Source organism: Cryptomeria japonica, chromosome 6, assembly GCF_030272615.1.
Source record: "Cryptomeria japonica chromosome 6, Sugi_1.0, whole genome shotgun sequence".
Classification (NCBI taxonomy): domain Eukaryota; kingdom Viridiplantae; phylum Streptophyta; class Pinopsida; order Cupressales; family Cupressaceae; genus Cryptomeria; species Cryptomeria japonica.
Genome location: NC_081410.1, coordinates 437226230 through 437298318, shown reverse-complemented (window position 1 = coordinate 437298318; position 72089 = coordinate 437226230). Strand labels below are relative to the sequence as shown.

The 72089-nt window shown below is 32.9% G+C and overlaps 2 protein-coding genes across 2 annotated transcripts; both read left to right on the top strand.

Moving 5' to 3' along the window:
- Window positions 1-37502: 37502 nt before the first annotated feature.
- Window positions 37503-39583, top strand: LOC131037570 (disease resistance protein RPV1-like). The gene is made up of 2 exons (XM_057969765.1): window positions 37503-38278; window positions 38374-39583. Exons 1-2 carry the CDS (start codon window positions 37503-37505, stop codon window positions 39581-39583), a joined length of 1986 nt encoding a protein of 661 aa, XP_057825748.1.
- Window positions 39509-42520, top strand: LOC131037569 (uncharacterized). The gene is made up of 3 exons (XM_057969764.1): window positions 39509-39855; window positions 39954-41972; window positions 42056-42520. Exons 1-3 carry the CDS (start codon window positions 39583-39585, stop codon window positions 42518-42520), a joined length of 2757 nt encoding a protein of 918 aa, XP_057825747.1. The 5' UTR covers window positions 39509-39582.
- The last annotated feature ends 29569 nt before the right edge of the window (window positions 42521-72089 follow it).

Genomic DNA, 72089 nt, shown 5'->3' with positions numbered 1-72089 from the left:
AAGGACAAAATGATCAAGGTAGGTGCGAAAAACCCCATTCATGAGGCTCATGAAAACTGAAGGTGCATTCGTCAACCCAAATGGTACTACTGTGAACTCATAGTGACCATAACGAGTGCGAAACGCTGTCTTATGAATATCTGCATCCTGGATACGCAACTGGTGATATCCAGATTTCAGGTCAATCTTAGAAAATATCTTGGCTCCCTTTACTTGATCAAAAAGATCATCAATACGAGGAAAAGGATATCGATTCCGGATGGTTACCTTATTCAGCTGTCGGTAATCAATGCATAACCGAAGAGAACCATCCTTTTTCTTAACAAAGATAACAGGCGCACCCCAAGGAGAAACACTAGGACGAATAAATCCCTTGGCTAACAACTCTTCTAGTTGTAACTTCAATTCACTTAACTCCTGAGTAGTCATCCGATATGGATCTCTCGAAATAGGTTTTGCACCAGGAACCAAATCAATGTGAAAATCTATGTCTCTTTTTGGAGGCATACCAGGAATATCTAATGGAAATACATCAGCATACTCTTGAAGAATAGGATGACTATCAAGAGCGATTTCTCGACTCTTTAACTCATCCATGTCCTCAAGAGTAACTGCAAAAAGCTGACACCCTCTACGCATGCACTGCTTAAGTTGCATAGCAGAGATCATACGTAAGGATATTGGTCTCTGAATTCCAACAATTTTCACTTCCTTGCCAAGGTCATCTACACACTCCACTGTCTTCTTACGACAATCTACGTGAGCATTATGAGAAGATAGCCAATCCATTCCCAACACAACTCCATAAGAGCCCAAAGGAATGACTCGAAGGTCAACTGAAGTAGCTATGGTTCCTAAATTCAACTTGCATCTGGGGATAAAGGCATCTACAGAAATACGGACACCTGTTGCCAACTCTACTTGCCACCTATTCATCTCCTTAGCAGACGTGAGTCCACACCGCTCCACAATAGATGAAGAAATGAAAGAATCTGAAGCTCCGGAATCAAAAAGTACAGAGATAGGGATTCCATGCAACATACCTGCTACTTCTATAACTGTACCTTGATGCTCAGCCTGGCGGTTATCCATCACTGCGAACACTCTGTGAGATCTGCCCGCATCTCCCACTGTAGGCTCTGACGCTGCCGGCCGTTGACTACCTGTGTTGTGGAAATGCTGAGGACACTGTGCAGCTCTGTGACCATACTGCCCACAAGAGAAGCAAGCTCCTCTATTACTTGTCGGACCATTGGATTGTTGATAATTTCCCTGGCTAGGAGCATGAGATACACTTTGCGAGGATTCCCCTGTAGGGCCCTGTCTGCCCCTCTGCCAATTTCTGTTTTTCCTAAATTGAGCATTGCCACCTTTCTGGCTCTGGAACTGTTTCAATTTTGATGGTTGCTGCTGCTGTGGTCCACCCTTAGCAGGTGCCTGCGGAGCCTTAAATGGTGCAGCTGACTGAAACTGATTACCACGAGCTCTATTCCCACTGGAAGGAGCACTCCCTATCTGCACACCTGTTTGCCCACCAAGAGCATGGCTAAGGTTTAGCTCTACCAATCGGGCCATTGCCACAGCTATCTCTACTGAGGTTGGCTCGAACACCCTAACACCTCCACTAATGCGATCATTCAAGCCCCTCAAGAAATGTTGTACGAGCATAGCCTCATTATTAGCAATTCCAGCATACTTCTTGAGCTCATAGAATCTGTGCTCATACTGGTCTACCGTCATACCATACTGTCGCAGTGCATGGAACTCATCTGCCCGGGTCTGTTTCCACTGGGGCGAGAGAAACCGTGCCCTGAATCTTTCTAGAAACAGCTCCCATGTCACAGTGTTAATGCATACACCGATCATTTCCTCCTCCAGTCTCCACCAGATTGATGCAAAGTTTTCGAGACGCATAATAGCACATCTTGCCTTGGTGTTGCTACTATATGGAAACATAGCAAAACACCTATCCAAACCGATAAGCCAAGTCTCTGCTTCTAGACCAGTGCCCATACCATTAAAGAAAGGAGGATTGGACATCATCAAGTCCTTTATGTGTCCCAAAGAAACTGGATCTTCATTGCTTGCAATCCCTATCCTTCTGGGTGATCTTTCCCTCTCTCTCTCTTCTGGTATTGGCTGAACAACCTCAGGCCTAGGGCCTAACCTAGCAAGAACCTCTTGAAACATTTGTCTCAGCTCTTCCCTTTCGGGAACCTGTTCTTCTGTACGAGGTAAGTCCTGATGAACAGACTGTTCTGGCTCAGCACTAACATGAGTAGGTGGCGGTGAAGGACTATGATGATCAGAATCACGGCCTCATCCTCCACCTCTTCCTCTACCCCTGCCTCTATTGCGACCACCCATCCGGCCACCTCCCCTAGCTCTCCTAGCCATGATCGAGTACTACAAAAGAGAAAAGATGTAGATTTATAACAAGGATAACAAGGGAAAACACATATGTTAGAACCTAAATAAAGAAACAAGTTGAATAGGCACACTACAAACCCAGAGTACCCAATGTTGAAACTTGGCTCTGATACCAAATGTAATGCCCCGTCAGGAACCCTAAAGGAAAATGACATATTCTATGCAACTAAGGTGAAATAATTTTTTTTTTTTTAAATGCATGGATTAAACCTTGGTACATCTCATAACATAGCAAAAGATTTACACCTGAATTTCCTAAGGTTTGCCAACGAATATTACTTCATAAATTAAATATTTAAGATAAAATTTCCGAAATGAAAGAATCTAAATTTCTTCAAGCAATCATATATTATATACATCAGAAAACAGTAATTGAAGTAGCATATATTACAATATTTCTTTTCTTTCAATATTCAATATACATGTTTTCAAAATGAAATTACATCATGAGCTAAAATGATACAAAATGTTAGTTACGTATAGTTTCTTTCAAACCTCTAATATTTAACTGAAAGATGGATAGGAAGAAGAGTCGGTACATGAATCATGATCCAAGATCATCAGCGAAGTCCTTCCTCACCCGAAGATACGTACCAGAACATCCGATGGGAAGTGACACTAGAACCCGACCATGTGATTCTGAAAAGGAACCACCCCACCGTGCTAGAGATAGTAGATAACCCTCAAGCAAGCAAAATGATACAAGAACAAAAAGACTACAAGACTCCACTTACATTCATGTAACCTAACACACTGAACACTAGTGACACTAAGGAGAAAGTGTCATCGCATGTCTTATGGTGGATACCATGGTACAGCCTCCATAGGTCCCGACCCCCATCCTGGGTTATCCTGGTGACCTCTCCCGAGCCTCTGATTCCAACTAAGACTCATGCAGACCTTACCAATCCTCTCATGAAGACAAGGTGGTAAGTTTGCCATTCCAGGCCTTCTCACTACATTATGAGCCCTATACTAGCACTCACCTATGTGCAAGGCACATTATTTCATTTAACTTTTATTCTACCCTTCCCTAGTCATTTATTAGGTTTTCACTTTTTTTAACCAACTTTCGATGGTTATCCTGTTACCTCTTCGGCACAGTTCCCGCTCGAAAGCCACTCTCTCTCTTAGGACACTATGGGTTAGTTCTATCTACAGAACTCTATGGCGACACAAATAGCCATTCCCAAACTTGACCTATCTCAATGAAAGATACAAAATTACTAACCTAAGGTTTGGCCATCATGAACAACTCATAGCGGCTCACTCCCTTAAGGTTAAACATCTAAATATACTGGCCAAGACACAACATAAGACAAATTGACAACATGACATAATGTACTTAGTTGCGACCACCATATAAACACGATAATCCTATGTACCAATACCTATCACAAAATTAACTTGCAAAACGTCAACATTATTGTCAAGACACAGAAAACAATATGGTCGGTAAGACACATAATTTTACACGTAATGACAAGTTTAAGAGTTATATTACTCTTGATAACAACTATAGGTATGTTTCCTTATAAATTACATTTTTACAAAATAACGAAGATTAAAATAGAAATATTCATTTCATCAGAAAAATCTTTACAATAAAACGTAATACTTTTCTTCATAGAAGAATGCCTTTATTTTTATTTATTTATCTTTTTAATACAAGAGTGTTACATCATTCCTCCGAAAAATACAGAGAAGTACACTCGTTAGACTCAGCATGATCTAAAGGAGTATATCCTTCAGATTTGCTTTCACTTCGGGGAAAGTACCCCACAGACTCATTATCACTCAAGGGGGTATACCCCTCCGACGAGTCAGAACTAATCACTATTGGCTTTTTAGGCGAGCACTCTGGCTCGGGTTCTTTTCCTTTCTTAGTGGTAGCTGCTTTGGTTGGGCTCTGAATAGGACCTTTTTCTATTTCTTTGCTCCCTTCTGGAGCTGGGTTCTCTTTGGCAGGGTTGTCCTCCTCAACGGGCTGGGCAGGAGTCAAAGAGTCTTTCTTGACTTTTAGGTAGTGAGCATAACCCGCTACTGATTTGCGAGCCGTCTGTTTGGTTCATACCATCTCTGTAATGTATCAATGGTAAACTTATTACTTCCCAGAACTCTCCTAGAGCTATGTCAAATAAACCTTAATATCTAGGTGTTGAACGTAATCATACCCTTCTTCCAGTAAGAAATTTAAACTTACAACTATTCCACTTCTTTAGTCCTAATGTAAACACAACTACTACTAACGATTTTACTTAACAACTCTAATGAATAACGAAAACATGACCATATTTATTTCATAAGCATGATATATAACTGAGATTGCAAATAATAATGATTAAACACTAAGAAATTTCTGACCTACTTGAAGCGATGATCAATTTGCAGGTCCTTGATGCCCATTTGCTGATGAATATATCTTGCTTTCAATCCTTTAAACCAATGTTTCCAGCTCTATCAAGATACGGGTAAACAACTCTCTCTCTCTCTTGAATCTATCCACCACTATCCTCTCTAAAACATCACACACTTGACACTATACAAACATGCGCTACCCTCACTATCTCTACTCTCCTCTCTACGTTCCTTTTTCCTTCCTTGGATGTCACCAAAAGCCTCCCCTCTGCTATCTACCCACACCCCTTTTTATACTAAAAGAAAACATCTATCGCTCCCCTAAATCTGGCTGAGTGATAGCTATCGACTGAGACTCTTAATCTATTAACTCTTCTACTTCCTCCACGCAAAGAGTTCACCTCTTGTTATCTTCAGTCTTTAGCGCTCCATTGATAATGATTATGACACCTATCGGCTGGGTGGAGAGGTTAACTTATTGTTTCATTCACTGATGCATCTACAAACAATGACTTGAGCGTTCAAACTGCCAGGTCCAGAGTCCATTAAGGATTATAGTTTAGTTTCCAACTTGCACGCCAGTTCATTCTCCTTTCAAACCGGTCTATCAGCTGTTAGTTGCCAACAAACTGGAGCTCGTGGAGAAAATTGAACGTGGAGAGGTGATGGTTATCATTTAAAACTGCGAGAGGTATCCTCCATTACTTGCGGACTGCAGTGTACCTGCATGAATCATCACCTCGCGTGCTGTCTGCTGAGTGATGTGCGAAGGAGGAGACGTGGTGTGCGAAGGAGGAGATGTGGTGTGTGAAGGAGGAGGGTAGTCGGTGGTAATACCGACCCCTCCCTATATTAAGGGGGGTGGTCGATATTACCATCAACCACCATAGCCCAAACAACCAAAACCTAAACCCGCCACCTTTTATAAGGTCGAAACAATTTCTATTTGTTTTCTTTAATAAACTTTTGCTATTACGTTTAAATACCCTTCCTTTGTTATATTTAAATAATTAATTAATGACTTTTTTTAAATATTAATCAATTAATGACTTTTGTTAATATAATTATTTAAACATTAATCCTTCCTTAACCATTACATTTGTAAATGTGTATTTTGATTTTTTTGATATTATAACGAGTGGCGTTTTCCTATATATATATTTTCAAATAATTGAATTACGTATATATTATATGTTCGAAAAGTTTATAAAACATGACATATTTATAATTCTAATTATAGATACGCATAATCCACTATCACAGTAAACCGATGGCAATATAACTAGTGATAATGCGATCACCTTATCTCAACTCAAATAACTACTCTTATGGACGTAATAAACATAACAGTTACCAATTACATACAAAAATTGGGACACTGGATACGCAGACTAAGCAAGCATCAAGCGACTTTTATAAAAATCAAACAACAAAATATGAAAACCCAACCAATCAACAGAATGACTTACTGAAGGCACTCACCCGAGTGTAACTGACTAAAATTAGGGTCAACTACTATCTCCTTCACTTCCATCGGAAAATATAAGGCACGCTCAGACCTGTGTAGCCAGGTGGAGACGATACCCCGTACCTACCCGGTACTTGTACCTGCAACATCCTGCATCACCGACCTCACATGCATATATACATATATCAAAATTTTAACGTACACACCGATGAAGGAGATTCGCGACGTTCCCTGTCTCACCGAGATGAGTGAAGGAAAATCGTCCCCATGCATCCCATACACTCGCAGATACACAACACACAGTGCATAGATGAAGTAAAGTGTCAGTACATAGCAATGAACCATATAATGCCATAAAACATAAATACATAAATACTACAAATAAAACATATGTCTCATAATCAGATAAAACATGAAACAAAGTTATACAATTCTAAATAACCAATGATAATGTATCTACTGAGAATAATAAGAACAAAGTATCAGTTCACACACACACACACACACACATATATATATATATAAACACACACACACACACACACACACACACACACACACACATATATATGTATATATATACATACATACATACATACATGCATATCATTTGAATTTACATTAACTAAATTATATATTATTTTATATGTTAACCTTACTCTACTCTTGTACGATATTACAAGTTTGGGCAAGGTGTAATATTTTCCAACCTTTGACAACACAATACCTAACTATGGAAAGCTCATGGAGGAAATTTTTAATTGAATTAATACTTTTAAGAGCTTATATAACTTATTGTAGCACAATTTAGATGTTAACTATTCAAATGTATTAAATGATCATACATGTACATAAATTGATAGTCTTACATTCTTGTCTTCTTTATGTAGTAGTTTCAACCTATTGGTTTTATATCCCTGATGGCTACTCCTTGAACATTTGAAGAAGCATCACAAGAAATATGTTTTTTATTTTATATTGTAGAGATGCATGTTTAAATAAAAGTATCTATATATGTTTAGTTTATGTTTCTTTTTCAAGAATTATATATTAATTTGTATCAATTTTTTTTGTTTCTACAGTGCATTACATGATTTCGCAATATCACGAAGCATTTGTCATTGACATATGCTAGTACTCCTAATTTTCCTAACACAATGATCACTTTGTTACTTGAAACTCACTATTTTTAAAATATCAACTCCAAATTCTTTGGAATATGATAGAACATGTGTAGACATACTTTCCTTGCAAACTATACATCATAACTATGAAGTGCAATAAAATGTAGAGCATAAAACAATATCAATGCAAATACATTGTATGAGGAATAAAACTTAATAAAATACTAAAAATACTTCTAGATCACTTTCAACACCATGAATGGATGAAATATTATATTAGAAGCTTAATAGAATCAATCTCACATATTGACTATATACGTTCAAAACTCAAATGCTCAAACATAAACATTATGATAGTTGTGGTTATACAATTACATCTTGATCTATCCTCACAATAGGTTCCTCAGGCTAGTGATGCCTCTATCATGTCTTTGACACTCCTTTGACATCAATGATAATATATGTCCAACAAAGAATAGATTGGTTCATCAACAAATGAAAGAGAAATGACACCAAATTTATGAATTTTTATTTTATCCTTCAAGGACTTATAATCAGTAGTGAAATGGTGAAGCACTTGATGATATGTGTAGAAAGAGTGTTTTATTTTATATACACATATACACATATACACATGTATACATATATTCATGTATATATATAGATGTATGTATGTATGTATATATACATCTATACATATCTATATATATACTTATATACGTATATATATATACATATCTATATATATACTTATATATGTATATATATATATACATACATATATATACACATGTATATACATACATGTATATAGATACATGTATATACATGTATATACATGTATATACATGTATACACATGTATATACATGTATATACATGTATCTATATACATGTATGTATATACATGTGTATATATATGTATGTATATATATACATGTGTATATACATATATATATGTATATATATGTGTATATATATATGTATATACATATATGTGTGTTTATATATTTATATATATATATATATATGTATGTATATATATATGTATATATATATATATATACATACATATATACATACATATATACATACATATATACATATATATATATATATATATATATATATATATATATATACATACATACATAGATACATACATGCATATCATTTGAATTTACATTAACTAAATTATATATTAGTTTATATGTTGACCTTACTTTACTCTTGTATGATATTCCAAGTGTGGGCAAGGTGTAATATTTTCCAACCTTTGACAACACAATACCTAACTACGGAAATCTCATGGAGGGAATTTTTAATTGAATTAATACTTTAAAGAGCTTATATAACTTATTGTAGCACAATTTAGATGTTAACTATTCAAATGCATTAAATGATTATATATGTACATAAATTGATAGTCTTACATTCTTGTCTTTTTTATGTAGCAGTTTCAAGCTATTGGTTTTATATCCCTGATGGCTACTCCTTGAACATTTGAAGAAGCATCACAAGAAATATGTTTTTTATTTTATATTGTAGAGATATATGTTTAAATAGAAGTAGCTATATATGTTTAATTTATGTTTCTTTTTCAAGAATTATATATTAATTTGTATCAAAATTTTTTCTTTCTATAGTGCATTACATGATTTCGCAATATCACAGAGCATCTGTCATTGACATATGTTAGTACTCCTAATTTTCCTAGCACAATGATCACTTTGTTACTTAAAACTCTCTATTTGTAAAATATCAACTCCAAATTCTTTGGAATATTATAGAGCATGTGTAGACATACTTTCCTTGCAAACTATACATCATAACTATGAAGTGCAATAAAATGTAGAGCATAAAAAAATATCAATGCAAATACACCGTATTAGGAATAGACCTTAATAGATTAGTGCAAATACTTCTAGATCACTTTCAACACCATGAATGGATGAAATATTATATTACAATCTTAATACAATCAATCTCACATATTGACTGTATACTTTCAAAACTCAAATGCTCAAACATAAACATTATGATAGTTGTGGTTATGCAATTTCATCTTGATCTAACCTCACAATAGGTTCCTCAGTCTAATGATTCCTCTATCATGTCTTTGACACTCTTTTGACATCAGTGATAATATATATCCAACAAAAAATAGATTTGTTCATCAACAAATGAAAGAGCGATGAGACCAAATTTATGAATTTTTATTTTATCCTTCAAGGACTTATATTCACTAGTGAAATGGCCAAGCACTTGATGATATCTGTAGAAAGAGTGTTTTATTTTATCATGTTTATGAAAAACCAAATTTGTAGAAGGAGGAATAGTAATCAAGAAGTCTTTAAGAAGGCTCAATAAAATATTCTCTTTCTTAGATAAAGGATGAGGAAGAAGCAAGCCTTTCTATTATGGAGAAAAGTTTGACTTCTCATAAGAAGAAGACATAGAGGCATCAGACAATGGAGGAGGGGATGAAGACAAAGGAGAAGTTTCATAATCTATTCCAATTGTATAAGAGTGCATATTTGGTTCCACAAGGATATTAACTCATGTTTCCATTCACCATTTCCTTTATATCAATTCTTAGAAGAAATGTAAAACTTTAAACCATAAAGTGATTGAAACTCCTTTAAAGGTGGATGATCAACATTAATGACATAGGAAATAGTATTATCATTATTATAAAATACAAAAGAATAATCATCTTCAATAGGATGTGTGAACGATATTTTGGAATATTGAGGTTGGCATGGTTGAATTTATAATGACCAATGAAGAATTTCATAAAATATAATTAAACCCAATCATCACCAAGAAATGAATTTTCTTTATAAGAGGAAAGATTTGGAAAATCCATTTTAAAAGAATCATTACTCTTAACATGATTAGGATTAGTAAGATCATCCTTGATAGAAATATCAAAGAATGATGCTAAATTATTGGGAGATATAGAAGACTTCATATTTCTAAAAGTATGAGGAATAACATAATAATAAGTTGAATCCGTTTGACACAACTGCATAGCATTAAGGAGTAAAAGAAGAAAATTGTGTCATGTTTTAGGCCAGCTTATCAGTGCAAGTGAATTTAAGTAATTCTAACTAATTTTATTTTTTTTGTCAAACATATGCTCTATATAGATTCATTATAGATAAGTTATATATGGGCCACAAATTTTTCAATTGGAAATATTTATTGAATGTATATTTAATACCACTTTGGGTCTAATTACCAAAAAATAAAATAAAAAACTTGGCGTTTCAACAACTCCTACTCTTATAAATAATTTTTTTTTTGAAATGTAAAAATACCTTTTTATAGATCTATAAGTGAATTTTCCAAAATATATATCTTTTAATATTTTATATTTTATTTTTATTGAAGGTAGGTCATCAACACTAAAATATAAGGTTGATTATCTTGTCAAGGAAAAATAATAAAATTTATTTAAAAATTTTGAAAAAAAAATTATGCAGTAGAGAAAAGAATCTATGTCAAGGTGATCTAATTCTTTCCTAATTTGAATAAATAATTAAGAAAAAATGTGGTAGCAATTGGAAAGAGTTATATTTCAACACACAACTTTTCAAATTTATTGAAAAATATATATTTATAAAAAAAGTGAAAATATGTCCATGCATTGAAGTTTCAAGTTATTACACAATTTTTTTTTCAAAAGATAAAATTTACTAAATAAAGTGTGGGGGGCTTGTGTAACTTCAATTTCAACATTTTATCATCAACTAAATTGTAATGCTTACCTTATAAGATACTACATTCAAATAATTCTTTTTATTTTTGTTAAAATTACAAACATAAAATAGAGAAAACAATATAAATTTAATTATTTTACATCTTTCAAAATTAAAAACATATATTCACTTTCTATCGATTTAATTTAAAAACTTGAATTAGGATTGACCATTTCCTTTATGCATGTGTGACATAATATTGTACTTTTACCCTAAGGTAAACCTTGATTTTTAATACCTGATTACCAGTGATAAATTTGGTAGATTTGTAATGCCCCGCCAGGAAACCCCGAAGGGATTAAGCCATAACACAAGACTAGAGTGCAAATTTTTTTTTTTTTTTAAAGTTACAACACATAAGATGCAACAAGATATCAAAGATTCAGATTACATAGCGGAAGACATCAACTAACACCTAAAGAGTTTCCCAACGAGATTACTTAAATTTCACAATTCACTTAACTCACACAATTAATCCAAAAGCTGAATATCTTAATAACGAGATAATTCATAATCAGGATAATTCCTTTCAAAAGAGGGAAATATAAATCACAAGCGAAGATTCATCATTAAGATCCATTCATAATCTTCATTCAATCTTTTCATTTAAAATTACAAACCATACATCTAACATTCTAATACACTAGGATTTCATCATAACATAAGAGATCTTTCCAAGCATATTTAAATTCCTTAACAACAACTAAGTATAATTCATTACTCTAAGTTACATTATTTCATATTCCAACTTATTGCATTTCAAAAGACGATTGCATACTAGCATCTACGATAAATTCTCATCTAATCTACTTACACATTTGATCAACATGCCATTCAAGAAAGAACTGCATATAAACATTTAAAGTTAATTCCATTTATCCACTTAACCATTCTAACATAAGCTATTCATACATGATAAAGCTGAATAAAGGAAACATAAGAGAATACATCACATAACACCATAATGATCTCAGAGTTCACCCCTAAAGGGCTACATCTCCAGGACTGCTCAACTGCAAGACCCCTCTGATAAATAATAAAGTTAAGCATACAAGAGGTTACACTATACAATCCAGCCATCAAGGCGAAACATAAACAATATACAAACGACCGCATCGGTCAATTAATACATAAACGATCCTTGAAAAAAAACAGGATCCAGCTGAACATAATCAAAGCTAAAACAAGAGGTCCAGGAGAGCATCCATAAAACTGAGCCATCACCACCCAAGGTCTAACATGAAACCGACACTCACAAGGGCAGAGACAAAAGGACGACTCACAAGGTACTCAAAACAGGACAAAACGACAACACACTAGCGAACGTAGGGACAAGTGTCATCACACGACCTGGTATGGTTACCATGGCAAGTCTTCATAGGTCCCAGTCCCATACACTGGGTCACCCTAGCAACCTAATCCGAGCTTCCGGCCCATCCAAGCCTCATGTGGACCCACACATCCTCTCGTGAAGACCAGGATGGCGGTTTGCCATTTCAGGCCTTCTCACAGCATGTCGAATCTATGATAGCACTCGTCCCATGTGTAAGGCACATTTATCTTACTTAGAAATTACATTCTAATCTACTATTAGGTTATCACTTATTAGACTCACTTTCGACGAGTTACCCAGCAGCCACTTTGGGCGCGGCCCCCAATCGAAAGCCACTTTCCCATACGACACTAGACTATACTCAGACGAACTCAAAACCAAGGAATACAAATGGTTAGACGAATGGAGTTTCAAAGAAGGGATAGACAACCATCAGGTCAAACACGACTCAAGGGTAATCACTTACTGACGGTACTCTAATTAGAGACCCGACCAACAACGGTCAACCACAATCAACATTCGACTCACACACAAGGAATATGACCAACTAAGACAACATCACAATACAACCGTCAACTCAAAATTCGAGGACTGAAACAGGTACCCCAAGTCAATCCATACGACAGGGTCCTACTAAACAAAGCAAAACATGCCATTTCATAATTAAAGGCGAATACAAAAATTAAACTCGCAAGGCAATAATTAGAAAAGACAATATTTTCTCAAATTGATTTAAACATTAAAATCGATCAAGTTTTCTACAAGATCTATACCAGATTTCAGTTATCTACCTCAACTAGGGATAAGTTGTTCTTGGTTTTCTAACTCTTGAAGGTTCAAAGCATCGAACAGACATATAAAGCCATAAAGAGTTTTTAAACCAATTCATATTAATTAAACTCAGACAACCATTAATCAAATAAATAAGATATTTAATCTCCAACAAACATCATTAACATACTGGTCTAAAACTGACCTCTACAGTTTCGTATTATTTCTCAAGCCCAGATGCATTATACGGATTACAGAAATAAAAATGTAAAAAGGAAATCCAAAAGAGGATAATCATTATCAAAAGCATATCGTTAAATTTCTAATGCCCAACGATAAATACTTCACTACTTTTCAATTACTCAAATGATATGTTCTACGATAAAATTTAACATCATCAAGTAGTAATTACCTCGTATTTCAATGATTTTCCAATAACATTTTATTCTCTATTATTTTTAAACAATACTACCTCAAATAGCCAAATTCCCTAATCAGCTAGAAGGTAAGATATTAATTTATTAGCTAAGATCAATCAGAGAATAATCGACAATATTAAATTGCAATATTACAGTCGTAGAACTTAATTGGAAAGAGGGCATAAGTCACGAAATGAAGTTGAATAACAATTAACCTATAACCTCTATTATAAAATTAATCATTATCAAACTAACATTTGTGACGATTAATGCCTCCTTAATCAAAATTAAGAACTAATTAAACTTAACATTAAAAACAACTCTCATTAAAATGATATAATATCATATGCATTTTTTTTAAATACTAAAAAAAATACATTAAAAAAAATGATTTTAAAAAAAACTACGTTTCACACAAAACGCGTTTGAAAATGCGGCGAGGGTGGGCCATGCCCTAACCCTAGCTGCAGGGCAAGGTGTGGGGGACTCTCGTGGGCGGCGCCACGGTGGTGCCCGCAGGTGCCGCGACGCCCTGCGGCCACTGCGGCCCCTGCGGCCACCGCCGTGAGCCGCAACCGCCACGGCCACACACACCAACGGAGAACCAAGGACGCGAGGAAAAAGGGGAGTAAGGGGCGAGCGAGGGAGAGGGGAGGAGGAGCGGGTGGAGCTCCGCTCCCCACCCTCCAACCCCAAACCAGGTTTTGATTAAAATAAAACTAGCCCAGTTCGGTGTTTATGCGTTTAACACAGCGCTAAACAATATAAAAAAACACAGAACGCACAGTTCAATAAAAACATATATATATATTTTTTAACACAGTTTGGTGCAAACAACCAAGAATGCCCACAACGAAATTTCATAATGAATATGAACTTCGATTTACTATGAGTTCGGTTTAAACGAACTGGGTTTGATTTCAAATTTTCTTGATGGTTTTCTCATTCTTAACAAACATCCAAGGGTTTCAAACGCCCAAAAGAAAAGAGGAATTAACAACACCTCAATAACACTTCCAGCCAAGCTAGTTAATTTACCAAATCAATTCCTAAGCATGGCATTCGATGGAGAATCTAAAACCAAGATAAAACCCCCATTTTCATTTTAAACAAAAAACTAAAATTGAGAGTTGGATCCTACCTGATCTTGCGTTCCTGGCAAGATCAGCTGAAGAGTCCCAACCTCTAGCTGCCCAAAACCCTCCTTCTCCATCCAAAAATTTTCCAAATTTGTCCATCCTCCCATTTTTCCCCCAAATTTTGAGTTATATGGAAGAGTTGAACCAAAAATTCCATTTTTGGAATAAAAATTCTTATTTACAAATAATTCTCAAAAATTAATTCTTTCTAACTATAACAAGCAATTAACTTGTTTTTCAATTCAAAAATCGATTTTCTCCCTTAATTAAATTTAACCTTTCAATTCAAATAAGCCAACAGAACACAATTAACTCTATGGCGATATAATATAAAACTTTCTTTTCAATAGCATATATAAAATCAATCATTTAATCGAACTTACTCCCAATTTAAAATAAGCAATTCATATCAACGAAAATCGCATAACGAAAACCCGATTAATTTAATCCATTAATCTCTAATGCACAAATACATATTTAATCCAGATAATTACTAAGGACTAATTAATCAATTTAACCAGGCACACCAAGCACGCAAATCAAGAAGGTCAACCAAACAGACGACTCGCAAACCCAAACAAAAAGGGATTACCGACGACGACTGGCGATGCTCACTTGAGCACGACTAAGGTCAACTAGGGTCTTATGACCACCTAATCCAACTCTAAGGATAAAAAAGGTACACTCAAACCTGCACATCCAGGTGAAGACGAACCTCGCACTCATGCGGCGTTGTACTTGAAATTTCCTGCAACCAGAAGTCATACATGCATACATATATAAAATTTAATGAAGGCGTTAGCCCGATATTAATACCACGAAATCGGTACACTAAACAACTAGCATATACTAGTGTGAAAACCACATCAATAGCTATGCGTAAAATCAACATCTGACTATAACATAATATTATGATAAACTGATCAAGATTAAACCAAGGTTAGAGATTGATTAGGGCAGGGGTACTACAAGATTGATGCAAGGTAGATGGGACTCCACCTATAGAATGAATCCATAATGAACCTAGAAGAAGGTAATATGTGTCACAACCCTATTTCCAAACTTTGTAAGACTTGATTATTCTTATTATTCTTATTATTCTTATAGTTATTATTATCATCATAATTATTATTATAATAATAATAATTATTATTTTTACAAAAAATATTATTATTATTAATATTACTATTATTGTTACTACTAGTGTTATTTTATTATTGATTCTATGAGTAATGTTAGATAGATAAGATAAATGGAATATGGTTGGGATTTTAAATAAAAATAATTAATGAGTAATGACACATATGAGGTCATAAATTTAATTGAAAAAATATTTAATTATTGAAATATCAATTTAGCACATGTTGTAGGAGAAAATGAGAAGTTTTTAGAAGAGACTTTTAAAATTCCATTTCTCACATGTAACCCCCACTTTGTCAATAATTAATTTTGCATGAAGTTTATTTTGGAAAAAAGAATCTCTAATCAATTAATTCCTTTAGTAGTGGGAAATGACTCTTTTTTCTATATAATGGATTTTAGTTTTCGAATTAGGGGAGGGTTATTTTGGATGAAAAAGTATTCATGAATTTCACATTAGTAGTAGTAGTAGGATTTTTTGAATACTTTGTATGGTAGAAGATAAGATTTTGAAAGACTTTTGGAGGAAGCTACAAGGAGGAGTTGAAGAAGACTAGCTCAAAGATTGCAGGCGAATCCTTCAACAAGTTCTTCATTCAAATCTAGGTTCCATCCTTGTTCACTTGTTTTTTTTCCTTGAATGAAAGAGGTAGGGGATTTTATTATTTGTAGCATGATCCATTTTATGAAAGTTTGTGGTAAGGAGATCCATTTCCTTATCTACTTACATGCATGTAAATTTTGAATTAGATTTTATGTAATTGTAAAGAAATAGATTTAATACATGCACTGGTATGTTCTATCAAAATTTAAGTAGTTTTTCCAATCCATCAGCTTCCTTCCTTGATCTAAATTTGATATAGGAAAGTAATTTGTGCATAAGAAATAAGATTTACAAATTTTTGCTAGTAGTTTGTAGATTCTTGAAAAAAAATTCAAGAAAAATTAGAAGATCATTTCCCCTGTTTCCCTCCTAATCCAAAAAAAATATAGAAAAGAATAAAAGAATAGGAACAAATTGAGATAGAATGAAATGACAAAATGATTAAACAAAAACAATCAGATAGGAAACAAATAATATATATATATATTTTGTAATGCCCCACAAGGAAACCCCGAAGGGATAAAGCTAAAACAAAAGAATAGAGTGCAATAATTTTTTTTTTAAAGATAAACAAAACATTAAGATACAATGAGATATAAAAATTCAGATTACATAGTGGAAGACATAATCTAACACCTAATTATTTTCCCAACGTGATTACTTAATTACACATTTAACTTAACTCACACTAATAAATCCAATAAGCTGATTATCTTATAATGAGATAATTCTTAAACAAGGATAATTTCTTTCAGATAGATGAAAATATAAATCACAAAATAAGGTTCATCCATTAAGATTTATCTTTATCTTTCATTCAAACTTTTCATTAAAATTCAAGTCATGCATCTAGTTTGATAGTACACTTGAATTTCATGATAGACTAATGAGATCTATCCATGCATACTTAATTTCCTTAACAACAACTGAATATATTCCATTATCTTAAGCTACATTCTTTCATGTTCCAATTTACTGCATTCAAGAGAGGACTGTATACATGCATTTAAAATTAATTTCATCTTATCCCCTTATACATTCTATCAAAATGCTAATCATACATGCTAACACTAAACATGAAACATAAGAACAAAAGCATCACATAACACCAAGATGATCTCGGAGTTCACCCCTAAAGGGCTACATCTCTGGGTCTGCTCAACTACAAGACCCCTCTGATAATTAATAAAGTTAAGAATACATGAGGTTCTCATTATTTACAATCCTGCCATCAAGGCGAAACATAGCCAATATACAAACGACCACATCGGTCAATAAATACATAAACGCTCCCTGAAAAGGAAAGGATCCAGCTGAACAGAATCAAAGCTAATACAAGGGTCCAGTGGAGCATTTGCAAACTAAGTCATGGCAACCCAAGGTATAGCATGAAACTAGGTACTCACAAGGGCATAGACAACAGGATGACTCCACAAACATGCTCCTATCAGGACAATATAAAAACACACTAGCGAACGTAGGGACAAGTGTCATCACACAACCTGGTATGGTTACCATGGTAGGTCTTCATAGGTTTCAGCCCCATACACTGGGTTACCCTAGCAACCTAATTTGAACCTCCGACCCATCCAAGCCTCATGTGGACCCACACATCCTTTCGTGAAGACAAGGATGATGGTTTGCCATTTTAGGCCTTCTCACAGCATGTCGAGCCTGTGTTAGCACTCATCCCATGTATGAGGCACAATTATCTTACTTAGAGATTAACATTCTAATCTACTGTTAGGCTATCACTTATTAGACTCACTTTCGAAGGGTTATCTAGTAGCCACTTGGGGTATGGCCCCCAATTGAAAGCCACTTTCCCATACAACACCAAACTAAACTCAAGCGACCTCAGAAACCAAGGAACACACATGGTCAAGAAAATGGAGTTCAAAAAGGAGGGAACAACCATTTGGTCAAACACGACTCAAAAGAGGTACACTTACTGAAAGTACTCTAACCAGAGACCTGACCAACTATGGTCAACCACGAATCATCATTCGACACCCACATAAAGGATATGACCAATACAACACCACAACAAAAATAATAGTCAACTCGAGACCAAGGACAGAAACAGGTACCCAAATCAACCATACGACAGGGTCCAATCAAAAAAAGCAAGGCTTGCCATTACTTAAGCAAAAGCAAATATAGAAATTAAACTCACATAGGCAATAACCAGCAGATACAATCTTTTCTGAAATGATTTAAACATTAAATGTCAATCAAGTTTTCTAAATGATCTAAGTTAGATTGTAGTTCTCTACTTCATCTAAGTACAGAACTTTTTTGGTTTTCTAATTCTCTATGGTTCAATTGCATCATTATGAGTCTTAAACCCAATTCACATTAATATAATTAAATAAACCCTAACCAACTAAATATGATGTTTATTCTTCAAATAAAACATCATTCCCATACTGGCTCAAAAACAATCTCTCCAATTTCATTTTTTCCAAACTATACAGATCAAGGAAACATAAACATATAAGGAATCCAATTAAAGATAGTCCATTCCTAACTTAACAATTATTTCCTTATGCTTATAGAAAGATGCCAGAATTAACTATTAATTAATATATGCATTTATTAATCCACGATTAATAAAATATAACAAATTAATAATTAATAACACTATTAACAAATCAAGTAATTAATTAGAAAAAATTATGCATTAATAATAAAATAGGATTTGAATATTAATTGATGTATATATTTAACATTATACAATTAATTAATAACAAATTAACCATTAATTATTAATTAATGCCAAATTTAATCATAATTAAACCTTTATTAAAAAGTAAACATTTATTAAAATATTAAATTAACAAATATATATTTTTTTTAATAAATAAAATAAAAAATAAAAAATAAAAACATTTTAAAATATAAAAAAAAAGAGGGGGGCAGCGAGGGCGGTCGGGCCCACCTCCCTTATGCGGGGGTTGGGCAGTTGTGCCCTAGCTGCGACGGCGCCACCACGGTGGACGCAGGTCCCACGATGCCCACGCGGCCACTGCGGGGGGACCTATGGCCACCACGGGGGTCGTAGCTCCCTGCGGCCATCGCCGGGGTCGCAGCTCCCTGCGGCCACCGCGGGGGTCGCAGTTCCCTGTGACCCCCACGGGGGTCATAGCTAGCTGTGGTGACCGGCGGCTACGGCCTGTGCAAGGGGAGGAGGCGGCGGGTTGAGCCTCCACTCCCCGCTCCTCCAAACCCCAATAAAAATAATTCTTTTCTTTTTGTTTATCCCCTTTTTTTTTTAAAGACAATGAATTTCGATTTAACATTAAAATCGATTTTTGATTGAATATTTGTTTTATATCTATCTTTTCTAAAAACAACAAACCTCCATTTTTGTTTAAAATAGTCTCATAGTGAGACTTAAAATAAAAATTTTCAGCATGATAGAGGTTTTCAAAATTGGAAGAATTTGTGGGATAACCATCCAAATAAATAATTGTTTTGGGCATAAGGAAGCTCATTTTTCATACAAGATACAAGCAGTCAGCCAATCTTAACTAATTTCCACAATAGTCTTGGGCAATCAATGGAGAATTTGAAACCAAATTTTCATGAAGAACATTCAAGCCCATTTTTTTATAAATTTAAACAATAACTAAATTGATAAACAAATTTCCCACCTCAATAAGCATTCCTGGAAAGGATCTGATGGAGAGCCCCAACCGACAGCTCAAGAAATCCTTCTCCTTCCAAAACCCCCAAATTTTCCATCCAAAATATTTTTACAAAAATATCTATCTCCATATTTTTCCAAAATTCTAGGTTATATGGAAGAAGTTTGACCAAAAATTTTACTTTTGGAAAAAGTTGTCATAAGCTAGTTAGAAGTTGGTTTTAGGTTGGATTTCAACCTAGAAGGCCTTGAGCGTTATAAATGGATGAAATTGAATCATTTGTGGTTGTTGGGAAAAGGTGTTTTGATCGGGTTTGCAGTTTTGAAGCAATAAAAATCTGATTTTCATGTGTCTTTTCTAGGTTTCCATGTAGAACAGTCTGATTTTCCATTGTTTTGAGTGCTTTTATGAATTAGTTTTCATTCCTTCATGGTTGGAGATGTCTCTATAATGAACTAAGTTTATTTTGGCTTTGGTTTTAAGTGATCTGGTTTTGTTTTGGTGAAGTTGTCTAATTTCTTGTGAAAACAGTCATATCCCTGCCCTAGGGTTAATAGTGAGCATGAAAATGTTGTATATTTTATTTCCAGATTGATCTAACCCCACAAATGGGTATGATGGTGTATTATATAGTATATTTTCATAAGATTTGGTTTCAGGAGGCCATGCACAAGATGGCATGTGCATTGTGGGAGTAAAGGTTTGAAATTTTAGGGGCAGACTGTTGCAGAAAATACAGTCCTAATACGGGGCCATATCTCCCATTTACACTGTTAAATTTTGCTGAGTTTTGGATATGTTTTTTATAACCACGTTATGAATAATTTCATTGGAGCGATCAAATAAATTTGTTCATTTGCAAAAGTTATGGGTGACTGTGTAAGGGTTTATCAATATGGCAGCAAGGTGGTAGTTTTGCAATGATTTTTCTTTGTCAATGCATTCAGGTAGTTTGTAAAGTCTCAAAAGGGTCTTGTATTGTTAAGTTTGAGTTGGGTCCATTGAAGCTCCACATCATTGAACTTTCTCCTAATTTAAATCGAGCAATTCAAATTAACGATAATTGCATTAAGAAATCATGTTTAATTTAGTCCATTAATCTTTAATGCACAAACACATATTTAATCAAATTAAATACTAAGGACTAATTGCTCAATTTAACCATACACACAAAACATGCAACCCAAGAAATCCACACACACAAACAACCCACAAACCCAACCAAAGGGGATACTGACAACGACTGACGATGCTCACTTGAGCATGAATATGGTCAAACGAGGGTCTTACGACCACCTAATCCAACTCTAAGGATTAAAGAGGTACACTCAAACCTACAAATTCTAGGTGGAGATGAACCTCGCACCCATGTGATACTGTACCTGAAAACTCCTGCAACCAAGAGTCATACATGCATACATATATAAACTTAATGAAAGCGTTAACCCGAGAATAATAACATGAAATAGGAGAATTAATTAACTTGCATACAAACTAGTGCGAAAACCACAATAACAGGTATGCACTAAAATCAAAACATCTGACTATAACACTATAATATGTTAAACTAACTCAGGTCAAACCGAGATTAGAAATTGATTAGGGTAGGGGTACTACATATTTAATCACTAAAATTGTTTACCTTTGTGTGAAAATTCCTATTGTCAGAGTATAATTTGTAAAAACTTTCTCTCTATTAAATCCTTATTTATTTATTTATTTTCTCTCAAAGTATAATTCATAAAATATCTTCTTTCTCAAAGAGAATTGTGTGAAAACTACATTTCTGTTTTCTTTTCTTCTCAAGATGAAATTTTGTGAGAATCCATCTCTTTATAAGATTCTTATTTCTCTGTGAAATCCTTACCTTTCAAGAAAAATATGTGGAATCCATCCTCCTGAATAAATATTTCTGGGTACAGGTATCTATGTATACCAACTCTTAAAATTATGAGTTTCATCCATGTAGAAAATCAACAAGCAATAAAACACAAAACTATAATAATGAAATCAAGTATTAATAATACACATATATATGTTTTTCCATTGTCTGATTTCATAATGATTTAATCTTAATATATATATATATATATATATATATATGCATGTATATGTATATCTATATATATATGTATATATGTACATATATATACCTACATATATATACATACATATACATACATACATACATATATACATATATATATATATACACACACATATATATACATATATATACACATATATATACATATATATACATATATATACACACAAATATATATACATATATATACACACAAATATATATACATATATATACATATATATATAAATACATATCTACATACATATATACACACATATGTATATGTATATGTATATGTATATGTATATGTATATGTATATGTATATGTATATGTATATGTATATATGTATTTATATATGTATGTATGAATATATGTATATATATATGTATGTATGTATATATATATACATATACATATATGTATATATACATATATACATATGTATACACACACACATATATATGTGGAAGTTATTTTTAAAGGAAAGAAAATCAACACAAAAAAAATTAAAAAGACATTTCTTTGAATTTATTGCTAAATGTTGTAGAAGTTGGGGGGGTAGCTTAAAAACAAACAATAGCATTTAGTAAACTTTGATTTTTATTTTTTAGTTAATAAAAGTTATTAATGTAAATTTGATTTATTTAAATTAGTTTATAATTGAAGATTTATTATTATCCAAAAAGTTGTTTAATATTAATGTGTTAAAATTTATTTGTTGATAAATAATTTAGATTTTGGGATATTAATTATTAACTATTTTATTTAAAATATATTTCTTTGAGTTGGAATTTAGAATTTGTACTATTTTTAATAGATGTAATGGCCTAGATCTTATCCTAAATTAATTTATATATTTGACATTTAAAATTTATTTGGAATAAATTAATTTATTAGTGGAAGCTTATTATTTAATTATAATTTAAAGTTTTAAAAATTAACATTAAAAGCAATTGACCCCTTCATATATAGTAATTAAGTTTTAAATGAAGTGGTAATTAACCCTTTAGCAAAAATTATAAAGCACCTAGTTCATGTAAAGGTGACCCTCATTGGAATTTTAAATAAGGGATTAGATCGTAAATTCTTCAATCAATATCTTTATTTTTTGTTTTGAAGTTATTATCTTCCTAACATTGGGTAAAAGAGTCCTTTGGGTTTCAAAAGAGTAAATTTTGCAAGAGGCAGATGGTCCAATAATGTACCCTTTTGTGCTAATATAGTAGTAAAACTTCTTTTGAATAAAATATTTTAAATTATAAAAACAAAAGTATTTGTGATGCACCTTGGTAAGCTTTGCCTTAGTTCATGGAATTGATTTCTCTTATTTAAGAATCACTAGCTAACCTTGGATAAATTTTGGTAAATAGATTCCTTCAAGATAATCAATACATTTTAATTTAAGTCTCTTACTTATGAGTTATAAAAAAAATGGCTTGAATATTTCAAATTGGTGGAAACATTAAACGTTAAAAATTTACCTACCATGTAAATGTGTTTGAACTCATAATTACCCTTTTATTTGCGTAGTCTGAAAAAATAGGAAATAATTTCTAGTTAATATTTCTCCCTCAATTCATGTATTTGAATATTTGACTGTTCTTTATTAGATTTAAAAATATAGTATACAAGGATAAAATGATACCTTCTAGCTACAAAAAACCTTAAGATTAGAAAAAAGAGAGAAGGCGCATTTATATTACAAGTAATTATAGATGAATTTAATTAAAGTTTAGAAATTAGATGTAAATTTAATAGTTGGATCTTCATACAACCTAGGAGGGGTAAAATTTATTTAAGATGAACTTTTTATTAATTAGGATTTAAAGAAAAGAAAAACAATTTAAGCAATGAAAAAAAAATAAAAATTGCATATGTTTTCACGAGATATTATCTTAAGTAATCTTAATCTTAGTACTCATCCTTTGTGAATGTTTAATGAAAGTTATCCTTCATGATGAAGTAAGTTATAATTGGATTCCCACCTTAATATGAGTTTCAAGAAATCTATCCTATGACCATTTAGAGAATTAAAATGAAGTAAATAAATTGACAATTATAAGGTTATTATTTTTATAGAAAATACGTAAGGGTAAAATGTTACTTCAAGTGGAAGAATTAGTTAGTTATCCCTTATAATATTGCAAAGGAATTGACACTGGTTGTCAAGCAACTAGAAGAAGATAGATTTGAATTGCTTAGGGTATCTATTTTATGTTAGTTGATTAGAAAGTACTAAAATCTCTTCTAATCTTATTTTCGAACAATTACTAATTAAAATATCGTGGTTATTAAAGCTTATCGTTAATAATTATTTTCTTTTTCCTTCAAACAAGTGAATATTAAATTTATTTTTGAAGTAGTATTATTAGATAGTTTAATTTTATTTAAGAAAATTTGTGCCTTTCAAGTATTAAGATTCATATTTAAAGTAAGGTTATCATTTGGGAAATAATTAAAGATAAAATTTATGTTGCTTGAAGTGGAAGAATTAGATGGTTAAATAATGCGGTTACTTTCAAGCTTATTAATATTAAGTTTTTTCCTCAAACAAGAAAGTGTTTTAATTCATTTCTTAGGCCTTTCTACCTAGGCATTGGATTTTATTTAAGCAATTTAGTACCTTCCAAGAAGTTTTTCAATCTCTTTCATAAGTTATAATTTTACAAGTTTTCAAGGAAAAATTCCTTGTATATTATAGTTTCATTTTCATGATTGTATTAGTATATTGTTTTACATAAGATTTGTGAATTAAAAAATAGATTCTTAGTTAGATAACTAAACAAGAGGTGATGGAAACAAAAACCTAGCAGTGTTCGATATTTATAATAGCTCTAGGTCACACTTATGAGTAATATCATCACATTGAACTTGTGCACTTAATGCCTAATAAAGTTGCATCAACGGCATCTCGGGAGTAATAAGGATCATGTGGAAGTTGAAATCCAAGGAGTGGGTAATTCCCCTTAGATCGATAATCTAATAAGATAATCTTTAAATAAATTTACACTCAATAGTTAAACCTTAGAAAACCCCTTTAGGGTTGATTGAGTTATCTATTTTTTTTAAAAAAACTTGGCTTAATCTTGGAGATTGTTTGATGATTGATAATTAGGTCAAGGGTGACGCTTATGATACGAATTAGGACCTAGTTGTTTTGGGCCACAAGCAATAGGCCACCTCGAGCCCTTTGCTTAAAGCTACCATCGTGGGTAGCAACCGCAGAGAAACTATTTGGGACATTGATCCTAGAAAGAGTTGCGTACCCACCAAACAATTTACATTAAACCCTAGTTAGAAAACATAACTACATACTTTACGCCTTGATCCCATGCCGAAACGGGTATGTAGGCAATCTAGGGACGAAGTTGTCACTAGTACTCAGGTGTTCGGGGATGGGCTCTAGCATTTTGGTGCAGGTAAGTAGATGGATTGCAAAGTTTCCTAATTGAAAGATAAAGGAAATAAAGGAAAAATTAATTCAACGCATACTCAGAAGGAATCCCATATGGATTCGCTTGACTTCCCAAGGATTTAGGCCGAATTTCGAGGTGGAATTCAAGCTTGCATTATGTTATTTTATTTGATCGTAGGGATGGCAACCTCGGTCCACTCTTATTAGAGGCGAGTATTTCTTAGTGAGTGACTCAGGAGGTTGAGATCATCCTGATGAGTCTAAGTCCCTAGCCAGAGCACCTCCTATCCTAGGTTGGATAGATGCCTACCCTGTTTGGGTAGATGCCTATCCTGTATTGGATAGATGAAACCTCTTGTCTCATATGGATAGATGCCTAATCCATATGGTTAGATTCTCATCCCAGATGGATGAATGCCTAATCCAAATGGATATATTCCCATAGTATGTGATTGAATCAAACAAAAATGATTAAATAAATAAATAAATAAATATAGTCAAAATTTTTTGGGTTATGTAGAGTGGATTATTACATGTGGTATCAGAGAGAAGGTTCAAATATAGGCCTTGAGCTCACTTCAACTTACACAAATAAGGGAGTGTCTTGTGATGGAAGAGATTAAATTATAAAATCTTTAATCAAGAACTAAATATATAATTTAAATTTTAGGTAAACACTAGATGGCTAGATGAAGAGGAAGAGAAAGAGGAAGGGGAAATAGAAGATGTGCTACCACTAGGAGACAAAGGGAACCTAACCATGAAGAAAACCATGAAGGAAACCATGAAGGGAATAAACAAAACCAAGTGAATAATGAAGATGGGGTTGAAGCTATAATCTACTTGCTAACCAAACAAAAGGATAAGATCAACTTCTTGGAGCAATCAATGCAGGACCTTAGGAAAAGGCAGAATGACATTGAAAATAGAAGTAGAATTGAAAATGGGAACCTTGGCAATAGTCAAGGGAATGAGATAGACAATAGGAGGGAAAACAACATGTTGGATTATTCTAAGGATTTGAAGAAAATTACCCCACCTAATTTTCATGAAAAGAAAATTGGTTAAATGAAATGGAAAAGTACTTCTAACTAAGGGACTTTAGTGAAACAACCAAGGCCTTATGGGGTTCCTATCAAATCACAAGGGAGACAACTTTTAGGACTAGATACAAGCATTTTGAATTCATAGTGGTACCTTTTGGTGTAACCAATACCCCAGTCACATTTATGAACCAAAAGTATAGATGTGATACTGAAGAAATTTTTAAAACAAGGAAATGAAGATTGAAGACCTAGCAACAACAAGATGGAATTTTAAAAAGAATCATTCATTCAAAGGGAAACATGAAATTAAGGAGAACATAAACTTCAAGGAGAATCAAGGAACAATTCATCAAAAAGGAGACCACCTCTAAATAAATCAAGATAAGGGAAATTAGCATGAAAAACATCAATAGTAAGATAACTTAATTTCTAAGGTTTTATGAGGCAAGGAACGATCCTCCTAGAAATCTGAAGAGTAGTAATAGAGACATCCAAAATCTTGGCGAGACACCAGAACTAATTGCGCATCAATGAGGTTGATTAATGAAAAATATGTAATAGAATCAATATGATGAATAGAATGTTACATAAGAAGACCCAATGAGGTGCAACCAATGATTTTACATTTTGTTGTGATAACTCTTAAGTTTAGTGCATCGGGGCGATGCACAATTTAAGGGGGGAGGATGTCACAACCCTTTTTTCAAAACTTTGTGAGACTTGATTATTCTTATTATTCTTATGATTATTATCACAATAATTATTTTTATATTATTATAGTTATAATTATTATTATTTTTACAACAACCACTACTATTATTATTAATGTTACTATTATTGTTACTACTACTGTTATTGTATTATTGATTCTATGACTAATGTTAGATAGATAAGATAAATTGAATATGATTGGGATTTTAAATAAAATGAATTAATGAGTGATGACACATATGAGGTCATAAATTTAATTGAAAAAGTATTTAATTATTGAAATATAGATTTAGCACATGTCGTTGGAGGAAATGAGAAGTTTCTGGAAGAGACTTTTCAAATTGTATTTCTCACATGTAACCCCCACTTTGTCAGTAATTAATTTTGCATGAAGTTTATTTTGGAAGAAAGAATCTTTAATAAATTAATTCCTTTAGTAGTGGGAAATGACTCTTGTTTCTATATAATGGATTTTAGTTTTCGAATTAGGGAAGGGTTGTTTTGGATGAAAAAGTATTCATGAATTTCATCTTAGTAGTTGTAGTAGGATTTTGTGAATACTCTATATGGTAGAAAATAGGATTTTCAAAGACTTTTGGAGGAAGCTACAAGGAGTTGAAGCAAACTAGCTTAGAGATTCCAGGCGAATCCTTCAACAAGTTCTTCATTCAAATTCAAGTTCCATCCTTGTTCACTTGTTTTTTTTCTCAAATGAAAGGGGTAGGGGATTTTATTATTTGTAGCATGATGTATTTTATCAAATTTTGTGTAAAGGAGATCCATTTCCTTATCTTCTTGCATGCATGTAAATTATGAATTAGATTTTATGTAATTCTAAAGAAATAGATTTCATACACGCGTTGGTATGTTCTATCAAAATTTATGTAGTTTTTCCAATCCATCAACTTCCTTCCTTGATCTAAATTCGATAGAGGAAAGGAATTGGTGGGTAAGAAATAAGATTTGCACATTTCTGCTACTAGGTTGTAGATTCTTTATAAAAATAAATAAAAAAATTAAAAGATCATTTCCCTTGTTTCCTTATTAATCCAGTTTTTTTTAGAAAAGATGAAAAGAATAGGAACAAATTAAGGTAGAATAAATGAAAAAATGATTAAAAAATAAACACCAAATAGCAAACAAATAATATATATATATATATATATATATTTAATCACTAAAATTATTTAACTTTGTGTGAAAATTCCTATTATTGGAGCATAATTTGCAAAAACTATCTCTTTGTGAAAATCCTTATTTATTTATTTATTCTCATAGTATAATTTATAAAATATTTTCTTTCTCAAAGAGAATTCTATGAAAACTACATCTCTGGTTTGTTTTCTTCTCAAGATAAAATTTTGTGAGAATCCATCTCTCTATGAGATTCTTATTTCTTTGTGAAATGCTTACCTTTCAAGCAAAATATGGGGAATCCATCATCTTGAATAAATATTTCTAGGTACAGGTATCTGTGTATACCATCTTTGAAAATTAGAAGTTTCATCCCTATACAAAATCAATAAGAAATAAAAGACAAAACTATATATATATATATATATATATATATATATATATATATATATCTTAAAGAGGTTGTTTCTTTTAATTTATTGCTATATTTTGTAGAAGGTAGTGGTGTGGGGGTCTTGGGGGGGAGGGGGGGAGGCTGTGGGCCCACTTTCCCATAATCAACTATGTCACTACATTTAAAGTGGCTTAAAAATAAACAATGTCATTTAGTAAAGTTTGATTTTTAATTTTTAATTATTAAAATTTATTAATGTAAATTTGATTTATTTAAATTAGTTTATAATTGAAGATTTATTATTATCCGAAAAGTTGTTTAATATTAATGTGTTAAAATTTATTTGTTGATAAATAATTTATATTTTGGGGTGTTAATTATTAACTATTTTATTTAAAATATATTTCTTTGAGTTGTAAATTAGAATTTGTACTATTTTTTATAATTGTAATGGCTTAGATCTTATCTTAAATCAATTTGTATATTTGAAATTTAAAATTTATTGGGAATAAATAAATTTATCAGTGGAATCTTATTATTTAATTATAAGTTAAAGTTATTAAAATTGAAATTAAAAGTGATTGAACCCTTCGTATATAGTAATTATGTTTTAAATGAAGTGGTAATTAATCCTTTGGGGAAATTATAAAGAACCTAGTTCATGTAAGGGGGGCCCTCATTGGAATTGTAGATAAGGGATTAATTCATAAACTCTTCAATCAATATCTTTATTTTTTGTTTTGAAATTGTTATCTTCCTAATGTTGGGTAAAAGAACCCTTTGATTTTCAAAAGAGTAAAGTTTGCAAGTGGCAGATGGTCCACTAATGCACCCTTTTACCCAAATATAGTAGTAAAACTTCTATTGAATAAAATATTCTGAATTATGAAAACAAAAGCATTTGTGATGCACCTTGGGAAGCTTTTCCCTAGTTAATGGAATTGATTTCCCTTCATTAATAATCACTAGCTAACCTTGGTTAAATTTTGGTAAATAGATTCCTTCAAGATAATCAATACATTTCAATTTAAGTATCTTACTTATGAGTTATAAAAAACATGGCTTGTATATTTCAAATAGGTGGAAACATTAAAGGTTAAAGATTTACCTACCATGTAAATTTGTTTGGACTCATAATTACCCTTTTATTTGTGTATTCTAAAAATAGGAAATAATGTCTAGTTAATAGGTCTCCCTAAATTCGCGTAGTTGAATATTTGACATTGTTTATTAGATTTTAAAATATAGTGTACAAAGCAAAAATGATACCTTCTTGCTACAAAGAACCTTAAGACTACGAAAAAGAAAGAAGGCACATTTATATTATAAGTAATTATAGATAAATTTAATTGAATTTTAGAAATTAGATGTGAATTTCATAGTTGGATCTTCATACAACCTAGGAGGGGTAAAATCTATTTTAGATGAACTTTTGTATTAATTAGGATGTAAAGAAAAAGAAAATTAGCAATGAAAATAGAAATATAAAATTTGTATATCTTTTAATGAGATGTTATCTTGAGTAATATTAATTTTAGTACTCATCCTTTGTGAATGTTTAATGAAAGTTAGACTTGATGATTAAGTAATATATAAGTGGATTCCCACCTTAATATGAGTTTCAAGAAATATATCCTATGACCATTTAGAGAATTAAATTGAAGTAAAAAAATTAAAAATTATAAGGTTATTATTTTTGTATAAAATACGTAAGGGTAAAACGTAACTTCAAGTGGAAGAATTAGTTAATTATCTCTTATAATATTGCAAAGGAATTGACATTGGTTGTAAAGCAAGTAGAAGAAGATTGATTTGAATTGCTTAGAGTCTCTATTTTATGTTAGTTGATTAGCAAGTATTAGACTCTCTTCTAATCTTATTTTTGAACAATTAGTGATAAAAATATTGTGGTTATTAAAGCTTATTGTTAATAGTTCTTTTATTTTTCCTTCAAACAAGTGAATATTAAATTTATTTTCAAAGTATTATTATTAGATAGTTTAATTTTCTTTAAGCAAATTAGTACCTTTCAAGTATTTAGATTCATATTTAAAGTAAGGTTATCATTTGTGGGACATAATTAAAGATAGAATTTATGTTGCTTTAAGTGGAAGAATTAGATGGTTATCAATAATGTGGCTACTTTCAAGCTTATTACGATTAAGTTTTTCCATCAAGCAAGTAAGTGTTTTAATTCATTTCTAAGGCCCTTCTACCTAGGCATTGGATTTTCTTTAAGCAATTTAGTACCTTCCAAGGAGTTTTTCAATCTTTTTCATAAGTTATAATTTTACAAGTTTTCAAGCAAAAATTCTTTGTATATTATAGTTTCATTTTCATGATTGTATAAGTATATTTCTTTACATAAGATTCATGAATTCAAAATTAGATTCTTAGTTAGATAACTAAACAAGAGGTGATGGACACAAAAACCTAGCAGCATTCGGTATTTACAGTGGCTCCAGGTCACACTTATAGGTAATGACATCATGTTGAACTACTGCACTTAATTCCTAATAAAGCTGCATCAATTGTGTTTTTGGCATCATCCCTGTAAATCGTAGGGGAGTAATAAGGGTCACATGGAAGTTAAAATCCAAGGGGTGGGTAATCCCCATTGGATTGATAATCTAATAAGACAATCTTTAAATGAATTTACATCTGCGAGTTAAACCTTAGAAAACCCCTTTAGGGTTGATTGAGTGAGATTCTTTTAAAAGAACTTGGCTTAATCTTGGAGATTGTTTGATGATTGATAATTATGTCAAGGGTGACGCTTATGATAGGAATTAGGACCTAGTTGTTTTAGGCCACAAGCAATAGGCCACCTTGAGCCCTTTTCATAAAGCTACCATCGTGTGTAGCAACGGCAGAGCAACTATCTGGGACATTGACCCTAGAAAGGGTTGCATACCCACCAAATAGTTTACATTAAACCCTACTTAGAAAATAGAACTACATACTTTACGCCTTGATCCCATGTCGAAACAAGTATATAGGAAGTCTAGGGATGGAGTTGACCCTTGTATTCAGGCATTTGGGGATGGGGTCTAGGCTTTTGGTTAAAGAAAGTAGATGAATTGTAAAGTTTCCTAATTGAAAGTTAAGGGAAATAAAAGAAAAAGTAATTCAACGCATACTTGGAAGGAATCCCGTATGAATTCACTTGACTTCCTGAGGTTTTAGGCCAAATTCTAAGTTGGAATTCAAGCTTCCATTTTGTTATTTTATTTGCTCCTAGGGATGACGACCTTGGTGTACTCCTATTAGAGGAGTGTAGTTCATAGTGAGTGACTCAGGACCCGAATGGTCCTGATGAGTCTAAGTCTTTGGCTAGAGCACCTCCTATCCCAAGTTGGATAGATGCCTATCCCGTATTGGATAGATGAAACCTCATGTCCTATGTGGACATATGCCTAACCCGTATGGTTAGATGCTCATCCCAGATGGATGAATGCCTAATCCAATTGGATAGATGTCCAGAGTATGCGATTGAATAAAACACAAATGATTACATGAATTAAATATATATATATATATAATAAAAAATTCTTGGGTTATGTAGAGTGGTTTATTACAATATGGTAGATGACCTAGTAATACATGTAGCAAGTTGGATATAAAATGGGTCATACCTTTGAAAGTAATATTATTTGTAAGAATCTATTGTAGTAAGTTGTAGAGAACTGAGAGAGAGAGAGAGAGAGAGAGAGAGAGAAAGAGCACATTTAGGAGAGTTTATCTAGAGTAAAAGGATAGATTTAAAATTGAGAAGTGGAGTCAAGGAAATGGCCATCATGCCATTATAAATCATCTTGAGATATTTACATTGACCTCAGTATTTGAAAAGTGGAAAAACACTCAAAAAGGATCTTTGAATGATAAAATATCATAGGATGTTAGTGCTACATGTGGATGTTCATGCTTGACCCTAGACCATAGATGAATAATGCGTAAAAATGATAGAAGACAAGAAAAATATAAGATTAATTAAAACTATTGACACTGAAGAGGGACATTGAGTATCCAAATAGGGGAAAATATTGACACAAAGGGTTGAACTGACCTTTCATAGATGCTAAGGGAATGGACACTAAATTCCAAATACAAAAGTGTAGGTGGAATTGTAAGGATGTGTGGCTTTCAATACTACACTAAGATAAAAAATAGAATTATTTTTACTACCATTAATATGCAATGCTTTTTATATTTACTTTGGGTATCTTTAATATTAAAATTTGTTCATTAGTTTTGTACTAGTACTATACATTTCCTTTCATCCCTTATATGAAATGAATTGAAGGTATTTAATATCACCAACTTTCATTTTATTATTATCATTATACTAACAATTGCATGGCTTAGGATGAATCTAATGCAACGTAATAATTATAAGTTTCTTTGTACAAACTCCTTTATACCTGTTAGGATTCCCAAAGATACTAAGAGGGGGGGATGTATCAATATCTAACCGGTTAACAGATTTTTTGACATTAATAAATAAATTGTATTCCAAAATAGTGTACTAGTAAGCAAGAATTAATGCAGTAAATATGAACAATAAACACAACATAGAAAGTACACCATAACACAAGATTTTTTACGAGGAAACCCGATGTGGGAAAAACCTTGGTGGGAGTTGTGACCCACAATATTCACTCATTGGCCAATGAATGGATATTACTTACAATAGGGGTCTGCACATGCAAGAAGGCCAACTGCCTAAAGCTCACTGCTTAATTACAAAAGGAAGTCTCACTGACTTACAAAATGGATTATGGAAATCCAATATAATGGACTGCTTTAACTCAGCATCTGCTATGCCAGTTTCAGTACTGGTTTAAGCTCATACAATAACCATAAACCCTTGAACAAAATCTGCCTTAATATTCGCACATTACTTCTGCAATAATCTTCCCATGTCCACATCTAAAATGATCTACAAGATCTCATACTTATATATGAGTCTTATTACAATACGCCTTTTCGGCTTACAAAAAGATATTACAATTAAATACAAAATACATTAATCAAAATCCTATCGGCTGGGGTGTCACTAATCATCTTTGTCGCTGCCGGTGAACTATCTGTCAGTGTAGAGTTTGCCAGTGTCGATGCCTGCCGATGTCATAGGATTGTAAGGTTGCCATCAATGACAATACCTTCAATCATCACAGTACCCATATAGATGATTTTCGTAGGATCTTTTGTAACCATATTTTAGTTTTGTTGAAATTTCTTTCATCTAACACTACATAACACATTTTTGTTAGCTCCTTCATGACAATATAGCCATTTAATTTTTTTTCAAATGCAATATTGTTGGATGTTTGTTATAAGTAGCAGTCATAAAATCATCATCAATACATCTAATCTTTTAATGAGATCTTGATATTTAATCTGATGATGACTAAGTTTGCTTAAATTAATATGTACCTTCATAGTTCATTAAATACCATGTCCCTTCCATTTGGGAGGTACTTGAGAATGATTCCATAGTTGAGCATTTTTATTCTTTACTATTTAATATCGTGGAGGAAAAAATATTTTTTTCATTATTAACCTACACTAGTTCATCTTGATTCATACTCATAATAAATCATTGAAAACTAATTGTTAAGGATATATGGATTTATTTAAGATTGATATAGAATACAATTTTAATATTTTCTTAAATTATTTCAATAATATAATCATTTTATAATTTTAATTAACATAAAAAATATTTTAGGCTAATTCTTATTGTTGTAATTAATTTTATAGGTTGGTATATCAAGAAATAATATGTGAAAGGCTGAATTAGAAAAATATTTATGGATATATCCTATATTAAATTGCATTAATTTAAACAAACTACTAAAATATTCACAAAAATAAGGGAGGGTAGTATAAAGGAACAACCATGAGTCCAACATAATTACCTACCCCTAAAATAGAACAAACAAAAATAATACAGCCAAGATGATAACCATAATTAAGAAATAATGTCTATACTAGGTGGAGGATCTTAATTACTAGGCCCCCCCCAACTATCATCAAAGATAGAATCATCAATTAGCTCCCAACCATTGAAAAAAATATTTCTTTTCATTATTTATTAATATTTGAGACAATTACAGTGGCCTCTAGAGATGCCATTGAGGAGATCTTTTATTTGACAGGTGATTAATGGTAATGAGAAATAATAAAGATAGCTTTAGCTAACATGAATATTGCTATATAGATGCATTATTTTTTTCTATCCCTTTAGAAACAAAAGATTTCTTTAAGTTATTTTTATTCTTATTAATTATTTATTTGTTTAATGTATAATTGAATACTTTAAAATATCAAAAATAGTGCAATATTTCACACTAATATATACCAAATTGGTTCATAATAACTAATAGAAATAGAAAAGAATTGAAATTTGAATGTGAGATTGTATCTAGAGTTTATTCTCATGACTCCTAAAGTAGTGTAGAAATAAACTTCATTATTTAATAGAAATTTTAAGCCAAGGAATGAGTATGCAGAATAAGGCTAATGAAGGTGAAATAATGGCGAGTGTGAGAATAATTGTAAATAGGGATAGAATGGATATGGATTGGCATTGGTCCATTTCTTGAATCTAACACAAGGGTGTGCCACTTGTTGATATAAATTTTTATTACATTAGGATATTCCTATTAAGTTGGGCATAGGACTAAATAGAAGTACAATGAAAATTCGAATTTCTCCATTACATAGTGAAATGCACATGAATTTCAAAGTATATAGATATTGTCATCCACCATGAGTAGTTAATATTTAGATACTCATAATAGACACTATCATTAAAAATGAATTCAATTAATCTTCTTGCATAAAATGTGAATTGTGTCAACTATTTAAGGAATAATCAAAGAAGCAAGAATTGATAGAAAATTTTGTGTGGATGGTAAGTGATGTGAAAATGCTCAATCCAACAAAATAATTTGATTTTGATCCACATGATATGGCCATGCTATAAATGTCCATATATTGTGGAAGTATGATCAAACTTTGTGTGAATGGAGTCATGTGATAAACATAAGAATGTATTATAAGAAAATCTCTACATTATGAAACAATGCAATGTCTCTACTTGATGTGGTATTGTGATGTAATATAACTCCATCTAAATATGGTCATGAATATAAGAATTTGAAAGATGCTATTAAAGTTATTCATTGAAAAAAATAGACTGCAAAAACATTTTAAAGTTGGAGAAGGCATAGCAAGTAGAATTGACAAGGACCTATTCATTAGAATTCTCAACACTAGAATTTTCACTCACTTTAATGGTATCTTTAAATATTTCAAATAACTATACAACCATGAAATTTATAAGGTATATGTAATCAGTTAACAATGTTAGATATACAATCATATACCTAGTATGCAAGAATTTTATAGATTTAATTTGAAATTTGAGTGTGCCAAAGATATGGAGGTATTCATACTTACTATAATAAAATGCATCAATTGCCTTGCGAGATATCTTGTTGAGATCATTCAATTTTCTCCTCTTAACCTCAAAAAAATACTTCATTAATTTATGAGAGCATTAAATAGATTAGGTATTGTGAGTTTCAAATATATTTGTATAAGGCATTCAAGAAGGAAGTAAAACATATTGTCTGTAATTTTAACAATACACTAAAACCATAAATCTTCTATTGTTTTCTTTTTCTTATCCTTTCAAAAAAGAATTTGCATGGCCAAATCCATGTTGTGTTCTGTAATCTTTCACATCTCTTCATATTTAAGTTAAAGAACAAGATTTCGAATACTAGCCCCGAATTATTGACAATGATTTGGAAGTGACCTATTCAATAGTTTCCTTATATGGGTACATGATTTTACTAGATATTTGAAACTTAACAAATAACAAGTTAGCAAATATAATGCCTATCACTAACCCAAAGTAAGAATGAAAAGAATGAATTCCATCAAAGATCCACATTGTACCTAGCTCTCCATTCCTTAAATACCTATTGAACTTACTCTTTGTATTATTTTAAATCTCTTATATTTTTTATTTTTTTTAACCTTTTAGTTTAGATGCTATAAACTTCTCTTAGAATCCTTTCTTCACTTCTATATTTTATCGACATATCTATTGTACCTCTTTTCAATACTAGTAAAGTAGCGTCACACTCCCTTGGCTTCCCTTGTTAATTCAATTGCATGCGATTTCGTACGCAAAGGTCCGCCACTCATTAGACGGGCATTTTTACATTTCTCCAAGTAGCTAACATATATTTCAGTCGTTCCATTATGAATCTCAGCGTTTTATTAGGGCTTTGAATCCTTCAAAGAGATTTGCTTTGAAACTACCTATTTCACTTGTTTCTCTGAATTCAGTGAATTAAAATCTTTCTCTCTGCTTCAAGGATATTTGCCTTTCCATTGGGTTTCAAAAACTTCACAACGTGTTCCTTTCCCCTGCCCATTGCATTCGTTTCGATCAATTTAGCGATTAATCTCTCTTTCGCTTTACAGGTGAAATCATGGGAAATTGTGTCAGTTCTGTAATTGATTTCTTTCATTCTTCTTTTCATTCTTCCAATTTCACAGATCGGCCGCAGCAGATGGACCTGGCAGATTCTTCCATTTATACAGCTCTGCAGGATCAGATGGAGCTGGGAAATTCGTCCACTTCCTCAGCTCGTCAGACGGAGGAGGGAGATTCTTCAACTTCGTCATTTCAGCAGAATGAGAGGGAGCTAGGATGTTCTTCCACGTTCACAGCTTGGCAGCAACATAGGGAGCCAGAAAAAGCTTTTGATGGAATTGTACAAGCATCTCCATCATACTCAAAATTAACAAAGAAGAGGTCGTGGGATGTGTTTATTAATCACCGGGGTTGCGATGTTAAGCACAAATTAGCTAGCACTATTTATCACACGGTCGATCTGGTTGGCTTGCGTGCTTTTCTAGATGTCGAAGAGCTGGAGTTGGGCAATTCCATACCACTTGAAATAGAGAAGGTAATGACCGCTTCAGCACTTCATATTGCTATCTTGTCAGAGAATTATGCTCAGTCTCCCTGGTGTCTGGCTGAGCTATCCTTTATGCTCAAAACTGGCATCACAATTCTCCCTGTGTTCTACCATGTCCAGCCCGATTATCTCAGATGGGTGGGTCAAGGGAAAGGACTTTATGCTCATGCATTCTCCCAACACGAAAAGAAGGGCAGATACTCCTCAAGAAAGCTGGAGGAGTGGAAAACGGCACTCCAAAGAGTCTCATATCTCTCTGGCTACATGCTCAATAGCAATAATGAGTAAGAATCCGTTTATCAAATCATTTACATGGTACGCATTTTCTTCTACCATATATGTCTGTTTCATCGTATTGATTTTGGTTGTAAATGTTCAGCGATGAAGGGATGCTGTTGAAGAGCATAGTGAATTCTGTTTTCAGAGTCATAAAAAAGGAGCCTTTGGAGGTAGCCAAACATCCAGTTGGAATGGATGAAATCGTAGCAGACTTTGTAAAAAGTCAACAAGAATATGTTGAGATTGAGCATCAAATACAGATTGTGGGGATCGTTGGGTTTGGCGGCTCTGGTAAAACTACACTCGCAACAGAACTTTACAATAGGAAAAGCACTTCCATCGACCGATCCTGTTTTCTGTATGACGTGCGAGATGCAGCATCAAAAAATGCTTTGCATACCAAGCAGAAGAAGCTCCTGGAGGACCTCCGTATCCAAAATAATAAATCTTTCGACAATTTTAAGGAAGGCAAGGGAATTGTAGCAGATCGGTTGAAAAGTCTTTGTGTGCTCATAGTTTTGGATGATGTAGACAATGGGGACCAACTGGATGCGCTGTTGCCGCCAAAGGAGAGCCTTGGATCTGGTAGTCTGATCATTGTTACAACCCGTGAAGTGGACGTGCTTAGAAAGTGGGGGATCACATCGATTTATAAAATGCAACCACTCCAACTTTCTAATGCCAAGCAGCTGTTTTGCTGGAATGCCTTTCTACAGCCTTTCCCACAAAACGGCTTTCAGGATTTAGTTGAAAATTGCTTAGATGTTTGCAATGGGTTGCCTTTATCCTTAGAGGTCATTGGAGGATACGGTAAAAGGTGGAAGGAGTATTGGGTTTCTGAGCTAGATAAGGTCCGAAGAATATTGCCCAAAGAAATTAAGAAGAGGCTAAAAGTAAGTTACGATGCCCTAGATGAAGATGAGAAAGAAATATTTTTGGATATTGCATGTTTTTTTATTGGTGAAAAAAGAAGTTCGGGCATTGCTGTATGGGATGGATCAGGCTGGAACGGTGTACATTGCTGGGAAACGCTTCACAATAAGTGTCTTGTTGAGGTGGATGAGAAAGAGTGTATAAGGATGCATGATCACCTCAGGGGTTTGGGAAGAGAAATTGCAACGAGACACTCACCATTGCGATTCTGGTCTGAAAGATGGAGTATGAACATTCAGGTGAACTTAATATTTCCAGTCATTAATTGTAGCATAGAAACCTTGTTTGTGAAGCTTTTTTTTTCTTTTTCCCCTAACTCAATTGAAGTTTATATTTGGTGTTTTCCACTTAGCAAGGAATACCGATTCGGGGGATAATGGTCTCCAAAGGCATTCCTGGTTCCTCCCTGCCGTTCAAGCAGTGCATGGAGATGATGAGAATCTCAAATCTTACGGGTGGATTACAACTTCTTCTTGTTCAAGAAAATGATTTTACCGAAGACTGTGGGGAGCTATCGAGAGACATCCTGTGGCTTCGATGGTTTCACTGTAAGCACAGATATATTCCATCGTGGCTCTCACCGGAGAACATAAGAGTTCTAGAGCTTCAAGAAGCTCGGAGCTTGGAAACATTGTGGGACGACGCACATGTATGAAAAATTTAATTTGCTTTTTTCAATAAGAATCAATACTTCCGTTGTTTTAAAATGTTTTTAATTCAATAGAATTGAAAATTGGTTGTGCACAGCCTCCTTTGCAATTGAGAGAGCTGCAAATTATGGTTGCCGACATGCTTCGAAGTCTTCCCAGATCAATAGGCCATCTCAAACATTTGAAAAGACTATCATTAGGTTGTTCCTATGAAGGTTCTAAATTATCGAGGCTGCCAGAAGAGTTCTGCCGACTTCGCTCGCTGGAACATCTGGCCTTAGAATATTGCAGCAAGTTATCAACTCTACCTAGCCGTTGTGGAGATTTGGTAAACCTGCGGCATATAAATCTGAGAGGATCTCAGAGTCTAGAGAGGTTGCCTGAGTCTTTTAAGGAGCTGATACACCTCGAATATCTCAATTTATCTGATTGTGTCGAACTCACCTTAGAATCAAATATTCTGGAAAACATTTCAAACATCAGGGTTTTTGATGTGTCAGGATGCTGTAAATTACAAGTATTGCCTGACAATATCACAAATCAGGTTTCTCTCAGAAAGCTTGTTTTGAGATACACCAACAGCTTGAGGGAATTACCATCTACCATTGGTCAACTACGCAAATTGGAAAACCTTGAAATTGTTGGCAGTCCATTGTTGACAAGTCTGCCAACAGATTTTAGACAGCTGTCTAATCTTCGAAATTTGAGGATTCAAAATTGCTCTCTAAGAGAATTGGAATTTGAGCCGGGGTTGGGATTGTTGTCTTCATTGCGGGAGCTATATCTATGGAAAACGTCAGTATCCAGGATATCGCTTCCCCAAGACTGTTGTCCCAGCCTTGAAACTCTCTGCGTTGAAATCTGTCCATCTCTGCTGGAGATCGAAACCCTGCCGACAGCTCTCAAGTTCATTAAATTGAGAGAGTGCCCAATGCTGGCCAGGTTGGGTTTGCCAGGAGCAATTGAAAAGCTAACTAATCTGAAGACTTTAGAGATTGGAAAGTGCTCAATCAGAGAATTGCATTTTCGAAGGGGATCATCTGCTTCATTGTGCGGGCTCAGGGAAATATATTTATGGGACACATCAGTGTCCAGGATATCACTTCATCAAGACTGTTGTCCAAGCCTTGAAAATCTCCGCCTTGAAATTTGTCCGTCTCTGACAGAAATCGAAACCCTGCCAACAGCGCTCAAGTTCATTCAATTTAGGGAATGTACAATGCTGGGGAGGTTGGGTTTGCCAGGATTAATTGAACAGTTAACTAATCTTGAGACTTTAGAGATTGGGAGGTCTTCAATCAGTGAATTGCCCTTTGGAAGGGGATCATCTACTGCATTGCGCCAGCTCAGGAAAATACTTGTCCAAGACACATCAGTGTCCAGGATATCCCTTCCCCAAGACTGTTGTCCAAGTCTTGAAACTCTCCGCCTTGAATTTTGTCCATCTCTGATAGAAATCGAAACTCTGCCAACATCACTAAAGCTTATTGAATTGATTGGGTGTACAATGCTGGTGAGCTTGGGTTTGCCAGGAGAATTTGAGGTGCTAACTAACCTTCAGACTTTAAAGATTCGACAGTGCTCAATCAGGGAATTGCCCTTTGGAAGGGGATCTTCTTCTTCATCATTGTGCAATCTCAGGAGCATACAACTTGAAGCCAATCATTTGTCCACGCTTTCGATTTCCCCGGAATCTTGTAAAAGCCTCCACGAGCTGACAATAGAAAATGAAGAATATTTAGTGGCAATCGAAACCTTGCCAGCGGCACTCAAAAAAATTTCTTTGGTGAACTGTAAGATGCTGAAAACAATAAGGGGAATTCACGCTGTTGTGAATGTCCAGAAGCTAAACATTTTGATTTGTCCAGAGATATCTGAGATGCCGACTTTGGCAAGACTAGTTTCTTTAAATATTCTTGATGTCGAAGATTGCCATAAAATAAAGAAAATAGAAGGTTTAGAACATTTGAAGTCACTGGAGAAGTTGGTTGTATGGACATGCTGGATGGAACCTGGTATACACAGTTTGGGAGGCATGGAAAGACTGCGGGCGCTGAATCTGAGAGCAGCCAACATATCAGCTTTTGAAACTTGCATTCACAGCATACAAATCGAGGTAATACATATTGCTAAAAATGTGAAATTGTTATTCTAAATGTAGATTGTTTTGTTTAACTATAGTTTTTTGCAAATCTGCAGAACTGGCCATGGGAAATGACGATATCTGCAAAGATCTTTCCTCGTGTTCAGTCAATTTTGGATTCGTTCACTTTTCCTGGTCTCGCTGTCGTTAAGAACTCAACAGTGACTGATGACCATAACCGTGAATATACGGAGTGGAGTATTACAAGCTGGGAGACAAATTTGTCCAATGCGGCTCTAGTATATTTTGTTGTCAATTCCTATGAAGAAGGCTCCTGTCTAGGTGTAAACGAAGGGCAGAGTACCCGCGTAGAGTTGAGCAAGGGAGAATGGTTAGTGATAAGTGTGTTCAGAGAAGTTTCCCAGCTTATTAAGGACGGAGGGCGCTCTGTTCAAGCATCAATAGATCAATGGGTTGGCCTTCCTTTCCAAGTATTGGGTGGAAGGTTAATTGTTGGAGAGAAAGGCGTCGTTATTGAAGGTTTTAAGCAACTCTTGCAAACTCTCTCTAAGAGAGATTGAGATATATGAGTTGATATTATTCTTATTGATTTCGTAATTTTAGTATTGATGTTGTATTCTATTTTTTAAAACAAATGTGTAAATTGTTTTTATCGTTTTATATATATATATATATATATATATATATATATATATATATATATATATATATATATATATATATATATATATATATATATATATTCATTTTATGTTAAAATCTATATATAGTATAGATATCTTAAATAAATATATTTTATTTTACTTTAAATTATATTTACTACATACAAAGAGATTTAAATTTTATTGTATTTATATTGTCTATTTTATTCTTTAATACAAAAATTTTATTCAAAATTTTAAAATTTGATTATTTAAATCTAATTTTTATAGCTCATAACATTATTTAAAAAATTATAAGTATACTTTTCAATGTATTCATTATCTTAATGTCTACCAATTATTTAAAAATGAAATAAAATAAGTTTAAGATAAATTAATTAGCTTGAATTGATATCCCTCAACATTTCTTTAGATAGATTATTTCAGATATCTATACTAGTACTTTGTATTAATCTAAGTTGAATTATAATTTTAAATAGTCATGAATAGAGAAGGACTGCAAGAAGAAATAGAATGCAACTATAAAACCAAAATTATCTAAACAAAGACTATAAGAATGGACAAAGTTATACTTGAAGTTTAAAGAAATTTTGAAATGTCCTCGAACAACAAACATCTTTCCCATATAAATGTAGAAGTTGGTACTTAATTTCTTCCAAAATCTTGTTGTAAGTATCATCCATGCCAATTTTAACATGATGTCACAGTAATATTGAAACATTTTAACTTCTTGATGTAAAATATGATTATAAAACATCACTAAACATCCACTTTTCCAAAGAAACAACAAAATAGTTTGCCTCGTAGAATTGGCAACCACATTCAATCATGTTGCTAAACATTAGCTTTTCCAAAATTGTAGCAAAATAGTTTGCTTCATAGAATTAGAAACTACATTCTTGTGTAGACCAAAACTCAAAGCAACTTCTTCGTAGCCCAAAGCATGATAATAAATAGCAAGAAAATAGTCAAATTTAGCCTAGCCTTCTATTTGGTTTTTTCCCAAATCTAGCCCCAAAAAGTATGGTTTATGTTTTCGGTATGTTGACAAAAATGACACTTAATTGACTAAATCTTTAAAAAATTTAGTTTATCCCGAATAGGAAGTTTATCTTCCAAGCCAATACTAGAGCATTAACGTCAACTCTTGACCTCCATATTAGTGTGTTTAAATTAATCCACCTCCTCTCTAAGTTAAACTTGTAGCCCCATTTGAAGTTGTTTGGGATTCAACTTCATATTAGGTAGTATTGGTGTAAATAATTATTCATCATGGATATTATTACACCTTACTTAAGTTTAATTAGGAAATGCATTTCATAGTAGTTTGGGTATGAGACAATTGGGTGTTTGTGCCACATTGGGATAGTGTGTGTAGGAGAATTTCCACCTTCTATGGTGTTGATCTTGTTACTACTCTATCATATCCACTTATTGTGGAGTGATAATTCCACCTTCGGTGTGTGATCCACCTCATGTTGAATATTTTATTATTTCTCCTACCTACCACACTTATTTCCTACCTACCATTTTTTTTTTATTGAGCCACATGTCATGTTTGTGTGCTCACATATCCATATAGTCTTGCCTATATAAGCAGGCTGATCTTCATTGTATGCAAGATGTAATGATCTAGTTGATCAATATTTTCTTGATAGAATACAGTTTATTTCTATCATCTATTTTTTTCTCTCTTATTTGTGCTTTCCATTGCCTCTAGATCTTGGCAAAATATGACATGATATCAGAGCCATTAGAGTGTCATTGGTTTGCCAATTGAGAGAAATTTGGGGTTTTGCATTTTGGAGCTTTCTATTGCAGGTTATTATTGGAGATTGTTGGGTCAAATCTGAGGTAACCATTGGATTGAGGAGGTTCAAGAAAGTTAGAATCACCTTGTTTTCATCCAAATCTGACATCTGAGGCCAAATCTAGAGTCGTTTGAAGGTGGAGGGTGGTCACTTGTCTCGACAATGATTTGCAATTTTGGAGCATTTTTGGTCAAATCCGTCATCACCATTGCACTCAGAAGGCCACAAAACCCCAAGATCGATTGTCAATTCATTGAAATCGGCCTCTGTTACCACGAGTTGAAAAAATTCCCCCTCTTGGCTCACCATACAGATTTGCAGGTACAGGGCTGAATTTAAAAAAAAATAAAAAAAATCTATTTTATATTTTTTTCTGAATTAAAATTAAAAAAAAAAAATCAAAATTGGGGGACAACTTTTTTTTTTTTGGTTTTAAATTAAAAAATCGGAAAATTTTGGGGCTTTACATGCCTGTAGGTACACCGCTGTACCTGCAGTCCCACAGGCACTATGGGTAACTGCAGTGTACTTGCAAGTAGCCACAGTGTACCTGTGAGTGTTCGCAAGGCTCTACGGACCCCTCCCCGTGGGGGGGGTTAAAAGCTTTTTTTGTTTTTTTAATAAATTGTGTTTTTTAAATTAAAAAAAAAAAACTTTTTTTAATAAGTTTTTTTCTCTTTAATAAATTTTTATTAAATTTTTTTTTCATTTCAAAAAAAAAACAAAAGACTGCCTTTTTTTTTTTTTTTATTTATTTTTTAATAAAGTTTTTTTTATGGGCTCTAATAAATTGTTTTTATTAAGATTTTTAAAATCTTTTAAAAACAAAAATATTATGGAATAAGTCAAATTAGGAACACAATTTTTTCTTGTCACTTCATACCTGTCTTGCAGTGCTCCAACTGGCAGTCAACAGGGGGGGGGGGGTTAGATTTGCTTCTTTATATCTCTTGGCCACATCCCAATCAGATGCATCTTTTTCTACAATATTCTACAGGGCTTCTTGGTGGCATCATTTTCATGCTTCTTGATTTGCACTATCATGTTGTATGCTCTTCCATTAACAATGTTGTACTCACACTATCATAAAGTGCCACACCTCTTTGTATCTTGTCATTGTTGACATATTTAATGTAATCCTCTTGTACACATAGATTCAGAATATCTTGTGAGACTTGGTGCATGGCTCTGGAGTTGAGACTTAGATTGTACACATTTGTGCATGGCTCCCATGAGACTTAGGTTGTACCAATATTTCTGCCATTTACGAGTATCTAGATGATGCTCAAAGTAGGTTGTCTCCATGCCTAATGTTTATCATGTTGCAACGAGTGATTCATCATCATCGACATGGTAGCTGGTTTTGTCACACTTTGACATTAATTGTGCAGCATTGGCTCTCTTTTTTCCTTATGGGGAGGTATTTTGGTCAACATTATTGGACCGTCTTTACAAGAGATTTTACATTGAGGGGAGGCTTCATGGTCTCTTCTTCTCCCTTATTCATCATTGAGAGCATTGTGTGCTTTCTTCATCTCTTTTTTGGGGGGAGTTTTTTCCAATTGGGTTTTTCTCTCTTTCCTCGCTTTGTGAGAGATTTCATTGCATTGGTTTTTGTGCATTTACATTTGTACATGGGTAGCTGACATGGCCTTGTAGGCGGGACCCATCTTGCATTGCTTAGTTCCATTGTAGACTTAAGTGCATTCCCCTAAGTTGCACTTAAGGGGGAGTGTTGGTGTAAATAATTATTCATCATTGATATTATTACACCTTACTTAAGTTTACTTAGGAAATGCATTTCATGGTAGTTTGGGTATGAGACACTTGGGTGTTTGTGCCACATTGGGATAGTGTGTGTAGGAGAATTTCAACCTTTTATGGTGTTGATCTTGTTGTACTCTATCATATCCACTTATTGTGGAGTGATAATTCCACCTTCGGCGGGTGAACCACCTCATGTGAAATATTTTATTGTTTCTCCTACCTACCACACCTATTTCCTACCTACCCTTGTTTCTTATTGAGCCACATGTCATGTTTGTGTGCTCACATATCCATATAGCCTTGCCTATATAAGTAAGCTCATCGTCATTGTATGCAAGATGTAATGATCTAGTTGATCAGTATTTTCTTGATAGAATACAATTTATTTCTATCATCTATTTTGTTCTCTCTTATGTGCACTTTCCATTGCCTCTAGATCTATTCAAAATCTCATAGGTAGTAGTTTCGAATAGTTTTTCTTGAAAGGAAATTTTAAAAAAATGAAATGTCTCAAGCTAAACCCCATCTTTGAAGAATACATTGAAGGGGAGTACATAATTTCATGAGTAGCTTTGAAGAAACCAAATACATCATTTAAGTACAGAATCCTTTTTAATTCATTCTGAGACCAAAATAATTCTTGATATTAAGCCAATTAGCCTAGTCCAATGAGTTCAAGTCCCAAATATCAGTAAGTTGTTACACTCATTTGCTAGAAAAATATAGAACTTGTTAGGGGGATTTGATTGCAATAGGTTGCCCATGGTATTGAACTTCTTTGTTCCACTCGATAGACAAAGAGGTGAAACTAAAACAACATTGAAGAGATTCCTTCCAAATTAAAAGAGCGCAAACTTGTTGCCAAGCCTTCCAATGTATAGTAAAGGAGATAATGCCTTCATACGAAAGAAGGGAGCAACCCAAACCTTATCCATACATCCAACCTCATGCCATTTATTATTATCAGCAACAAGAATAATATAGTAGGAGACCAATATTCATGGTTCCTCCCCATTCACAACTCTAATTATCCCTTTTAGTAGATAAACATGCTCCTTGAGTCTTAGGATCTAACAAATCCCCTCTACATTTAGGTTGTATGCAATGAAACCAAGAGAAGGCATTGAAATCCTACTTTCCATCCAAATTAGACAATAAGAATTGACAAACTATTTTATTTAAATCATCATAACCCTTTTTGAAGGGCATCCAATAAGAGGAATAATACACATGAGAAGCCAAATAAATTCAAATAACCACTTGAATTTTTCCAGCAAGAGATAGGAATTTATTCCTTCAATATTTATTAATCTATCTAAAAAATTATAATTTTGATTAGATATATTTTTATGTTTATGTGGTATTGATTTTAACAATATTGTTTTTATAAATATATTAATATTTTGAGACATAAATGGTTGTGAAATTTAACCCAAAAGGAATTGCTTTTGTTAAGATTAAGACACTCATGCCATTACACTCTACCTCTTAATGTCATGGTAAAATGCCTCTTGGAATTAATAATATTATAACATAATGCTATCTTTTTGTTACATTATTTTTAAATTTTATTTTATGTGTGTTTTTTATTAGTTTTATTTTATTATTAAAATTTTATTATGAATTTTAAATTTGTATATTCAACATAATGACAATGAAAACGTAACATATTAATATTTACAAATTTTGCTTGATACTGTGATCTGCTATGGGAGTTTCATCTAGATGGCCTCCCCTATTTTGTTTTCTCTTTCAAAACTTTGTAATGACTATTTTATAATATTTAATAGACTTTTGGGTTCAACCGTTTATTGAACAAAAGAAAAAAAATAATATTTATAAATTTGGATATAAAATAAAATTTCTTATCCATATTTTTTTAGATAAATAATATAAATATTTTATAATAGTGAATAGTTAAATTTTTTATTGAGAAATCATAAATATCATTTTTCAAAATAGTCAAATGTACACAAAATAAATAACAGTATTTGAATATGTTATTTTTATCTAACTGTTTCATGTCATTTTTCTTCAATTGAAGTTGGATGGTAAATTTATAGTAGGAGTTATTGGAAAGATTGAGAGCTCATCATGAAGCTATAGACTTCAGGGAAGCAACCAAGAAACAAAGCAATCACAAGAGAATGTTGCAACATGAATAATAATGAACAATGGAGATCAAAATGAAATGATTGAGATGAATTGATATGATACAATGCACTTGAATGAGCCTTTCTTATATATGCAAGACATGATGAGGTAGTTATAACTACCCTTGATACAAAATTAAATGCATGATGCATTATAAAAAATAATATTAAAAAATGAGCTAAGACTCGTCTCTATCTAGAATGACACCTAAGATAACTAGCATGAACAATATTAAATGAGAGTTTCATATGAAAAATAAGCTATCATAAGTAAAATTAACATGTGTGAATAGATGCTAACTAAGAACTAGTTAGGATACATCTTATTCACACCAACCCCCCTTAAGTGCAACTTAAAGAGAAAAATTATTATGCAAATGATGCATGATTAATATGAAGATACAATATATGGGTCCCAATAACTATGTCATCTTAGGTACGCATGCCCAACTACAATGTAATGAAATCTCTCACAAATGGAGAAAAAGAGAAAACCTCATGGGATGAAACTAATCTCCAAAAAAGAAATATGCATATCATGTACAGGTGAAATATTAAGTGATGCATGGAGGTATAACAACAATCCAAAAATAAATGCATCTATCACCCCCCCTCACCCCCATATTTAATAATCATATATAAGAATGGTAAGTGTTTGAAGGAAAAATATGATCCAATTCTTACAAACATTTTTTCTTCCCTCGGGAAGAAAGACAAAAATGTATAAATGTAGGTATGGTTCCCATGAAACATATACTAGAATAGATAAATGCATTAAGAATAAAGATGAATTCTCTGAAAAAATTGCTCATATGTCTCCTTGTCCAAGTGATATGTTGATACTAAAATCCAATCAGGTACATACACAAACTAGAACTATATGGAGACTAACGTAGAACAAACTATTAAACACACACCAAACACTGAAAGGGGGTGAATCAACATTAACTAAAATTGTAGACTTCAATCTTGCATCTAACAAGTTTATTACAAGCATTCACTTTAAAGAGTATTAAATATCATAAAAACCTTCACACCACTGATATTTTTAGAGGCTAATATTTGCCAATTGGCTATTTTTTGAAATTTGGGAATCAAAATTTGGCTAATCGATTTGACTTTTAAGGTGACCCAAATTGCCACATTTTTACAAAAAAATATTTTATTATTATTTAAATCACTAAAGCATTTATTTTATTACTTTTCTTAACTCAAATATTAGCCACAATATTCGATACATGATTGGATTATAGTCCCCAATATTTAATAATTTATTGTAGAAATATAAGTTAATTCACAAATAATATATCTTAATTATTAGTTACTTTAGGGTTATATCAACAAACTTTAGTTACCACCATTGATTTAAACTATGATCTAATGACCTTCATTGTATTCCATTAGTTAAATTATACCTACAAGTTGTAATGCTTGTTGGAGTTGAAATTTATTTTGAATTGTTGACCTCAAAGAAAATCAATGGTTTGAAAGCAATTTTTGGCCCCATGAGTATTACAAATTGTTGGTACATTTTATCTCACAAAATACAAAGAGGGCTATTAGATTATTTTAAATTAATGATAGAAACTAAATAAAGTAGAGTGTACCCCTTAAACTCATTAATAATTTCCACGTTTAGGCCTCTACTTTTCTATTAAAAACTAATTTTTTAAATTGAAAGGATTTGGAATAGTAATTAATGCATACTCTTATTATTTTCCGAAATTCACCAATACTTTTTAAAAAGAAAGATTCGTAAAAATAATTTGCCGAAATATTCACCAATAAATTTTTATTTAAAAAAAATAAATTAAATATTCACCAAAATTTTATACAATTTTTTGAGAGGGGGTTTCTTAAAATTATCATTGATTCTTACCATCACACATGAACACCAATATTTTATATGTGGAAAACCCTAATTGGGAAAAACCATGATGAGTACCGACTCATAGAAATAATCCACTATATAAAAATGTTTTACAAAAGGGAGCTCACTAGTCTAGACTTGAAGACAAAGACTAACTGCTTTTGGTGTAAGATACAATAAAAATGACTTGCACACTGAAGCTAACTACAATAGGGAAAGATATAGTATTACAACTTATAGATAAAGAGTTGTATGAATAACGAAATCTCTATATGCTGATCAAGTTTCTGTTATAGCATAAATTTTAACCATACTAAAATATCTAGGCCTCCAAGTCTCTAGATCACTGTCCTTGTATCAATTATCACTTGTATATTTCAATGCATTTTGATGTAGCAATAATTTATTGTTGGAAATTGACACTCATCCATGACTTCTGATGCTTGACTATAGGGTTTTCATTAATGACAACTCTTCATGGAGATTCGATCCAGTAGATATAATTCTTCTTATCTAGAAGCAGATGTTAACTGATACCCGGTTAACTGATATTTTAGCTTGATCAGTGCAGTTTTAGTTTGGAACCTTTTTTTGGTGATTCTAAATGTGTTCAGGTGTTATGTGTGACCTATCTAAAGCTTGTGGTGATATGTTTTAGGTCCGGTTCTATTTTTTGGTGTGAATTCAAGCCGACTTCCAATGAAACGTTATATATATTTTATTTATCTGGTAACTGACTTGGAGATTTTTTTTTTTTTATGAGTGTGGATATATAAGACCAGTGTAGGAGATCTTTCTGGTGTATGAGTGAGCGTGTTGTGAATGAATTGAGATCAAGAAACTTCTTTGGCATAGTTTCACTTGTGCGTTCTTGATCTGGTAGCTGACTGAGATAGTTAACAGAGTAGAGCAGCAAATAAGATATAGTCAGATACTTGCACCTAACCGGAAATCATCCAAGCATAAGTTTGATGCTATTTCTGAGTTCAATCATTGTAATACATCACTATATATCTCTATAGGTTAGTGATACTTCCATGTAATTCAGTGAGACTTCCTCCAGGATGTGGCCCTTTTGTATTTGAGTAGAGAGCTCTAGGTAGTGAGCCTAAATGCATGTGCATTCTCCTTTTGTAATATTGTTTTGCTACTGGTCATAGTGGAATAATATTATGGGTTCAAATCCGACTGTGGTTTTTCCCATTTGGGTTTCCACGTAAAAATATTGGTGTTATGATTTTATGATTGATTGCTTTGAGTTTCTTCATTTTAGTTTCATGTTTATGCTTCTAGTGGTTAAAGAATAAAGCATAAACTTTGTGTACCAGTAGATCATTGATTCACAACCCGCCCCTCAGTGATCCTTGATTCCAATAATTATACCACCATCCTTACATTAATTTGAATGCACATTCATTATTGTATTCCACACACCCAAATCTATATATATTTTGTCTATCCCATATATGTATATGGACCAATCTAGAACAAAACAATCTACACCAAGTCGGTCGAAAGAAAGGTTGTGGTGTGTATGCACATCTCTAACCCAAAATATATCTTAACCAAAATATGAAATGCATGGAACTTAATCTAGACCAAAATCAATACAAGAAAGTATTTTTTGTAAACTCAAAAGACAATGGGTATGTGCAGGATCATGGTGGACCGAACAGGCCCTTAAGTGGCAATGAAAATCAGAAAAACAGTTAGGTGACTTGATGTAAAAATTTGAATAAGTTACCAACATTGTTTCAAAAATATGTAAGAGTAGAATTTATAGAAAATTGAATTTTGTTTCTAAGCTACTAGTTTTTCCTAAAAAAAATAAATTCTATTTGACTAAAATTTAAAATTTCAATGCAGTAGTACTAAAATTTCAGGAAAAAGATAAGAAGCAGGTGTCTGTCTAACCACCCCAGCCACAATCAAATCATAATATTTTTTTAAAATATTTTAGATATAAGTAGAAGACTCAAGTTCACATGTGACACATAATGTTTGGTATTTTTTTAAAATAAATAATTAATTATGATTTTTGTAATACAACTTTTTAAAAATATAAAAAGCTCGTATGTCTGACCACCATAGCTTGGTCAAAGATTTGGTTGATATTGTAGTACCCTACCCTAATCAATTTCTAATCTCGGTTTGACCTTTGTTAGTTTATCATGTTATATTGTTATAGTTAGATGTTTTAATTATTGTGCATACATGTTAATGTGGTTTTCACATCAATTTGTATGTAAGCTTACTAGTTCTCCTGATTCATGTTATTAATCTCGGACTAACACTTTCATTAAGTATATATGTATGCATGTATGACTCTTGGTTGCAGGAGATTTCAGGCATAACACCGCATGGGTGCAAGGTTCATCTCCGCCTAGATTCGCAGGTTTCAGTGTACATCTTTGGTTCATAGATTTTAGATTAGGTGGTCATAAGACCCTCGTTTGACCTTAGTCATGCTCAAGTGAGCATCGTCAGTCATCCGTTGGTATTCCCTTTGGGTGGGTATGCAGGTCTTCTGTCTACTTGGTGTTCTTGGGTTGCATGTTTTGTGTATGGTTAAGTTGAGTAATTAATCCTTAATGGTTAATTTGATTGAATGTGTGTTTACGCATTAGTAATTAAGGGACTAAATTAAATAGGTATCCTTTATGCAATTAATCGTTAATTAGAATTTCTCAATCCAAATTGGTAGCAACTTTGATGAAACAGTTAATTTTAAATTGATTAATTTATTTTATTTATGCTTTTGGAAGGGAAAAATTTAAATTTTTTTGAAATAGAATTTATTTAATCTCTTTGCCCTTTTAAAAATAGAAAGGTTGATTTTAATTATTTAGAGAAAATCAATTTTAATTAGAAAAGCAAGTTTAATATATATTTGATAAAGCGTGAAAGATTAATTTGGGGATTTTATTTTAATTAAAAATATTTTACCCTCATTATATTTTGGAATATAAAGGTTAATTTTGTTAAAATTGAGAAAATTAGAAATTAAATGAGGAAGAGGCATTTTGATTTTTCTAAATTAGAAATAAATTTTGTAAAAGTATTTTTAGTTTAGAAATGAGATTTTTGGTCAAAAACTTTGCATTTAACTTAGAATGGAAAAATATTTTGGGAGAAATGATTTTTGGAAAAAGATGGCTGGGAGACATTGGGGGGAAGATGTGTTTGGAGAAATTTTGGGGGAAAATATTTTGGAGAAGGATTTCTTGAGCTAGGAATGCTAAATGAGGTAGGTTTCTGGTTTATCTCTTTGATTTCTTGTCTTATTGAGATTGTATGGTTTGTTTGTTTTTTTTTGGAAAAGAAATCTAGTTGTGTCTGTAGATAATCTCTTATTGCATGTGGGAAATGGAAGAGTTGTAATGAAATCACAAACTCAAACCCTCTTTTCTCTCTTACCAAACCTCCAGTTTAAATGTTGGTTGCTCTCTTAAGCTTTGTTCAAACTTCATGAATGTTTTCAGATTTAAGCTTTAATTCTAGACAAATGAGTTTGTTTTGGGTAAAGATTGGTTGAATGGGTTGGATAAATGGTTGTAAATCAATCTTAGTTGCCAAGAATAGTGTTGTTTGGAAAATTTATTCCCTTTCTGGTTCTAGTTGTTCTGGAAAAATTATCGATATTGGTCTGGTTATTTTGGAAAAATTATCAATATTTGTTGTTCATGGATATTCTGAGAAATATATTTTAGTCTCTGTATGAGAGTGTGTATTATTGAAATTTGGGGGTTTTGTTTAAAATAAAAAAATAAAAAATAAGAAAAAGTAAAACATGCATATATATGTGTTTGAGGATTTGAAAATGGAATTTAGTTCTCAGAGAATTCTGAGTTTGAGATTGTAGATTTTGGGTTTGTATGTAATTTTAATAATTTAAACAAAAATATATATATTTATATACCCTTGCTAGTCTGAGAGTAACCAGCGGCTGGGGCTTTGGTTTTATTATATTTTTTTATATATAAAAATCAGCAAACAAAAAAAATATAATAAATAAAATAAGTATGCATTTATTTGTTTCTTTGGGGCTGTCGGGGAGGGGCGACATGGAAGCCAAGGCTCTAGACCCATGGTTGGGGAGAGCCGAGGCTTCTCCATACCATGGGGAGAGGCTTGGCGGTGAGGCCACGCCCTGGACTCCACTCAACCGAGGCTGGGTGGAGACCACGACATGGTCTCCCTAGCCTTCCCTTTGGGAAAGGGAGGCTCGCGTGGTCTCCTAGTGGGTCTTCCCTTTGGCCTTGGTTTATTTTTTAAATACTAATTTTTTTTATATTTTTTGTTTTATAAAACAATATATATATATATAGTTTTTATTAAAGATTTTATTAATATTATTTTTTAATTAATATAGTTTATTAATAGTAGATTAATTTATAATTACTAATTAATATATAACTTTTATATATATTAATTGTAGTGATTAAAAAATTAATGAATATTATTAATTATATATTAATTGCTAATTTTTAATTAATGTATATTTTTCTTAATATATATTAATTGTGGTTGAATTATTAATTTATGGATTTATTAATTATGGTATATACAAAGATTTATATATACAAATTAATATCCTTAGCTGGTTGTTTTAATATGTGCTTGGGAACTTTATTTTATTGGGAAATGATTATCTAGTTTAGGTTTTCTTAAATGTATATTTCTGTTTTCAGGAAAGTATATCTTGGCTTCGAACAAAAAATAGGTTTAGATAAATTGTGTCATGATATAATGAAATTTGATGTTTTATTTTGAAAATGAATATCATACTTTTATGTGATTAATGAATTATCAATTTTACATCATTGGGTGTTCTGTGTATAGAATATTTATATTAATGTGTTTTGGGTTGAAAACTCATGAGGAAGTATTTATATTATTGTATGATGCATTTGAACTTTAGTGAGTTAGTAAACCATGAACGACATGTACCTAGATGAGGTAGACAAACTGCAATCAAACTTAGATCAATTAGAAAACTGGATCGATTTTAATGTTTAACCAATGTGGAAAAAGATTGTCTTCTCCAGTTTATGCCTATGCATGTCTAAATTTATGTTTTGGCATTTTCTTAGGGAATGACGAGTCCTTGTTTGTAATTGTTGGTTATTGTCATTTGTTGATTTAAGTATTGGTTTATGTCCTTGATCCCGAATCTTGACTTTTTCCATGTGATGGTTTGTATTCGATCATGTCCTTTGTGAGAGTGTTTAATATTGGTTTGTGGTAGAGCAGAGCTAGTCAGGTCTCTAGTTAGAGTACCATCAGTCAATGCACCCTGTATGAAGTTCAGTTTGACCAAGTGGGTAATCCTACCACATTGAACTCTGTTTGCTTGACCTTGTTTATTCCTGGGTTTTACGAGTTCACTTGAATATGTTTCCTAGTGTGTTGCTGTGTTTCCTTTGATAGGAGCATGGTTGTGGATTCTTCCTGATGTTTATTTCTCTCATGAGAACCTGATATTCATGTGAGACCATGGGATGTTTATGATGGGTTGTGAAGATTTAGTTTCGTAGATGCTCCAATTGATCTTTTATAAATTGCTTCTTATTATGTTCAGTTGGATCCTTTCCTATTCAAGGATCATTCATCTAATTATTTGACCAAGGTGTTCATATGTATTATTACTTGCGTTTGCCTTGATGGCAGGATTGTAAATGATGTGAACCTTATGTATTCTTCACTATTGATTAAGTTTTAGAGGGGTCTTGTAGTTGAGCAGACTCGAAGATGTAGCCCACTAGGGGTGAACTCCGAGATCATTTCGATGTTATGTGGTGTTTTTCCATTTTTATGTTACCTTTTAATTTATCATGTATGGATTCTTTATGTTAAAATATATAATGGGGATTAGATGAAATGAATCATAAATGCTTGTATGTAGTCATTTTATTAAATGCAGTAATAGGGATCATAAAAGAATGTAGATTTGATTAATGGAGTATAGTCAATTATCGATAGCGCAATTAAGTATGCATGGAAAGTATTCATTAGTTTATGATGAAGTTAAAGTACATTATGGAATGAGATGCATGACATGTATTTAATGTAAGATTGAATGTAATGAATGGTTAAAATTTATTGGATGAACCTAGTCATGTTATCCATAGCTTTAACTCTTATGGGTGAACCTCATTGTGCCATCTATATTTTAACCTTAATGGATAAACTCATCATGTTATCTCATTTTAACTTTAATGGGTGAATTTCCTCATATTAACTACATCTTCAACCATAATGGATGAACACGTCCTATTATCTATAATTTTAATTTACTGAACACATTATATCCTTGTTAAAGTAATAACATGAAATTAAGTTAACTTGCTTAATTGGATCAAATATCGTGAGTTGAGTTAGATGTTAAATTAAGTAATCACGTTGGGAAACCCCTTAGATATTGCTTAGTCTTTTGTTGTGTTATCTGAGCTTTTTATAACTCATTGTATCATTATGTTGTGTCATATTTAAAAAAAATAAATTATGTGCATCCCATTGGTGTGTTTTAGTTTTATCCCTTCGGGGTTTCTTGGCAGGGCATTACAGATATTGTCTTGTAAAATATTGTAATAATCTATATGATGATTTGATATGATACATGATGATCTTATTTGGAAATTCTTGATGTATCTAGGGTTTAGTAACTGACAATTTTGTAAAGGATATTTATGTCGGTATAGTTGATGTTTGTTGTGTTGATGGTTTTTGAAAAGAGTGTGAAGCCAAACAAGAGTATGAAAGATCTTCTAGAATGTTGTAGATTTGGAGCATAATTGGATTTGATCAAGAAAGTAGTAAATTTCTATACCCAGATCATTCACTTTTGTTCCCTAACAGTTGTAACAATCAAAATCCCTTAACCGAATAGGTCCTAACATGCCTTACATTGTAAATCCCATAATAATGTGGCTCACTATTTGAGTTCTAAATCCTCTTGTGAGGTTAATCTTAATAGGTCAAAGCTCCTAATAGGTCTCATCATCTAAATCCTTTAACTGGGTGACTCCTAATAGGGCTTTCTCTTAATAGGGCATCTTTGTAAGCTCCTAATTGGGCTAGGCTCCTAAAAGGGAACATTCTTGAAAGAGTGCAAAATTCTTGTGGGTACCAATTCCCACTGTGGTTTTTCCCTATTTTGGTTTCCATGTGATAAACATGGTGTTCATATGGTGAATGCTTATATGTGTTGTTATGTTTTGCCTTCAGTTAATGCATGGTTAATGAACACTTAATATGAAGACTTGATAAATCATATTAGTAGTTAATTATCAACAAATAGCGGTACTGGTTAATGGCTTTGTTATTGGTTATTGTTTAACTTGGTGAAAGTATTATAAGGTTGAGCTTTAGATTTGAATTTTTTGTTAATACTGATTCACCCCCCCTCTTAGTATTAACCAGATCCTCTAAGGTTAGCAATTGGTATCAAAGCATTGGTCCTCTGTGTGCAGAAAGCTTAACAACTTGAGGAAAATATCCTAAAGAAAGATGATTTAGAAGGAGGGTCCCAAGTTCACCAAGGACAACTACTAGATATGAAAATGCCGGATGAAGATATACATTAAAGGATTGGCTTCACAATATTGGAAACATGTGACAAACAAGTATGAAGCTCCTCCTACTACCCCCTTGACACTGGATGAACTTAAAGAACAACAAGAAAAAATGCAGGCACTTGAAGCAATTGTAAGTACTTTATCTGATTTTGAGTATATAGATGTTCATGGATTAGAAACTACACTTGAGGTATGGGAGAAATTAGACTTTATTTATGGAGGATATGAACATGTATAGAGAGAAAAAGAAGAAAGTTTAAGAGGTAAATTTGATGACATGAAAATGGTTGATGGTGAGAACATTGCACAATATGGTCAAAGGATTAAAGAAGTTGTAGGTGGTATTAAGAGTGCTAGAGGTAATATTGATGATGATGTTGTTGTTAGTAAAATGCTTAGAAATATCCTAACACAATATGCTATTAGAGTTTTTGCAATTCAAGAACTAAGATCTACTTCTAAAGATAAAGTTATTGTTGATTCTCGTACTGGAAATTTGACTGCATTTGAGTTAAATAGCTTTGATAACAGTGCTTCAAAACTGTCCGAATTTTCTTTTAAAGCTTCTATAAATGGTACATCTATGAGGAAAGGAAACGATATTTGTCATGACTATCGGTCTAGCCATGGCGGTAGAAGAGGTGATGGGGATGAAGAAGATCATCTAATGGAACTTGAGACATTATTGGATAATATATTCCCTAGAGGCACTAGTAAGTATAAAAGTAAATTACCCTTGAAGTATTTCTCTTGCAAAAAGATTGGAAACATTGCTGCTAACTTCCCTAACACTGATAAGAAAGAGAATTTTAATAAATTCAAAGGAAAAAGAAAGAAACAGTGCTATGTTGCAGTTGATGGAGTAACTAATGAAGAATCAGAAGAAGATGATAATAATGTGATAGTGTTTGTTGTTGTGAAGGAAGATCTAACTGATGAAAAGACATTGGTGTCTCACATAAATAGCAGTGATGAATGGATAATAGATAGTGGTTTCTCACACCACATGACCGGTGATAGAAACAAGTTCTTATCCCTTGAAGAATTTAAGGTTTGGTAACAACTCACCCTGCATGGTTAAAGGTAAAGGATCTATTTCACTAAATGGGAAAAGTAATGCAGATGATATCTTTTGGGTTGATGGATTAAAACATAACCTTTTGAGTGTTGGTCAATTAAATGATAAGGGATATCTTCTAGAAATTAAAAGTGGAGTGTGCAAGATTCTTGGAAGTAATGCAGAATTGATTACTATTGGAAAGCAAACAAGAGGTATCATTTTTCATCCGAATACTATGTGATAATTGCTTGGTGCCAAAAACCAAAGACAACTGGTTATGGCACAAGAGGTTTTATCATGTGAATTTTGACAATTTGATAAAGGTTAGAAAATCAAGTACTGTGAGATGTTTTCCCTAGCTTGTGAAACTGGATAATGTGTTATGTAAGGACTTTCAAATGGGTAAGATGAATTTCTTGTCTTTTAAGAGTAAGTCTTTCTCTTCAGAGAATATCCTTGATGTGGTTCATACTGATCTTTGTGCTCCTATGAGGACTAAGAGCTATTATGGTGATAGATATTTCATGATTTTTCTAGGATGATGTGGGTAACTTTTCTAAGAGCAAAGTCTAGGGCATTTAGAAAATTCAAGGAATTTAAGGTTTTAGTTGAAAAGGAAATCAGGAAGAAGTTGAAATGTTTGAGATCTGATCGGGGAGGAGAATTTACTTCTGATGAGTTTGAAGTTCTGTGATGAACACGGAATGGAGAGGTAGATGTCAGCCCCTATAACTCCACAACAAAATGGGATAGCAGAGAGAATGAATAGAACAATTATTGAAGCTACCTGAACCATGTTGATTTAAGGTGAAGTACCAAAAATATTTTGGAGAGAAGTAGTTAGCACTATTGTTTACACTTTGAACTGGGTACTTGTCAAAAGAGGTAACAACAAAACACCTTATGAATTATGGTATGACAAGACTCCTAATGTAAGTTATTTAAAAATAATTGGGAGTAAATGTTTCATTAAACATGATGATTTCACTAGAAAGTTTGATGCAAAGTGTCATGAAGGTATTTTTCTTGGTTAATCTACAAAGAGTAAGGCTTTCCAATGTTATAACAAGAGAACTAAGAAGATCATTGAGAGTGCAAATGTGAAGGTAGATGAACTCTTTGAGAAATTTGATGAGACCAATAGATCTGAACTTGAGAAAGATGAAGAAAAACTTATGTTTATTGAACCGAAAGTGCGGAAGGATGATGAACAAAATGATGCAGAAATAGATGTTCAATTGGTAAATGAAGAAAGCGATGAAGAACATGAAGAACATGAAGCAGAAGGCATAGCACCAGAAACTATAATACCAATATATGTCAAACTGAATCATTCACAAGACCAAATTATTGGAAATAAAATATGGTGGTGTACAAACAAGAAGGAAAATTGGAGAAAAATCTTGTTTGATTTCAATTATAAAGCCTAAAACAATAAGGGAGACATTAAAGGATGATGACTGGATCAATGCTATGAATGAGGAATTGGATCAGATGGAGAAAAAAAACACTTGGACACTTGTTCCTAGGCTGAAAGACAAAAATGTGATTGGCACTAAATGGGTCTTTAGAAACAAGTTGAATGAAGAAGGCAAAGTTGTGAGGATTAATGCAAGGTTGGTGTGAAAAGGCTATGCACAAGAAGAAGGAGAGATTTATGGAGAAACCTTTGCACTGGTGGTGAGGTTGGAAGGAGTAAGAATGTTACTTTTTTATGCTACATTTAAATGCTTTAAGGTCTACTAGATGGATGTTAAATTTTTTTTTCTTAATGGCATCCTTGAGGAAGAACTGTACATAGAACAACCAAATGGATTTTATTTGTCTAAGGATAAAGATATGGTTTGCAAGATACATAAGGAACTATATGGATTGAAGCAAGAACCAAGAGCATGGCATGAAAGATTGCATGCACACCTCATCAAGATAGAATTCTAGTGTACCAGTGAGGATAGTAACATATATCTTAAAACTGGTGGAGACAAAATATCGATAGCTGAAGTCTTTGTGGATGATATAATCTTTGGAGGTGATAATGATTAATGTATGGATTTTGCTGAGGAGATGAAGAAAGAATTTGAGATGTCTCTTATTGGTGAGAAATTTTTTCATTGGGTTGCAGGTCTAGCAATTGGATGGTGGATTATTTATCTATCAGAGTAAGTATGTAAAGGAAGTGTTGAAAACATTTGGCATAGAGGATTGTAAACCGGTTGGTACTCCAATGGTGATAGGTTGTAATATGTTTAAACAAGATTATTCACCCTCTATTGATGAAAAAGTATAAAGGTCCATGATTGGTAAGTTGCATTATGTTGTTCATAGTAGACCTGATATTGCACATGTTATTGGTTTGGTTGCTACATTTTAGAAGGATCCTAAGGAGACTCACTTTATAGCAGTGAAAAGGATATTTTGATACTTGAAAGGCACAATAGATCAAGTTTTATGGTATCCTTATAAAGGTGATTTTTCTTTGAGTGTTTTTACTAATGCAGATTGGGAAGGCAATGTTGACGACCAAAAAAGAACTGTCGATGGAGCTTTTCTTCGTGGAGGTACATTGGTTGCTTGGAGAAGTAAAAAGAAAACTTGTGTATCACAGTCAATAGTTGAGGCAGAGTATGTTGCAACATCAATGAAATGTATGCAGACAATCTAGATGAGACATGTGTTAGAAGGTTTTAAATTTGATATGTTTGAACCGGTAACTATTTATTGTGACAATACAAGTGCAATTAATATTTCAAAAATTCTTGTATTAGATGCAAGAACTAAACACATAGAATTGAAATATCACTTTCTAAGGGAGAGAGTATAGGAAGAACAAGTCAGAATGGAGTATGTGACAAGCAAAGAGCAGCTAGTAGACATTTTTACAAAAACATTACCGAAGACTACCTTTGAGTACCTCAGAGGTAAATTAGGGGTCACACCCCTACACAAGAAAAACTAGGATGCAGGAGATGCATCAATATAGTATGAATATTGAAAACTCTTCACTATGGATTGATGAAATGGTGGCTACTCTGCAGGCAAAGCATCTTAGATGAGATTTGTAGAGATGTTGAAGACAACAACAGGAGATTTGATGACCAAAGATACATATGCCCCTTTTCTATTGTTGTCAAAGGGGAAGAAGAAATATGAATGGGGAGAAGAAATATATTAGCCTAAGATGAGGAGAAGATGTGTAACAAATAGGGGGAGAAGAAATGAAGATGATCTGAACCAGTACAAGATATGATACCAGAAGAATGAAGTACAACAGAGAAGTTCTAGAACCAAGAAGCATGATTTCAGTTGAATACAGTAGTGTTTATGTTGGTGTTTCCATCAATGCCAAAGGGGGAGAATGTTGGCATGATTGACATAATTGATGCAGATAAAGAATGATGACTGAACCAATAAAGGATTGTTTGTGATGACATTATGATGAAGAGATTGAGATTGCATGATTGGATGACTTTGATTAGTTATTTATGTTATCATTGATGGAAACTAATGTTTATTAATGGAAAATCACATTTACTTATGTTGTATTTTATCATCTAAGTATTTTTGGTCTACCAGAGAGAGCATACCAGTAAAGAAACAAGAAACTAGGAATTAGGACCTTAACTAGTAAACGAGGAAACATTTTGATTGGATCTAGTGATTGGTGATCATTGAAGTTTTGCGGTTTGGAATGTGAGTTTGTATCATTGTAATATGTATTTGATCAAAACCACCTCATGCTTTGGATACCAGAAGTCATGTTTATGATTTTTGTTGTATCTTTGCTAGGGTTTAAGGACCGATAAAGAATTCTCTTAAATAGTAATGATTTTTTCTTTGGTGGTGATCCGCACCAAGTTCAAATGATGGAGGTGATGTGGCACAACCTGTGTAAATGGATGAATTCATTTTTTGGTGCGTTTGAAGATGAAATTTCTTGGGAAATAGTGAAATGCTTAGAAGAGTGTTCTAAGACTTTGTATCGGATCAAGTTGTTGTGATGAGTTACGATCACTCAATGGTTAATATTAGGGTGGGTGCAAGAAGTTGGGTCCCGATTCCATGGACGTCCCTAAGAAAAAATGTTTGCTGCTAGAAATGAGCACCCATTTTTTAAGAAATGAACACCTATTTAGCTTCAGGGCCCTGACCCATAAAAATAAAATGGGTGCACATTTTCAAAAATGCATGCCTATTTAGGATTGGACCACCATAGAGAAACGAGTGCACGATTTTTAGAAACAGGAACACATTTCTAAAATGGACACGCCTTTCTAAAAATGGGCACACATTTCTAAAAATGGACACACATTTCTAAAATTGGGTACACATTTCTTAAAATGCTACAATTTTCAAAATGGGTGCCTGCTTCTTTAAATTTAAAAAATGGGCATCCATTTCATAAAAGATGGAGAGAGAAACACACCTATGCCTCGATTTTGTCTTCAGGTTAGGCTTGGTCGGATCAAGCCTAGGCTTGGACCTCAAAAAAATGGCTAAGGCTAGTGATAACTTTAAGAAACCCCCCCTCAAAGAAAGATGTAAAATATTGGCAAATTTTTATTTATTGTGGATAAAAAAAATAATTTTTATTGACGAATCTTTCATTTTTTAAAAGAAAAATATTAATTTTATTAGCAAATTTTTTTACATCAAATTTTTTTGGTAGAATTTTGGTGAATGGAAATCATTAATGAGTTCAAAGGTTAAATACTACTTTATTTAGTTACTAGCATTAATTTAAATTAATCTAATAGAACTATTTGTAATACTTATGGGGCCCAAAATTATTTCTATACCATTGATTTACATTGAGGCCAACAATTGAAAACAAACTCAACTCCCATGAGCATTACAACTTGTAGGTACAGTTTACCTCATGGAATGCAATGATGGTCATTAGATTATATTTTGAATCAGTGGTGGCAACTAAAGATTGCTGGTAGAACCCTAAAATAACTAATAATTATGATGTATTGTTGGCAAATTAATTTAATTTTTTACAATAAATAATAAATTTTTGGCAAATCTTATCCAACCATTTATTGAATATTCTGGCGATTTAAATAAGACTGAAATAAAATTTTGTAAAAATGTGGCAATTTAGGTTACCTTAAAACTTGAACTATTAGCCAAATTTTGATTTCCAAATTTTAAAAAATAGCTAATTGGCGAATATTAGCCACTAAAAAAATCACTGGCTAAGGCACTAAAATACAAGATTTTTGCCTTTCTGTAATTTTTTGAAGGTCTTCCTGATCATATTTTTTGATGAAACGAAAACCCATTAGAGTTCTCACTGTGATGATTTCAAAAATGTAAATTTCATAATGATATGATTACTTTTACTATTTTTGCATTATTTATTTATTAGAAGTGGCACCTAAATGTAAAATAGTGAGGTTCAATAAAAATTTAATAACTTTTTTGTTTTTAGGTATTTTGGAAAATAAATTATACGAAATTAATCTACATACAATTATTTTGAAGATTAAAGAATTCTTTTTTTTAAATATGAATTTTTCATCAAATTATGGTGGTTGTACACCAAATGTTTTGAAAATATACTTTATAGTCAATTAAAAAATAGTTAAAAAAATATATTCAATAAAAAAAAAAGAAAAAATATTCTCATCAATATTTGGTGTCTTAGGTATCTTTTCTGAGAAGGATTTCCAAAAATTCATTTATTTACATCAAAATATGGTTGTTGTACACATGTGGTATGGTCCTAAAACAAGCATTTTGAAAAAGTAGTTTTTAAACATGCCTACTAAAAAGCAATTTCTACCATGTGGGAATTGAAATAAATTACATATTTGAAAATTAGACTCTGAGCCCTACATTTTCTATTACTGAATTTGTTTGAGATCCAATCTCTAAGTGCCTCAAATTTTGACATCATTCGAGAAAAAATTTCAAAAATAGGGAAAACACTTCCACTTTTTGCCCAAAAGTGGGACTCAACTTCTTGCAGCCACCCATTGTCTTGTAAAATGTTGTAATGATCTATATGATGATCTGATATAATCTATGATGACCTGTAATGTAAATTCTTGATGTATCTAGGATTTAGTAACCGATAATGTTGTAAAGGATATTTATGTCGGTATAGTTGATGTTTGTTATGTTAGTGATTTTTGAGAAGAGTGTGAAGTCGAAACAAAGTATGAAAGATCTGCTAGAGTGTTTCAGATTTGGAGCATAATTGTATCTGATCAAGCAAGTAGTGAAGTTCTATACCAAGATCATTCACTATTGTTCCCTAACAGTTGCAGTAGTCAAAATCCCTTAAATGAGTAGGTCCTAACTAGCCTTAGATTGTAAATCCCCTAATAGGGTGGCTCAATATTTGAGTTCTAAACCCTCTTGCAAGGTTGATCCTAATAGGTCAAAGCTCCTAATAGTTCTCATAATCTAAATCTCTTAACCTGGTGACTCCTAACAGGGTTTGCTCCTAATAAGACATAATTGTAAGCTCCTAACCAGACTAGGCTCCTAACAAGGTGCATTTCAAAAGAGTACAAAATTATTTTGGGTACCATTTCCCATCATGGTTTTTCCCTATTTGGGTTTCCATGTGAAAACCATCGTGTTCATATGGTGTATGTTTTTATGTGCTGTTATGTTTTGCCTTCAGTTGATGCATGGTGAATGAAAACTTAATGTCCAGACTTGATAAATCAGATTAGCAAATAATTATCAACAGATATCGGTATTGGTTAATGGCTTTGTTGTTGGTTATTGCTTGACTTGGTGAAAGTTTTATATGGTTGAGTTTTAGATTTGAATTTGCTGTTAATGCTAATTCACCCCCCTATCAGTATTAATCGGATCCTCTAAGATTAATAAACACTACATTTATGATTCAAATGTTTTCATTGATGGAAATGCATATCAAATTTAACATTTGTAGTTCATATTGTAATCATTCCAAAAGATTGGTTGAAGATTGATTAAGTCTGGTAAGGTCTGGTAAGAAAAATAGGACATCTGATAGACTGTTCATTGTTTTGGTTGGTAGATTAATCTGGTTAAGTATTCTACTTTGCTGATTTTGAAGAAGGTGTGTGGACATGTGATATGCCTTATTCCAATATTTTGGCCTCCACTAATGAGTTTTGTGCAAGATTGTGGCCTCCGGTAATGTATACCAACTATAATGTGTGGTAAGTCATTTTGTGGATCTTGTGGATTGATTTTGGTGATTGATTATGTGTTTGAGGATGATGAGTTGTCACATGGGAATTGTGTAATGCCCACCAAAATACCCTAGAGATATAATCTAAAATCTACTAACAAATGAATTTTTTTTTAAACATCCATTACCTTGATGCAATCATTAACATACATAAGCACAACATCAACCATTCACCAAATCTCATATACTATTATGAACACAATCTATATAACCATGCTACACAAGTAGAATAAAACATATTAGCATATCTTCAAGTAAACTCATGCAACCATAACCATTCACTAGGGTATCTTAACGTCACTACTTGACATCATTCTAACATAAAACTTATCCATCTGGAAAATCATATTCTACCATTTAACTAACCATTTTCTTTCCATGTAACTCGCATAACATCAACTCACATATGCATAATTCATTCATATAGCATTCTCTATTAAAACATCTTATATCCACTAAACCATTTCATCTAATCAGCTCCAAATTACTCAATAAGGATCAAAGCAACTATTCTAACCTTTCTATCATTCATTCCATAGATTAAGATTGCATAATTCCATCTTACCAATATAAATGTGACATAACACATATAAGCTATTTCATTTATCTTCCACATAGAATTCATAATTTTTATAACATAAAGAATATTCAATACAACAAGAATAATCAAGGAACATTTATCCTACTCTCTATAAAAAGTCTTATTATAATTTCCTTTATAATCACATAAAAAGACATACAAGATACATAATTCTCTTTTACATATACCAATCACCATGATACAATGTCTTCTTTCTCATTTACATAGAAAGCAACTCTAAATAATAATCACTTGAAGAATCCAATCCATGCATGCTAGCAACCATGAAGAGGAATGTCCCAATGGAAGAAGGAACTCAACCACTTGACCATGTGGAACCAAATAGGAACCATCCCCCATGCTAGGAGATGACATGAGGTTCCATCCCACACTCTATACCTAGGCTAACACCTGACAACCAAAGGGACTCAACTTGACAACCACATGACAACATCAAGAATCATAAATCAAACACAACACATAGATAATCAACAATAAACCCTCCAGAGGCGAAATATATCAAATTAACACTTAAGTAACTATGACTCATATGTAGGGAAGAGTGTCATCACATGCTATCAAATGATATCCTAGAGCTTATTCCTAGCATCCATGATACACATTCCAAACCATCTCAACCTTTGAGGAAATTGAGGGAGTTTAGTTTATCCGGTTACCAGATCTTCCTGTAGCTCACACTAATAACTCTAGGTCATGAGATGGGACATAGTCAAACCAATTTCTTATCTTATTAAGATGATTTACTACTATCGAACCCACCTATGATTAATTTATTAAGTTATCACTTGATAAAAATAAGCTCCAATGAGCTATCCAGATGGTCTACACCTCGACTCCACAACACAATGAGTCCTAGCAGTCTATTCCTCATGACCTCGGCATACTCATGGAAGCCCACTCCCCCTAACCATGATCCTAGGCCTTCGGGTAAAAAATGCATCCAAGTAACATAATACAACATCAAGAAGGCTCACAAATGATATAGAAACAATCATAAAAAACTAAGAATAATCTACCCATGAGAGAGAACATAAAGCCATACACATGGAAGAGAGACTACACCAAATCATCACAAGCAAGAATCCAATCATAAATGAAATCCCTAAAATGAATCAAAATCATATCAAATCCTCTACAATGAGGCATATATTATCCCATTGGATTCATACATTCAATCCCTCAACAACAAGGAATTCTCCCTCTCGCCTAAGTAACACATCGCATAGGAAACACCTCAATGGTAAGGCATGAATCCTCTTACTAAAGAAAAATAAACATAATTAAGGATAAAAAAAATCAAATTCAACTTTAAGAATGTCAACATAAATAGTACATGCCTATGGAGAAAATACAAACCCAAAAAGACACCAAATGGTGCTCAAGACTAACTTTTTAGAACCCCTGAATCAGTCCAGCTCTTCTGGTTTGGAGATTAGCACCCCTGGTATGTATGATATCATTTTCAGTATGTGCCATGGAATTTTTGGACTATTCTATAGCATTTTGGGGTCATATGTCATCGCTTTTGGTAAATTGGCTTGCATATGCAATTTTAGGACCCCTACATCTATGGTATGTTTCCCAATGCCCTGGGTACATACCATGGCACCCCTTGGGTGAAGCATAGCACCCTCAGATGATCCCATATAATTTCTAGTAGTTCTTGCAGTGTTTTTGGGAAGAATGCAACAAAATGAGCAAAAGAGTCACATAAGGCTAAGGCACTGACTCAGACTTGCACAGGGGTCAAAAATGGTACATGAACTAGACATAAAGGGATTGTAAGATCAAATTACCATCAAGGAAAATTAAAAATATCATAAATATAATCTTTTCTAAAATTTACATAATTAAATCATCTCCCATAGTGCCAAATTTGAGACATAAAGGGCTAAAACAACAAGGGAGAAAGAAAACATGATTGCAATCCACATTAGGAGACCTAAGAAAGGCTTGCAAGGTTCAATTTCATCATATGCATATGATTGATAAAATATGCACATCCAAATACACAGTCTCAGAGAGTTGCAGAGAACTCTTAGCAACCATAAAGGGAAAACAACATGAAATTAATCTCAAAATAAAGGAAATCCAAACATACATCTCAAGGAATAAACCAATTCAATCTTAAACCAAAATCAATAAAATGTAATAGCTAGAAACACATTCATACATAGAGAATATAGTGATAAACTTCTGGCAAATCAATTTTCAGAAAAATCAAAACCTTTGGAAAGCAATTTCCCCCAATCAATCCCTTATCAAATAGCAATAAATTTTTGCAAACTACAATTCTGAATTCCCCAAGAAATATTTTTAAAACACAACATACAATCTTTTCTAAATCAAATGCTAAGTGCTGGAAAATGAAGAAATAAGAAGAAATCTGAAGATGCAATCTAAAATCCAGCAAAAATCCTTCAGCAAATGAATCCAAATCCATTGCAAAACTCTCCAAATCATAATCTTCAAAATATTTTGAAATTTTCCAACCCTTGTGAATGCACAAGCCGAATTAATACAAAAATTAAACTCAAACTATAATAAAAAATGACCAATTGAGATATTACATAAACCCTATAATTTACCTACATATTATTTACCTACCATTTACCCTTGACCAATAAAATAGGTGGGTAAGTATAGCGTATCAAATTAAATAAAACATAAAAATCATAATCCCAATAAACACAATAAACAAGGATAAAATCATTTATCCAATCAATACATAATAATTTATCATCCAATAAAATCAATTAAAGAAATTGAATAAATAAAGCTTTATAAATAGGATCCCCAAATAAAATATAGAATCGAATCATAAATAACAATAAATAATTAACTTATGATTTGGATATTTAGGTTCAACATCTTGCTAAGGAAAAAGAAGTGCATGCAATGGGAGAGCTAGGAGGAGTAGGAAGCGGCAATGGGAAAATTCAAAATTCAAATTCTCTGCAAGGCAGGAACTCTAGTTCCAATGGTGGGAGCAGCCAGAACAATGTAGCTGGCCCCATAGGAGAGAAGGATAAGCCTCTGGACATTTCAGAGTTTGTTGACATCCCACAGACTGGTGGTACTATGCCAGAGAGGATAGAGGGTTCCTTTGGGCTTTTGGGGGAGGGGTCCAGTGGGGGGCCCATCCCACGTGATGAATCCTTGGAGAGCAGAAAAGAAACAAAAAATGGTCTTCCCTTTTTGGAACTAAACCATCTAGTAAATCCTCTTTCCCTCCTGTCAAGAATATTTCTGATCCTTCTGGTGGAAAATTCGCTATCTCTATTCCTGATCTGGTTTTGGATCATAATATAAATAGTATGTTGAATTCCTTGGTAGGCAAATTTATGGGTTTGCATCCTAATGTCGAAATTGTTAGGGCTTATGTTAAATGAAAATGGGCCCTAAAGGGTAATGTTGAAATCTCAACTTTACCTAAAGGCCTCTTGTCTTTTACTTTTTCATGTGAAGAAGACAAATTAAGGATTCTATGTGGGAGTCCCTAGATGGTATGAAAGAGAGCTTTGGTTCTTTGAAAATGGCATCTGAATTTGAACATGAATGACTCTCTCTTGGCACAAGTTCCAGTATGGGTAAAGCTACCAGGTTTGCCTCTTGAATATTGGGTAGAAAGCATCCTCTCAAGAATTGCAAACTCCTTTGGTGAACTCCTCTCTATAGACCCAATCATAGCTTCAAAAGGGAGACTCACTCATGCTAGGTTCTATGTAGGGATATCCCATGACACAGATATGTCAAAACAGATAGATCTAGTATCAAAGTTGGTAAAATGGAAACAACATATTGAATATGAATCTATCCCCTTTGCATGCTTCCATTGTAAAAAAGTAGGTCACTAGGCAAAATCCTATCCACTCAAGATGAAGGTAGAATCCAAGCAGTCTAAACCCCAGACTGAAAATCAAAAGGCTCCAGAAAAAATGGTATGGCAAGTCAAAAACTCAAAGAATAAGGAAGAAGACTATAATCACTTTAATCCATTGGGGGAGAATAAGGAAGTGTCCTCAACTTCTATCTCTAGCCCCTCAACCCAGGAAGTATTGAGAAATGAGTCAACCAAAGTCAACACCTCGGTTACTACTTGAACAGAGGAACTGAAAGATAAAACTAAATCTTCAAATGACATAGCTAAAGTGGTAGCTAACACTTATGCGGGAAAGGAACTCCAAGAGAAATATGACCAACCTGAGGAGGGGGAGATCCCTGGCTCCCAAGAAGAAAAGACTAACTCTTCACTGCTCATGCCAAGTTCTGAAATTCAAGAAGCCCAAAAATGTGCAATATAGGGTATGAACCTTTCAAACTCAGACTAGAGTTCAAAACTAGGTCAACATTCCAGAATCCCTAACTGGGGTAACGAACAAGAAATTTCCAAAATCCTCAGTAACCCAGAAATGACTCCTGAGATAGATGCTGAGTGGAAAATACCAAAACACAAAAACAAGAAAGGAACCACTCTCTCAGCCTCTCTTCTAAGGAAATCCATCAGAATAGCTCAAGTTGATGTTGGGATATCTCCTCTTCCCAAGGTCGACCCTCTAACCATAAAGTTAGAGACAAGGAGGCTAGTAAGAACATTGTAGATGGGACCTAGAAGACTCTAAAGAAGTTAGGAATTGGTAAGTAACTATGAATATTATCTCTTCGAATACTAGGGGACTCAATAATCCTCATAAAAATGAAATCATTAGGAATATGATAAGGGACAGTAAACCTAATGTTTTTCTAATTCAAGAAACCAAAATGAGTAGAGAAAAAGTTGAATCTTTGGAGTTTTTCAAAAATGGTAATGTTAGTGGTGGTAGTTCGGAAGGTGCTTCAGGAGGCATAGCAACCATCTAGAACCTTAATACTGTCAAAGGACATGTTCTTATTGAGGAATACAATTTCTCTTGTATCAAATTTGAGCGTTTAAAAGATGGTACTTCATGGGTCCTCACTAACATTTATGCTCCCAATACTTTGAAGGCTATAAATTCCTTCTGGATAAAACTTATACAAGCTAGGGACAGCTTCAGAAATCTTAGCTATCTAGTTATGGGAGACTTCAATACTCCTTTGAGAGAGGAGGAAAAATTTGGAGGAAGTCCCTCCTAGCTGGAAAGTAGGTTGGCCCTTATGGATTTCATTAATTCTCAGGCTCTCAATGATGTGGAAATACAGGGATGCAATTACACTTGGACTAATAGGAGAACTGGTAATGATCTTATCCAAGTTTGTCTTGACAAGACTCTCATCTCTGATGACTAGTACACTCATTATTTTTGTTCTTTGTCGGCCCACATTCAGGCTGGGTCAGATCACTTTCCTATCACCTTCATTGCTGACTCAATTAATAGAAGGAGACACTTCCCCTTCAGATTTGAAAAATTATGGACCCTTCACCTAGATATCAAAAGTAATATTCAGAAA

Coding starts and splice junctions, on each gene's coding strand:
- LOC131037570 (XM_057969765.1), top strand. CDS start 37,503: ATGGGAAATTGTGTCAGTTCTGTAATTGATTTCTTTCATTCTTCTTTT. Junction 38,279..38,373: donor ATGCTCAATAGCAATAATGA/GTAAGAATCCGT, acceptor GTAAATGTTCAG/CGATGAAGGGATGCTGTTGA.
- LOC131037569 (XM_057969764.1), top strand. CDS start 39,583: ATGGTCTCCAAAGGCATTCCTGGTTCCTCCCTGCCGTTCAAGCAGTGC. Junction 39,856..39,953: donor CATTGTGGGACGACGCACAT/GTATGAAAAATT, acceptor GGTTGTGCACAG/CCTCCTTTGCAATTGAGAGA. Junction 41,973..42,055: donor TTCACAGCATACAAATCGAG/GTAATACATATT, acceptor GCAAATCTGCAG/AACTGGCCATGGGAAATGAC.